Source organism: Rattus norvegicus, chromosome 2, assembly GCF_021556685.1.
Source record: "Rattus norvegicus strain SHRSP/BbbUtx chromosome 2, alternate assembly SHRSP_T2T, whole genome shotgun sequence".
Lineage (NCBI taxonomy): Eukaryota > Metazoa > Chordata > Mammalia > Rodentia > Muridae > Rattus > Rattus norvegicus.
This window is the reverse complement of record NC_141535.1, coordinates 131394707-131466795: the sequence shown is the minus strand read 5'-3', so window position 1 is coordinate 131466795 and position 72089 is coordinate 131394707.

Genomic DNA, 72089 nt, shown 5'->3' with positions numbered 1-72089 from the left:
ACCACCAACCAAAAAGTATATATGGATGGGACCATGGCTCAAGCCACAAATGTTGCAGAGAATATCCTTATCTTGGCACAAATGTGGAGGCTTGTTTCCTCACCAAAGTGGGATACTAAAGGGGTAAGGCAGAAATGAGTGGGTGGTGAAGTATCCTATTAGGGGGCAAAGAGACAGGGTGTTGAGTGGTGTCTGTGGAGGGTAGACTGTGAAGGGGAACGACATTTAAAAGGTAAATAAATAAAATAATCATTGAAGAAGGAGGAGGAGGAGAAAAAGGAGGAAGAGGAGGAGGAAGAAGAAGAGGAGAAGGAAGAGGAGGAGAAGGAAGAAGAGAAGAAGAGGAAGAAGAAGAAGAAGAAGAAGAAGAAGAAGAAGAAGAAGAAGAAGAAGAAGAAGAAGAAGAAGAAGAAGAAGAAGAAGAAGAAGAAGAGGAAGAAGAAGAAGAGGAAGAAGAGGAAGAGGAAGAGGAAGAGGAGGAAGAGGAAGAGGAGGAGGAGGAGGAGGGAGGAGGAGGAGGAAGAGGAAGAGGAAGAGGAGGAGGAAGAGGAAGAAGAAGAAGAAGAAGAAAAAGAAGAAGAAAAAGAAAAAGATTCCTGTGTACATTAGAATGGTTTTCCAATGATTCATTCATGTCTTTCATTAATATGTGATATTTATGTACTCTCTTAGAACAATAACACAGTGATTGTCACTTTATCAAATCAAATACACTAATCTTTTTCAACAATCAACTCAGTATTGTTCACAGACACATTCTTCATTTATTAAAGTTAGTAATCACTTCTTACATGCCAACTGCTGTACCTTTTCTAGGAAAATGATAAAAGTCTTGGTGTATTTTGTTTGTTGTTACAAACAATATGCTGTATTAACAAAACTATGTATTGTTGTTATGGAATACAAGCAAACAGGATGGTAGAACAAGCTGTTGTCATATTTTCTTATGATGATCAGGAGATTAGCAATGATGTGACAAAATTCACTTAAAGAATGCATAGATTGAACCCTACTTAATTTTTTTAACATTTCTTTGTGAGAAATTATCTATTTACACATGTGGGAGGTCTGAAGACATCATAATAGAGTAAATACTTTCCTTTTGCCATGTGTATAGTAGAGATCCAAAGCAGTTTGTCAAAAACCATGATAATCATGCTTTCCCTCCAGCAATCTCAGAAGCCTTAATTTTATTTTACTGAATACAGTGCTCCAGAACTGTTTGCCTGTGTGCCATGTCTTAAGAGAAAAAAAATCAGTGAATAAGCAAACCTTTAAAAATGGTTAAATTATGCATACACGTTACAAGAAATTTAATCACACTGTGACATTGCGTTTACTGGTAAAGCCTGCTTCTAGTTGTGATGTGACTAACCCTTAATATATAAATTTCATACATCTAACTAAAATACAGTCACATTTACAGTACATATTTGTAATCCCAAACAATGAAAGTAAAGTTAGTTGGTAGAACAAAATGACCATATGTGAAATTTATGTTTAATTGAGTGGCAGAAAGAGTGAAAAAAATCAGAGAAAGTTTTGAAAGCATAGGCTATGACAAACTCTCAAGAGAAGAGCAAAGAAAGGGAAGCTACTTTAGAGAGGGTCATGGAGGGAGAGAGGCAGAGAGGATGCAAGAACTTTTATCAGGGCAGTTATAAAAATGTAGGCTGCAGAAAGAGAACAAGCTAGACACATTTGAAGACAGAAGCCAGAGGATGAAAAGGAGCCAGAAGATTAGAACAGATTGCTAGAGTTCGAGAACAAGCAGAGCATTCAGTCAGAGGTCAATATAGAAGCCAGATTGAACCAGTCAGTTTCAAAAGGATTTTGAGCTAGAACATCTGAGTTGAACCAGAGAACCAGAGTTCAGAAGGAATAAGGAAAGTTGAGCTTATTCAGCAGTAAGTTTTCAGAGGCTGAAATTATTAAAGATCTAGATAGTTTTTCAGGAGTAAAGAAGCTTCCACAACTAGGCCTAGGTTATTAGATGAAGGTGGTAAAAGTCACAGAATAAAAGTTAAGTTTAGATATGAAGTTTAAATTCCCAGAGATGTTTACAGGAGTCATGTGTGATGTACCAGAGTAAAAATCTCAGTAGTGGTAATTATGCTATCTGACACAAAATGTAAACTGTTCATCCCAATGAAAATTTGTGAACCTTATTTTAACTCTCATTATATTTTATGTTTTTGAGTATATGAGTATGTGTGCATGTGTGTAAAAGTTCCAGGCCAATTTATGAGATATGATTTTCACCTTTTTAATATTATTGAAACTTTAGAGGTTAAGACCCTTATTAAAGAGCAATTTCCAGGCTCATTTGGTATTTTTGTTTGTTTCACACAAGAAAAAATATTTAATGTGAACCCCAAAATTTGAAATAAAAAATATTATTTACAAACAAGCTTACCCATGAGTTTGAACTCAGCTCCTCAGGCTCATGGAGAGCCCCTTTATACATAAAACCATCTAGTCTACTTCAGTAACCAGTTTTCAGGAAATAATAGGCAAAAATTTAATGCAAGAATTCATAAAAATGCAAAGAATCTAAAAATTCATAATGGAACATACAGATTTTACCCTTCTGAAATAAACATAAATCGAAAAAAAATTAAAGATTGTTGGGGATTCAACTCAGTGGTAGAGTGCTTGCCTAGGAAGCACAAGTTATAGGGTTTGGTCCTCAGCTCTGGAAACAAAGAAAAATAAAAAAATTAAAGAAGTCAAATATCACTGTATACAGTCATCTATTTAGAGTGTTTAAATATATGATACAGAGTATAATATTTACAATTGAGATACTTATGTAAATGATACATAAAATTTAGCTAGCATATGAAAATTTCACAGCATTATAGAGAAACAGTAATAGCCTAGGTGAGAATTAAGGTCACTGAACATAAGTCATGAAGGTCACATTCAACTTTGAGTGACACGGAACAAGGAGTTGGAATCTTTTGTTGAGCCTTTTCTGTACTGTATCTTGAGAATATTTATATATACATATATAAGTTGTATCAACGTAACACATTATGTTATATTATAATGGTATATATAATATATACCACAAAATATAAGTTCCTAAAAATGATGGGAAACTAGCACATATAAAACATTAATTCTAAGTAAACTAAATGTCTTTTTAAATATCATCTTCAATGGCAACCTTAATAATTTAAAGATAATCTATGACATTTTTCTTAGTATATGAATATAAAAGAACATAACCCTTTAAAAAACAAAAGGATTTTCTCTATATAGTAAAGGTTAAATACAAAATGTCTTTAAAGAGTTTAAAGCTAAAAGATCGTAATATTGAGAAATAATCATACAATGTTGTATATCACTCAAATTCGTAATTGGATGTATATATTTGCCTATCATAGATAGACTAATATATCTGTGAGAAACAAACAAGTGTTGAAGTTGCACATAGATAAGCATCTGAGCCTCTAAAACTTTCAATAATATTAAAAAGTCTAACAAACGTTCAAAGTTGAGATTTTTTTAGTCTCAACTTTTTAATGACTATGAGGCCAAATGTCTCTAAGATTTGATTCTGAAAAGTGAATATAACCAACATTATTATTGAATTTTAAGGATCAAAGAAGTCAAAGGTATAAGAATTCATCTATTTTCCCCTTTTCATAAGTTTCATTCTAGTAGACTTTTTACCATCCATTTTCAAACATCCCACCCAACATTTCTAAAATTTCCCAAGGGAAATAATATGGACTTAAATTAAAGGCATACAACAATTCTCATATCTAGCAACTTTTTGGAGATCACAGCAGTGAGGGATATATGAGTCTGTAAACTGCCTTGGGACAAAGAAAGTAGAAAAATAAACTCAGGCTTCCATTTTTAACCATTCTCTTTCTGAACAAAATCATAGGGTCTGGTGAAAGTTATAATCTGGTGTCATGAAACTTTTTACTTTTCTTACTTCTGTGTGGCCTCAGCCCATGTTAAGAAGAATAGTAACATTTGCTTGGGCCACAGATGAAAGAAACTGACTTCCATAAGTTTTTCTCTTAGAAACTACTGATATTCTATCTCAATGAAAAATTATGAATTGCTCGTTAAAACATATTGGAGACTTCAAATAATATTTTGTTCTAAGAAGTATTCTAGGAAACCAAAAAACAAAGAACAAATATTAGTTCAAGGTCTAGATCTCTCTCTCTCTCTCTCTCTCTCTCTCTCTCTCTCTGAGTGTGTGCATGTGTCAGCAATGACATGATGTAGACGTGTTTAAGGCCTCTCTATTCAGTCTTGAAATTCTATGTCTCACAATCTTGAAGAGTAAGAATAAATTCTATTTTTCTTATTAATCCTCAAATAAATTCTGATAAGCAAATTTGACATCAAAGATATTATATAAAATTATTCAGTGAAGGTTCACAGGGAAAGACAATTCCTCCTGTTCTCTGTTCAGGCATGAATTTGTTTATTGCATTTATAATTTTTAACAATTTTTCTTGTCTCTTCTCTTACTATTGAACTACAATTGAGTAGAGAATTTTTGAGTAGTGAACACAGTCAAGTCTTTAAAACAGTGTGGTATGATTTCAAGTTTAAAGCATAAAAACTGTCATTAAATGATAAAGAGAAATTATTGATATTTTCACTACTTGATTGGCTATGCTATGTTTATGGCTAAAACTGCTCTTTGTGATGAAGATAAAAATGGATAAGATGTTACCACTTTTCCTAATTCCCAACCAAGATTGATGTAAGAATCACAGTAGCAAGGTATGCATGATCAGAAGTTTCCACAAAGCTACTGCTCTCAATGAGCATATCTTCTACTTCTTTTAGAATCTAGTGAATATGTGAAAAACATGTGTTAATGTTGCATGAAATGTATATCTATACACGTTCATCAACAGTGATTCAAGCTAAGTGGGTTTATAATGAGAAGGATGGTTTCCCTCCTCCACCTATGGATTTATTCTGTATCCTTTGCTAATGCTGAAGTTATCTGTGGTCAGTTTCTTCTACATTGAGTTCTTCTGAAAGTCAGTTCTTCAGAAGTCATGAAGTTCCAAGATATCATAGGTATATATTAAGGCTAAAATTAATACCCAAATCAAAAAGCTATACATACAAATAGCATAAGGGAAGTTGTTTTTGTTGTTTTCTCAAAGAACATGAATTTTGAGGTAATCTTAGAAATAAGGTAAAGGAATGCAAATGAGGGACACTAGAATAGAACTGAAGTGGCATGGGTCAGTTAGAGGACAGATGGTTTAAGAGGAGAGATAGAATAGAGAAAGGATGGGTTGGAAAAAGGATGGATTAGAGACAGGGGACTGCAAAGTTAGTGAAGAAGGTATGACAACTGACTTTGCTGAAATAAGGTTCTGAAAATGGAAGCAATGGGAGAATGTTATATACAAAATAGTTTCTATGATAAATTTCTGAAAAATGAGGTGGAGATTTACTTTTAATTCATGAAAAAATAAGTAATTACAAGGAGTGCAAAACTATATTTAAATTCCAAACCCTACTCTGGGAACAGTAGATATAAATATATTTTAAAAATATTTTCAGACATTATTCACTTTGCTTTTCAAAATATGTGGTAATATCAGAGCTTTTTAGGAAATATAGTTTATCATGCAGTTTATTTTCTATAAATTCTCAAACAATGTAAGACTCAATCAAAGGGCCACATGCTACAGCATGTAAAATGTTTTATGGAATAGTTTAACCTGATGTGGTTTAATTTAACATAGATCAGAGTAATAAGATATTGAAGGAAAAATTGACTAAAAAATGTTTAAAACTATCTGCCACTAACTATAGTGCAGAACTGACCATTTCTGAAAATATAAAATGTATGATTCAGTATTTTCATGAAAAATGGAGATGAATTTGTTTTGTGCAGACTACAAACATTTCAGTAAGCATTAAAACATTTTCCTTTAATAAATGACAAAATAGCTGTGGAAAAAAATCTTCCAGGAAGAATACTTTGTCTTTCTTGGTTTTGTCCTCTTCTCTTCTGACTTATATTACTAAGATGAATTCTTACAATTAAATGATTAATTTACATGGAATTATACAATAAAGTATTAATGGTAAAAATGACAATTCAGTAAATTAATTCTATTATGCAAATTTATGCAAGCAACATATTCATTTAAATTTTTCATATCATCTGTTGGAACATGATTGAGGTCCATAAAGAAGAACTAATATTTCTCTTTAAGAAATCTTGGAACACACACACACACACACACACACACACACACACAAAGACACACACACACACACACACACACACACACACACAACCTGAGAGAGGGAGAGAGAGAGAGAGAGAGAGAGAGAGAGAGAGAGAGAGAGAGAGAGAATATGAAAGAAAAAATGGGAGAAAATGCATAAATCCCACAAAAAATTCAGGGGGAAAAAACTGTGTTAGAAAAAACTGCTCAATGCATGTAAAAAAAGAGTCAATGACAAAAACATAAAGAAAACTCAACTGAGAGAATTATTGAAATGAAAATTTAAAAATTAGACTAGGAACTATAGAGGCAAGCTTCATTAACAAAAGCATAAGAGAAAAATCTTAGGGGTTAAGGACAAGAGAGAAGAAATAGATACCTTGGCCACAGAAAATGTTAAATCTAAAAGAGTCCTGACACAAAAGCCATTCAGCAAAACTTGGATACCCTCAGAAAATAAATGTAAGAATAATAGAAACCAAGGAATGAGAAGAAAACCAACTCAAGGACAAAGAAAGTATTTTCAACAACATCATGGAAGAAAAAATTTCTAACCAAAAGAGATGCCCTTTAAAAGTACTAGAAGCATTAATAACACCTAATAGATTGAACCAGAAAAGAAAGTCACCTTATTACACAATGACCAAAACAATAGATACACAGAAAAACAGCAGCAGCAGCAGCAATAGCAGCAGCAGCAACAACACCACCACCACAACCACCACCACCACCACCGCCAACAACAACAACAACACCTAAAAGCTACAGTGAAAAAAGAAAGAGTAACATGTAAAGAAACACCTATTAGAATCTCCCTTGACTTTTCAATGGAGATTCTAAAAGCCAAAATGGATGTGCTTCAGATTCTAAGAGATCACACAAGGCAGCCCAGGCTACTATACCCAGCAAAGCTTTCAATCATTGTAAGTGGAGAAAATAACATTCCATTATAAAAGAAATAAACAATATCTATCTATACAGCCAGCCCTACACAATATGTGAGAAGGAAAGATACAACTCAAAGAGAGACTATCTAAAACAGTGAAAAAATATGAAAAATAATTTCACACAAGCAAAATTAAATCACTGGGAACACACACATGCTCAGACCCATTCTCTCTCACACATGGAGATAAAGGCACACACATACAAACTACTACCAACAACAAAATAACAGGAATCAACTGTCATGAAAGAAGTCATGAAGAGATTAGGTACTTGGGAATATACCTAAACATAAAAAGGGCAGTTTACACAAGGACAACATTTAACAGCAAAACAAATGAAAAGAAACTCAAAACAAGGACGAGGCATAGCTGACCACTCTCTCCTTATCTATTCAATATAGCAACTGAAGTTCTAGACAGAGCAATAAGACAACTAAAAGACATCAACTGACTACAAACGGGATAAGAAGAAGAGTATTTACCAATTGGTTCCATTTGGGATATGGAACCTTGGAAGACTAAGTTCTGTAGTCAGTCAAGAATCCCAGTGAAGCAGCAAAGACATCAACCAGTCCACAAAACTTCCTACCCTAAATGTATCCTGTTTACAAGAAATGTGGAGACAGGGGATGGAGCATAAAGTAAGGAAATTGTCCCAACTTGAGACTCATCCTATGGTCAAGAACCAATCTCTGACACTATTAATGATACTATATCAATCTTTCAGACAGGAGTCTAGCATCACTCTCCTCTGAGAGGTTCTGCCCAGCATCTGGTTCAGACAGATACAGACACCCATAGTCAAGTAATGGATGGAGCTGGGGACTCTTGCAGAAGAATAGGAGGAAGTTCTGTAGGCCATTAATGGGATAGAAACTCTAACAATGTCAACTAACCTTGACTTATGGTGCTCTCAAAGTCTGAAAAACTAACCAAAGAACATTCATAGGCTAGACCTAGGCCTCATGGACATATGTAGCAGCAGATTTGCAGCTTGTTCTTCATGTGGGTCTTGAACAAGTAGAGAAGAGGCTGTCCCAAAAGCTGTTGTTGCCTGTTAGTGGGATATGTTCTTCTAGCTGGGCTGCTTTGGCTGGCCTCAATGGGAGCAGATGTACCTTCCTAGCAAACTTGGTGTGCCAGGGTGGCAGGCTAACCTTGGGGTGGGGAGGCGTTACGGCTCAGAGAAGAAGAGGTAGCAGGTTTCGAGATGGACTGTGGGAGGGGTGACTGGGAGGGGGCAATAAGAGGATGTTAAGTGAAAAAATATCAGGAACAAGACAAAGTAGTCCACTCTCTTCCTAATTTTTCATTACAGTATTTGAAATATTATCCAGAAAAATAACACAAATGAAGATCCAAGTGATAAATATTAATAAGAATAAAACCAAAGTATCTTTATTTGTAGATGATATTGTAGTATAGAAAAGTGGAGTTTATTTTTACAAAAAGAAAATTGGAGTTTAAAATATCTAGGAAAACTCCTACAGGTGATACTTTCAGCAACATAAATGAACAAAGGATACAAAATTAACTTGTAAAACAATTAGTGGAACTCCTATATGCAAATAACAAATGGCTTGAAAAAAATCACAAACATATTTCTCAAAAGTCTCCAATAATTTGAAATATCTTGCGATAATTCTATCCAAGCAATTGAAAGGGTTTTCTGATTAAAGTATTTGAAGAAAGAAATTAAAGAAGTTATAAGAAGGTGGAAAAATGTTCCATGCTCATAGGTTAATTGGGAGGGGAACACCCATAAGGAAGGGGAGGGGGGAGGGGGATGTTTGCCCGGAAACCGGGAAAGGGAATAACACTCGAAATGTATATAAGAAATACTCAAGTTAATAAAAAAAATCTAAAAAAATAACATTAATATAATAAAAATGTTCATTCTATCTGCATCCCGGAGGGACACATGGTTCTAGCATATGCAGTAGAGGCTTACCTTATCTGGCGTCAATGAAAGGTAAGCCCCTTGGTCCTATCAATGCTAGATGACCCTGTGTAGGTGAATGTTAGGTCTCTGAGGAGGGAGGGGTGGGTGGGGGAGCACCCTCACAGAAACGGGGTGCATGGGAAGGCATAAGGTACTTAACTGAGAAGGGAGATAACATGTAAAATGTAAATAAATAAAATAACCAAAAAAAAAAAACCCAAAAACCAAATACTACCCTTCTGGACAAAAATAAATAAATAAATAAATAAATAAATAAATAAATAAATAAATAAATAAATAAATAAATAAAACAGAATTAACCATAAATGTCTCCTAATTATATTAACCTGTACTCAGAGAACACTGAACAGCAGGACACTAGGCAGAGAGTGAGACCTTGAGACCTTGTTTTACAGAACTCCAAATAGAATGTCTCCAATAAATCCCCTAGAGCTCAGGGAATCTGGTGGAAGAGGAATCAGAAAAAATATAAATGTCAGAGATATTGGGGACCATTGAGAACAAAGCAGTCCAAATCACCTGAGCAAAGTATGATATCAAGGCGACTGAAGCAGAAGGCACAGAGCACACTCAGGTCTGAACAGGTCCTCTGTGTATGCATTATAGCTTTCAGTTTAGTATTCTTTGGGACTCTGAATGTTGAACAATAGAGTCTATGGTTCTTGAGATTTCTCTTCGAAGACGTTTACTTCTGTTGTTTTTTCTTGTACAACATGTGATTTTTTTTAAATCTTACTATTTTTGGTTTTGTTAAAAATTGAAATAACATTAGTTGCAAATAATTTTAGGATGATGAAATAATTCTTTGGCCAATCATAAGTCTATCAAGATGAACACATGCAGAAAAAAGTAGGTAAAGTATGGAACTCTGTCATCTGTATATATGAAGTAGTTGGCAGTTTGAATTTCAAGATATGTCTTCACATTTCTGATGATAAAGGTTTCTGTGTTTTTGGTAATTTTCCTTCCGCATCACGTGCTATCTATTAATACTAAGTCTTCCCATCTGAAACTTCTCAGAGGAAAAAAAATTAAGGAGAGCAAGAAAGGAAACTTTCAATTGTCCTTGGTGCCTGAATTTCCCCCGAGCCCTCAATATCTCTGTTCTCACGGAGAATTCCTGATTCACAGTTTCTGATTAGGAAAAACTTCCATGAGATTTCCCTGAGGAGAAAGATCTTACTCGGAAGGAAATACCCAAGTTGGTGTGATGAGCCACCAGGAAAGCTCGTTATCCCTGGAAACTCAGATCAAATTCCTGCGCAGGAAAGAAAAGCCTTCCACAGGCCATCAGGAATAGACAAGGAAAAAGTGCGCCCGTTTACTATTTACAATTTTGTTTTCGTTTCTGCTCTGCTCCAAACAATTATTTAAGTAGAAAAACTAGGAGAATTTATTTTCATCTTTAAAAGTTTATAAATAAAGCCATGATCCAAACTGAAGATTTCTTTTAACCTTCAATAATTAAATTTAAAACACTCAAATCATATTAAGGAATTCAAGTTTATTAATTGAAAACCTTGTGATTATGAATTGTAATATTAACTTTTCTTTTTAATTTTTACTGCTTTAATCCATGAACATAATTAATAATTCTGTTACTCATGGGGCCTGGTGCCTTGATCTGGATAATGAATCATTTATAAAGGAAGGAGCCCCAGGGAAGTAAATTAAATTATTCCTTTACTCTATGCAGAAGATAACTTAGATATTTTAGATTGGAAAATGTTTCTGGTGGGTCATATAAACTCCACTGGGAGTTTATATCAGCCTCTAGCTACACTTGAGTGAATTTAAGCTTTTTTAATTGGAATAAGAAAACAAATTAAAAATTTTAAATTTTCAAAATCAAATGGATACCAAGTACTTCAAAAACACCAAGAATATTTTTCATACATGTCTAGTATATATATATATATATATATATATATATATTCCATTTACATGAAAATATAATATAAAAATATACAACAGAAACTATTGCTTTATATTTTCTGACTAAGATAGGTAACAATGTTCTGGGATGGGCGATCTGTAAAGGATACCATTTCGTTGTGCAAAGGGCCAAGGTACAAGATTGTTTTATGAACCATGCCAATATACCATGTACCTCCTGATCATCCCAACCTACCCTCACCTTAGACCTTCCAGCTGTATCAGCTGACCACATGCTAACTAATTTGAGGTAAAATAATTGTAGGACAAATGGTAGTCCAAAATTAAAGGAGTCTTATACCTTTTGGTTATAATCAGGGTTTCCATTGATTTAAAAGGTATTTATATTTTACAACTGATTTGTTAATTGGCAAATTGAACATCATTCCTAAATAGAGGCATTGCTGTAAAATAAATTATAATTAGGAATAGACTTCATAAAAAATCTTGGAGGCCTGCTATTCTTTCATCAAGCACACTGAAATGCTTTATTTTGATTTGCTACTATGACCTTTTAGAATGAAAGTAATATTTGGGATGAAAATTGGCTTCTTAGGTGGTCATTTGTCTAATAACTATTATATACGTGTATTTAAGTTGGGGTATCTAACAACCATTTTGTGTGTGTTTGCATCTCTCGGTGTGTGTGTGTTTTTGTGTGTGTGTGTGTGTGTTTGTGTGTGTGTGTGTGCGTGTGTGTGTGTGTGTGTGTGTGTGTGTGTGTGTGTAGAAGCTTATATTTGGAAAAGTATCAGGGTATGTAGTGTATCTGCAGTCACATCACTTACTGGTCAAAGACTGGAGGCTCTCTAGAACTTTGAGCCAACCACTCTAGATAAATTCATGAACTACAGTCTCACTTGCTGATCTTATCTCAAAAAAAATGTAAAAATCCCATAGTACAAGACACTAGACATGAAATGCTGGCCTTCAAAGTTTGTTTCTCACATACATAAAAACTCCCATGAACACATACTATGCAAACACCCTTGAACATAAATGTTATACATATATACATTCATAAAATAAGTTTAAATCAGTATGGATAAATAAAAAGATACCATAATTCAAAGATACAAATTAGTATCCACCTACAATAGTGGCAACAGGTGGGGATGTACATTTTAGATAGATTTGGAAATAATAGTGGCACCATGCTCTTGTTGTTCCCAAGGTCATTATTTAAGGCAACTTTTCTTTCATCTCTTTGTCATTGGAGAAATGCTTTGGGTCACTTTCCAGCATCTAGGCAGAAAGCATGAGAAAGCATGGCTTCTGGCAAATGGCTTTTAGTGTGTCTGGAAAGGCTACCTTCCCAGGCTGGCAATGGAGAAAAACCCTTATGTTTTATTTTGAAAACGCCTTTAAAATATGTATTTAGGATCACTTTAAGAAAATTGAATTTCCATTAGTATTTCAACATTCAGCCAGGATGAGTGTACTAGATGAGCCTTAATCTATGATTTTCTCAAGGCTATTTAGCTTAATCCTTCCCTAATGCAACCCTCGTCCAACTTATGTTTTGAAATATTGCTTCCCATAAGCTCCAATGATGCTTTTAAAATTCTTTAAAAAGTCAGTAAGGTTTTTTTTTTCTCTCCAGAATTTTACTCTTTAGATGTAACTATGATAAAAATACTTCAATGACACAAAAGTGCAACACATTTACAAGCAAAAATATCCTATTCAGGACTGATTTTTCTCTGCATAAGTAAACACTACTAATAATGTCTTGTTTGCTTTTTTTTTCAATTTTATTTCAAGTCAATTCCAAATGAAAGGGATGGAACTATGTATTTGGAGTTGTGGTTTATATTCTTGTATAAAACCGAGTATATAACGTCAAATGTTTTGAATAATTTTTAAAGTGCTGAGAACTCAAATGAATGGCAAAAATACAAATACACAACACAATTTAAAATATTTAACACAACACAGCAAATAAAAACCAATATTATAGCTCAGCGCTACATATGAAACTGTACTGTTTTGAATTTTGTGCAGTAAAATGTTTTCAAACCCATCTACTCTAAATAAGAGTTTGTGGCTTACATGAGATTTTGGGCTCATGTTTTTAAATTAATATATGATCTTAACTTCCTATCATTTACTATGACTCAGTCTCTCCATGATAGTTTTTACATAGAATTTTAGGGAAAATTGCATTCCTTTTTTATAGAAGTGTACTGACTTTGTAGTTGGGTTTTTACGTTAAAACAGCCTTATAGAACTCTGACTATTTGACAGAGGAGGCTAAAACCAATCACAAACTTGAAGAACTGAAATTTTATGTTGTATTACTTAAGCGAGTTACTCACAAGTTAGAAAATCCAGTATGGGGAGCAATGCTTGGCATAAAGTATTTAAATCTGCACTTCCAATTCATCCATTAGAATTTGTGTTTTCAACAGAGGTATGCACATCTACATACATTCTATACAGCAAGTGTAGAAAATAAAATAATTTAATGTGTTTCTAAAGTATTGATATGCTATATATAAAGGAGAATATTAATATATATATAGATGTAGATACTTATGTAAAAGAAGCATATTCCTTATATGCTATATAAGGAAGAAAAATGAAAAATAAATTTTGTGAATGCTAAGACTACAGATTAAATGGATAGAAAATGTTAAGTATGTAACAAATTTTTATATATGCCTCAGGGTTAAATATTAAAACTTGTAAAGAATTAAATGACATATATTTGACAATATTCAGTGAAGTTTCAGCCCATGTATAGTCAGAGTTATGATATACTAGCACTGAAGGCTTTAATATTCAGAATGCACAGGGAGGAAAACAAAAGATTGGCTTTTGAGAGCAAATTCTCCTTGAACAGAATGCCTATTTGATTTCTTCGTATTACACATAGTATACCCTTTATTACTTGAGAATCAGGAGTATAATATAGCACCGACTTGACAGGCTATAATCAAATTGCTTATGCTATAGTAGATTATGAATCAGTTCAGCTCTGACTCCAGAAGCCAAAGGATTTTTCCTAAAACCCTCAGTTTCCTTAAGTCATCTTCCCCATTTCTCGTCCTACATTGTAAGGAGGTAAGTGCAGAACTTTAAAAGTATTGTGCTCATGGTATGTTCTAAGTAGATGCTATGTCTTATTTTGGTTTCCATTAATCTTATAATGTTAAATAGTATTTTAATGAAAAACTGAAGTGAATAATGTTGATAATCTGGCATGAGCAATTATCCAAATACAGATGCACTGTATAAGTTTTCTGGTTACAGAAAATTAGTTCTGTAAAATACAATGTCAACCTATTTATGTTTGCACACTGTGTTATTATTTTCCCACATCTTTTTTTTTTTTTTCGGAGCTGAGGACCAAACCCAGGGCCTTGCGCTTGCTAGGCAAGCGCTCTACCACTGAGCTAAATCTCCATCCCGACACTGTGTTATTCTACATTCCTGAATATTTTGTTGATTCTCTTTCCAGAATACATTCGCTTTAAGCTAGAACATCTTAAGGTCTAAAACAGACTAAAAATATTATGATATTTTTTTCTAAAACATATCTTCTGTGTTGTTTGAACTTTTCACTATTGAGGGGAAAATATTCAATTTTTTTGCTGTTTTTCTTTTTGTTGCACATTATATTGTTATTTACTACATCTCTCTTCTTTAAAGTATAAAAGAGAGGCTGAAAGTGGAAAGCAGAGTAGTTAGTGTCTGTCAGTGATCAAAGGTCTATGATGTACTCACAAAGTTTAGTGGGCTGTTGTATAAGGAGTGATAATTGTCAAAATGAACTTTTGTTGTTTGAAAAAACTAATACTTACATCACACAGTTAGAGTGATTCTTGCAAATTATCCAATATATTTTTCTCCATGCACAAGAAATCAAGAAGAGTTAAATAAATAGTTTATTTAAAATATTATTATTTTTATATAAATCTCATTATAATTCCTGAATAATGTGTAAATAGAGACATAGCCTATGTGAAAGCAGGCTGTGTAAACCTTTTAAGATCGTTCTTCATAAAATGATAATTATTAATTAGTGGAGTAGGTCTGATTCTTCCCTGGGTACCAGTAATGAGGTCTACCCTGACATAGATTCTGTCACAACATTTTGTAGATATGCATTTTATTATAAATTTCTCAAGGAAGAGAGCACTAGCAACTTAATGCTAAGTATTATTTTGGGGGGAAGTTTATTTTCAAAGTTTGTTTTTTCTAAAGCTGACCATTTCTGTAATGTGTGTGTGTGTGTGTGTGTGTGTGTGTGTGTGTGTGTGTGTGTATGAGTGCATCGGTTGTAAGTGCATGTGGAGCCTGTCAGACAATCTTGACTTCCTCAATTTCTCTTCAACAGACCTAGACAGCCTGGCCAAAATGTCCCAGGGATTATCCAGTCTCACGCCTTTCTTTGCACTAGACACAGGACCATGAAGAATAAAGAAGTTCATTTTATGGGGGCATTTTGTCAGGCCTCCACCCTACACTTACCTGGAAACACCTAGGTGTGCCTGACTCACTCTATTGCTCTTCCTCTAGCTCCCTTACCCTCTTACCCACTCTCTCCCCCATTCTTCTCTCTCTCTCTCTCTCTCTCTCTCTCTCTCTCTCTCTCTTTCACACACACACACACACACACACACACACACGAACACACAAACTCTGAGGCTTCTAATAAATAACAAGAAATTATCAACAAAATAGAATGTATCAAAAAATAAGATCCATTTGAAGTTATAAAATGCAAAACATCAAAAGGAACATAGCCCCGAGAGGAGACAGAATAATTGGGAACATTTTTCGTCACACACTCAGGACTCCTGTAAAAATATTAAACTGAAAGCTATAGTATGCATTCAGAGGACCTGGTACAGACCTCTGAATGCCCTGTATTTGTAGCTTCAGGCTTTCTGAGTTCATCTGAGCTCTGCTCACTTGACTTAGCCTTGTTATCCATCCCCTTTGTCTCTTTTACTCTCTGCCTTTTCTTTCATGGTGTTCTCTGAGTTCTGGAGTCAAGAATTTGATGGATATATACCACATAGAGCTATGTGTTCCAAGGACTGTGTGTAGTGCCTGCTTCTTGGTCTCTGTATTTGTTCCCATGTCCTGCAGGTGGAAGTTTCCCTAATGACGGCTGATTAATTTGCAGATATGTGGGTATAGAAGCATTATTCTATAACTACACATTCTTTAGATCTAGTATTGCGTCTTACTCTAGTTCTCTGAGCTAGTTAGTATCTGAAGTTTGATCTTAAAAGTTGTGGCAGGTAGGAATTCCATCTCCTGGAGTGGACCTTTCAATCAAATCAGACATTGGCTGGTTACTCCAAATAGCTTTCTGCTACCACTGCGTATTTGCAGGCAGGGTAGATGGAACATCACTTGTTTGTTTGTTTGTTTGTTTGTTTGTTTGTTTGTTTTGGCTGCCTTTGTGTTAACATTTCTCTTTTGTTAGCATGCAGTGTGATTTCCCATACTAAAAAAACACAAGAAGAGACATGAAATTCAATGTAGAGGATGGGGATGTCTCACTATGGGCCTGCAGAGGCACTGCCTTCCTGCCCACCATACTGAGCCTCAATCAAACACATTCCTTCTCTCTTATCTTTTTATAAAATGCAACATTCTACAAACATGATTCTGAATAATTGGTCAAGGAATGGAATGGAGTGAACTGAATAAGACCAGAATGGGCTCATTTATTTGAATAATTGACCCACAGTTTGTGGAACAGATTGTGAAGAATCAGGAAGTATGGTCTTGTCAGAAGAACTATTGGGCTGAAATGATTCAAAAATGCACAATATCCTTAGTTCTCTTTGACCTCTCATAGTTCTTTCATGAATTGGTACATGGGCCAAAGCTCATTTTGAAAGGTTTGGTGACAAATACTTCCAAGCCCAGAAACATTTTCTCTGCATCTTTTAATATCTTATGGCTTTTGTAAGAATAATTGGTCATTAAAATTCAAATATTATTGCATGACTCTATGTTGTATAACTAACAGACAAAGGATGTCAAACCATTATTTGGCCTTTACAAATACTTCTACCCGTGTGTGTGTGTGTGTGTGTGTGTGTGTGTGTGTGTGTGTTTGTGTGTGTATTAGATATAATTATTTACTTTTATTTCAAATGTTCCCTTTCCTGACTTCCTGTCCATAAACACACCCATCCCCTCCCACTCTACCTCCCTCATATGTGTGTTCCCCCCATTCACCCGCTTTACTGCCCCACCACACATTCCCCTGCACTGGGGGGTTCCAACCTTGGCAGGACCAAGGCCTTCTCCTTCCACTGGTGCCCCAACAAGGCTATTCTCTGCTACATATGCAGTTGGAGCCCTGGGTCCGTCTGTGTATAGTCTTTCAGTAGTGGTTTATTCCCTGGAAGCTTTGGTTGGTTGGCATTGTTGATCTTATGGAGTTGCAAGGCCCTTCAGCTCTTTCAATCCTTCCTCTAATCCCTCCCCAAGGGAGTCCTGTTCTCACTTCAGTGGTTTGCTGCTAGCATTGACCTCTGTATTGGGTATGCTCTGGATGTGTCTCTCAGGAGAGATAAATATCCAGTCCATTTCAGCATGCACTTTTTAGTTTCATCAATCTTATCTACTTTTGGTGGTTGTGTATGTATGGGCCACATGTGGGTCAGACTCTGAATGACTGTTCCTTCAGTCGCTGCTCTAAACTTTGCTTCCATATTCCCTCCTATGGATATATTTTCCATTTTAAGAAGGAGTGGGAGCATCCGCATTTTGGAATTGCTAATTCTTGAGCTTCCTGTGGTCTGTGGATTGCATCTGGGGTGATTTGAGCTTTTGGGTAATATCCACTTCTCAATGGGTGCATACCAAGTATGTTTTCCTGTCATTGGGTTACCTCACTTAGGATGATATTTTCTAGTTAGTTCCATTTGCCTATGAATTTCATAAAGTCATTGTTTTTGATATCTGAGTACTCCACTGTGTAGATGTACCACATTTTTTGAGTCCATTCCTCTATTGAAGAGCATCTGGGTTCTTTCCAGCTTCTGGCTGGAAATAAGGCTGCTATGAACATAGTGGAGCATGAGTCTGTTGTATGATGCAGCTTCTGTAGGGTATATGCCCAAGAGAGGTATAGCTGGGTCCTCAAGTAGTTCAATGTCCATTTTCTGAGGAACCTCCAGACTGATTTGCAGGGTGGTTGTAACAATTTGCAATCCCATCAACAATGGAGGAGCGTTCCTCTTTCTCCACATCCTCTCCAGCATATGCTGTCACCTGAATTTTTTATCTTAGCCATTCAGACTGGTGTGAGGTGGAATCTCAGGGTTGTATTGATTTGCATGTACCTGATGACTAAGGATGTTGAACATTTCTTTAGGTCCTTTTCGGCTATTTGATAATCCTCAGCTGAGAGTGTTTTGTTTGGCTCTATATCCCATTTTTAATAGGGTTATTTGGATCTCTTTAGTCTAAATTCTTGAGTTCTTTGTATATTTTGGATATTAGCCCTCTATCAGATGTAGGATTGGTAAAGATCTTTTCACAATCTGTTGGTTGCTGTTTTGTCCTAATTACAGTGTCTTTTGCCTTACTGAAGCTTTGCAGTTTTATGAGATCCCAATGGTCGATTCTTGATCTTAGAGCATAAGCCATTGGTATTTTGTTCAGGAAATTTCCCCCAGTGCCCAGGTGTTTGAGACTCTTCCCCACTTTTTCTTCTATTAGTTTGAGTGTATCTGGTTTGATGTGGAGGTCCTTGATCCACTTTGACTTAAGCTTTGTACAGGGTGATTAGAATGGATCTATCTGCATTCTTCGACATGCTGACATCCATTGAACCAGCACCATTTGCTGAAAATGTTATCTTTCTTACATTGGATAGTTTTAGCTACTTTGTCAAAGATCAAGTGACCATAGGTGTGTGGGTTCATTTCTGGGTCTTCAGTTCTGTTCCACTGGTCGATCTGCCTGTCTCTGTACTAGTACCACTCAGTTCTTATGACTACTGCTCTTTGATACTGCTTGAAGTCAGGGATAGTGATTCCCTGAGAAGTTCTTTTATTGTTGAGTTTAAGTTTAGCCATCCTGGGTTTTTTGTTCTTCCAAATGAATGTGTAAATTGCTCTTTCTACCTGTATAAAGAATTGTGTAGGAATTTTGATGGGAATTGCATTGAATCTATAGATTGCTTTTGACAAAATGGCCATCTTTACTATATTAATGCTGCCAATCCATGAACATGGGAGATCTTGCCATTTTCTGAGATCTTCCTCAAATTCTTTCTTAAAAGACTTGAAGTTCTTGTCACACAGATCTTTCGCTTGCTTGTTTAAATTCACAACAAGATATTTTACATTATTTGGGACTATTATGAAGGGTGTCATTGCCCTAATTTCTTTCTCGGCCTGATTTGTTTCAGTTAATTTATACCCCAGCACTTTGCTGAAGTTGTTTATCAGGTTAAGTAGTTCTCTGGTGGAACTTTTGTGGTATCTTAAATATACTATCATATCAACTGCAAATAGTGATGTTTTCATTTCTTACCTTCCAATTTGTATCCCTTTGACCTCCTTTCATTGTCTGATTGCTCTGGCTAGGACTTTGAATACTATATTGAATAAGTAGGGAGAGAGTGGGCAGACTTGTTCAGTTCCTGATTTTAGTGGGATTGCTTCAAGTTTCTCTCCATTTAGTTTCATGTTAGCTACCTTTTGCCGTATATTGCTTTTACTATGTTTAAAAGTTTCCAGTACTTTATGATGTAGGAGTGTTGAATTTTGTCAAATGTTTTCTCACCATCTAGTGAAATGATCATGTGGTTTTTATCTTTCAGTTTGTTTATGTAGTTGATTATGTTGATGGATTTCCATGTATTAAACCATGCCTGCATCCCTGGGATAAAGCCTACTTGATCATGATGGATGATTGTATTAATGTGTTTTGGATTTGGTTTTCAGGAATTTTATTGATTATTTTTGAATAAATATTCATAAGGGAAATTAGTCTGAAGTTCTCTTTCTTTGTTGGGTCTTTTTGTGGTTTCGATATAAGAGTACGTGTGGCTTCATAGAAAGAATTTGGTGTCTGTCTGTTTCTATTTTGTAGAATAGTTTTGACAGTATTGGTATGAGCTATTCTATGAAGGTCTGATAGAATTTTGCAGTAAACTCACCTGGTCCTGGGCTCTTTTTGGTTGGGAGACTTTTAATAACAGCTTCCATTTCTTTAGGAGTTATGGGGTGGTTTAGATGATTTACTTGTTCTTGATTTAACTTTGGTACCTGGTATCTGTCTAGAAAATTATCCATTTCCTCCAGATTTTCCAGTTCTGTCAAATATAGGCTTTGGAAATAGGATCTGATGATTTTTGTTTGAATTTCCTCATATTCCGTTGTTATATCTCCCTTTTCTTTTCTGATTTTGTTAATTTGGGTACACTATCTGTGACCTCTGGTTAGTCTGGCTAAGGGTTTATCTACTTTGTTGATTTTCTCAAAGAACCAGCTCCTGTTTTGTTTTTTTTGTTTGTTTTTTTTGTTTGTTTGTGTTTTTTTTGTTCTTTCTATAGTCCTTTTCGTTTCTATTTGGTTGATTTCAGCCCTGAGTTTATTTCCTGCCTTTTACTCCTCTTGTGTTTTTTTCTGTTTGTTCTAGAGCTTTTAGGTGTGCTATCAAGATGCCAACATATGCTCTTCCTGTTTCTTTTTGCAGGCACTCAAAGCTATGAGTTTTCCTCTTAGTACCGCTTTCACTGTGGCCCAGAAGCTTGGGAATGTATCTTCATTTTCACTAAATTCTAAGAAGTCTTAATTTCTTTCTTTATTTCTTCCTTGACCAAGTTATAATTGAGTAGAGAATTGTTCAGCTTCCATATATATATTGTTGTTATTGAAGACCAATCTTAGTCCATGGTGATCTGATAGGATGAACGGGATTTTTTCTATCTTTCTGTATCTGTTGAGGCCCATTTTGTGACCAATTGTATGGTCAATTTTATAGAAGGTACCATGAGGTGTTGAGAAGAATATATATCCTTTTGTTTTAGGACGGAATGTTCTATAAATATTTGTTAAATCCATTGGTTCATAACTTCTGTTAGTTTCTCTATGTCTCTGTTTAATTTCTGTTTCCATGATCTGTCCATTGATGACAGTGTGGTGTTGAAATTTCCTACTATTACTGTGTGAGGTGCAATACGTGCTTTGAGCTTTAGTAAGGTTTCTTTTATGAATGTAGGTGCTCTTGCCTTTGGGCATAGGTATTTAGGATTGAAAGTCCATCTTTGTGGATTTTTCCTTTGATGAATATGAATGTCCTTCCTCATCTTTTAAATGACTTTTGGTTGACAGTCAATTGTATTTGATATTAGAATGGCAACTCCAGCTTGTTTCTTTGGGCCATTTGCTTGGAAAGTTTTTTTCTAGACATTTACTCTGAGGTAGTATCTGTCTTTGCCTCTGAGGTATGTTTCCTGCATGTCGCATAATGCTGGGTCCTCTTTATGTATGCACTCTGTTAGTCCATGTCTTTTTATTGGGGAATAGAATGCATTGATGGTGAGAGATATTAAGTAATAGTGATTGTCGCTTCCTGTTATTTTCATTCTTAGAGGTGGAATTATGTTTATTTGTCTCTCTTTTGGTTTCATTGCAAGGAGATTATGTTCTTGTTTTTTTTTTTAACCACTGTCTCCAGTTTATGTCTCTTCCTTTCATATTATGTGTGTGTGTGTCTGTGTGTGTGTGTGTGTGTGTGTGTACACGCACATGCACCCAAGTGTGCGCACACAAAGTTAGAGTGGTTTTGTTTCAATGACTCATCTACATAGTTATTGACACAGCAAATTCTAGCTCAAAAGAATTGATCTTATAACAGTATCTATGGAAGTTTTTGTGATTAGTTATAAGCACTGGTTATATTAAACAAAAATATCATAGAAATTAAAATTCAAAATAGAAAGTTTAAATGGCCCCCAAAATTTGCCATTCATTAAGAAGAGAATAATTTGTAATTGAATGCATTCGTGTATGCCAAGAAAGGATAGTCTGTGTAAATGGTTGAATATAAGTTAAAGTCTATTTCACAACTCTAATATCTTATGGTAAACAGGGGAAACATCAGAGGGTTACATTATTGTATATTGTGATTATCAGAAATAGAAAATTCATCAACAGTTTGCTTCTGCTGTTTTTATAAAGGAACAAAGATGGCTGTGAACCATGAGCAGTGGAGTCTAAGGTGTTAGAAAAGCAAGGTTGAATAGTGGGATGTTTTATGTAGTTGTTATGAAAGAGAGGATACAAAGTTTCTATATGTCATTCAATCAAGAATTTGACATTTTCCCACAATATGCTAAAATGTACCTCTTTGCATCTTCAGAACAAAATGTCAGGCAGAAATTAATGGAACTTTCTATGTAAAGCATTGTTCTTTATAGCAGTAGATCAGCTATATTCCTGTCCTCAAGACGGGACTTAATGTGGGGATTTCTATTTCATTTCTGATAAAAAGAAAACTATCTAATTAGAGAACAAGGAAGCGTTGATTTAGCTTTACTTCCTTCCTTCTACTATGTCATGGTGATTTTTTCTTTAGCCTCATCTAGAGAAAATGTAACATCTCCATAAAGGAAAACTAAGGCAAAACTAGCTCAAAAATAAAATGTTCAAAAACATAATTTTTGACATCTCTCTTTCTAGTGTAAAGGACTCATGACCTATAAAATACTATTAATAAAATAGAAGAAGCCATAAAGAACAGAACTGCAAGAGTTAAAATGAGAAGGGTGAAATGGAGCAACTAAATTAGCAGGCCTTAAAATAACTTCCTTTTATACCTTTTGTTCCAACTCACAAAAGCAGCAGTATATGTAGAGAAAATGAATAACATCCTATTTTATTCATCTATTCTTCATACATTAAAATTTATAGTCTAAAATTAAGCTTTTTTGAAAATCTGTAGATAAAGTTTGTTCAAGAGACTTAGTCAATTGGTTTTTCAAATCACTGTGAAATCTTTCTTAGAAATAAAAAAATGTTGACTAATATCTCTTCTATGCCTGTATCCTAGAATTACAGACTAAACACAGCTACTTAATTTGGGGAAGTTAGCAGCCCCTATAGACTATAATCATTATCATATTGATTCTGTATTTGTTTCAATAAAATGTCATATTCAATGGAGTGTGTCAGATTTGTAAGGCAGACAGTTAAAGTGTGATTATTTCACTATTATCCAGGTTTAGCACACAGAAATAGAAAATTTGTAGGTATCTTTCTGTTTATTTCAATGAAAATCCAAAGTATATACTATGTATAAAATTTTCAAAGCACCACTGATTAATAAAGGATCTTGTCCTAAGGGTAATTGACTGCTTGATAAATATTGCTTTTTTTCTGAAAATAGATGTTATTCTCTCATTATATAACCAGATTATGATTTCCTTCCCTCTTCTCCTCCTAGTTTCCTCCTTCTACACCTCCCAGTTCCTCCCTACCTTCACTCATATCCAGATCTGCTCATTTCTGATTCTCATTAAAAAAACAAGCAGGCTTCAATGACAAATAATAACATATAACATAATATTATAAAATATATAATGTAACACTATAATAAAAAATTATACAAAAACCACCTCATTGAAATTAGACAAAACAAGCAAACAAAAAAGGAGCCCAAGAGAAGCCACAGAAAGTAGAAACTTTTTTTTGAAGGTTAGGAATGCCATAAAATTATAAAAGACATCCAAAGGAACTTCCAAAAGGTAAAATTAATTTTGTTTTCTGTTGGCTATCCACTGCTGAATATGTAACCTACCCTTGTGTCTAGTTTCTTTCCTTAATGAGACTCCTTAGCAAAAAACTAAATTTTCATTTGGAAATTGTTATCATTTGGTGATTGCTCTAGGGTTGGACAAGTTGGATGTGTTCACTGATCCTGTAAATTCTAGAACCCCATGAGACGATGACTTGTGGAGTCCTTGTGCATGCTGCCTCAGTCTCTGTTTTGATATTTGCAAAGACCGCGTTGTTTACTTGGTGTCTTAGTTACTGTTTATTCATCACTGTGAACAGACACCATGACCAAGGAAGGCCTTATAAAGGACAACATTTAAATAGACCTGGCTTACAGGTTCAGAGTCCATTAGCATAAAGGAGGGAGCATGGCAGCATCTAGACAGGTACAGGAGGGGCTGTGTTCTTCATTCATCTGAAGGCTGCTAGTGGAAGACTGACTTCCAGGCAGCTAGGATGAGTGTCTTAGAGTCCATGCCCACAGTGACATAACTACTCCAAGGCCACACCTCCAAATACTGCCCCTTCATGGGCCAAGCATATTCAAAGAAGAAGGACACTGGTGTACCCTATGCATTCCATCTGCGTCTTATGTGTTTCCTATCTCCTTTTGCATAGGGTGTACTTAGCCCTGAAAGGAGAGATGTGATGTAGATAGCCTTCACAGGGCTGTGTTCCAAGGTGTCCACTTTCTTCTTAGGTTCAGCTTTCAAGAAGTTTTTTTTGAGAATTTTAACATCTATGTCATGAAATTGGCTCATGATTATCTCTGTTGGGTATTTATAGGTTTGATTATCAAGGTAAGTATGGCATTGTAAAACAAATTGTTTAATGTAGCCTCTATCTTTTTGTGTGGAATAAATTAAGGAGCCTTGGCATTTATTCTAATTAAAAATATAGTAGGACTACATGCTTCAACCATCTGGCTTTTGGCTTTATTTGGTTAGAAAACATTTAATTCTGGCTTCAGCTTCACTATAGGTCACTTTAAGTTGCTTATCGAATCTTGATAAAACGATGTTCAGTGGTATGTATTGAAAAATAACCATTTCTCTTAGATTTTCCAATTGCAGAATGTGTGTGTGTGTTTATATATGTTCATTTTAATGAAATTAGATTCTTTTTTTCTTACAATAAATCCTGATTACACTTTCCCCTTGCTATATTCCTCCCAATTTTTCCTAACCTCCCTCTGATTGATAACCATATTCTCTTTCTCTCTCTCTTTCTCTCTCTCTCTCTCTCTCTCTCTCTCTCTCTCTCTCTCTCGAACAAGCTTCTAATAAATAACAAGAAATTATAAACAAAATAAAGTATATCAAAACAAAATAACATCCATTTGAAGTTCTAAAAGGCAAAACATCAAAAGGAGCCTAGCCCCAAGAGAAGAGAAAAGAATTGAGAGCTTTCTTAGTCACACAATCATCACACAATCAGAATTCCTGTAAAAAATATTAAGCTAAAAGCTATAGCATACATTCAGAGAACCTGGTACAGACTTCTGTAGGTCCTGTATTTGTAGCTTTAATCTTTCTGAGTTCATCTGAGCTCTGCTCACTTGACTTAGATAGTCTAGTTAGATCCCCTTCCTCTCTTTTATTCTTTCTGCCTTTTCTTCATGGTATTCTCTGAGTTCTGAAGTCAAGAATTTGATGGATATATACTACATAGAGCTTATGTTTTCCAAGGACTCTCTGTGTGTAGTGTCTGCTTCTTGGCCTCTGTATTTGTTCTCATCTGCTACAGGTAGAAGCTTCCTTAATGATGGATGAATAATTTGCTGGTATGTGGAAATAGGAGCATTAATTTATAACTACACATTTTTTAGATCTAGTATTGAGTCTTACTTTAGTTCCCTGAGCTAGTTAGTGTCTGGCGTTTGATCATACAAGCTGTGGCAGGTATGATTTCCATCTCCTGGAATGGACCTTTAAATCAAATCAGACATTGGTTGGTTACTCCCAATAGCTTTCTGCTATCATTGCGTGCTTGCTGGCAGGGTAGAGGGTACATCACTGGTTTGTTTGTTTGTTTCCTTGTTTTCAGCTGTCTTGGTGTTAACATTTCTCTTTTGTTAGCGTGTAGTGTGGTTTCCCATAAAAAAGACAAGAGAGGTGAAAGTTCTATGAGGGTCCAGCTCTATCTCACTATTTTCAATAGCTGTGTGACCATTGTCTTCAACAATGGACCTGCTGTCACACCTAATCTTCTCATTTCTGTTTCCCTCCGCTCAGCCCACCCATATAACCATTTATATTTCTGGAGTACAGGATTTAAGGAAATGTCTCTGAAATTCTCTGTATATTTTATTGTCTGTTATGTTATCCCTTGTTAATTTGCTATTCTCTCTGTGTCATTTAGTTAATTCAGATAAGGGTTTATGAATACTGTTGACAATAATATGAGGTACTGAGAATAAGGTATATTCCTATGTGTTTTAGTGAGATGTTTTATAAATATCTGTTAGGTCCATTTGATTAATAATTTCAGTGAACTCCATTAATTCTCTGTTTTTTACTTTGTCTGGATAACCTGTCTGTTGGTGAAAGTAATGAACTGAAGGCTTCCAGCATAAATGTATGCAAATAAATATGTGATTTATGCTATAGTATTTCTTTTATAAACTTGAATGTTCTTGTGTTTGGTGCATAGATGTGGAAATTTGCAATAACCTCTTGGTAGATTTCTTTTGATGAGTATATAGTATTATTTCATATTTTTATGCGTGTTTGCTGTGTTTGAAGTCTGTTTCTTTCAGATACTAAAATTTGATGTTCTGAATACTTCTTGTACCTTGATTAGCAACTTTTTCTTTACTCTACAGATTTTATCTTTTGATTTTGTTGAAAATATTTTTCTGTACCTTTTAAGCAAAGTTTCTTCTCCTTCTTTTATTCCTATTATTCTTAAATTTGTTTTTCATTGTATCCACAAATCTCTTGATGTTTTGTGACAGGATGATTTTAGAGTTAACATTTTCTTCACAAAACTATCCATTTCTTCTATATTTCTATAATGCTTGAGATTCAACTTTGCTCTCTTGTATTCTATTTTTAAAGATTAATTCTAACATTTCTTCTCATGTTTATAAATATTTCATTTCCAGAATTTCCTCATTTTTAATTGATTATATTTTTATTTTCTGATCTTGAGATGTGTTATTCATTTTTTCTACTGATTGTGTTTTCATATATATCCTTAAAGATTTATTCATTTTTTTCTTGAAGGATCTTTGTAATATTAATAAAAACTGTTTTGTCCTGATGACAATGTCCATTGCCTTACTGAAACTTTTCAATTTTAAGAGAATCCATTTCTCTGTAGTTGCTCCTAGAGCCTGAGCCATTGGTGTTCTAGTCAGGAAGTTTTCCCCTGTGCTGATGTTCGCAGCTCTTTCCAACTTTCTCTTTTATTAGATTCAGTGTATCTGATTTTATTCGGAGGTCCTTGATCCACTTGGCCGTATTAGCATCACTGGGAAGGGAGGCCCTTGGTCCTGTGAAGGCTAAATGCCCCACTGTAGGGGAATGCTAGGTCAGTGAGGTGATAGTGTGCAGTTGCGTGGGAGAGCACCCACATAGTAGCAAGGAATAGAGCATGGGGGTTTGCAAAGGGGAAACTGGGAAGGGGGATAACATTTGAAATGTAAACAAATAAAATAACCAATTTTAAAAAAGACTGGGGGATGAATGGATATTGATGAGAGGTAGAAGAATACAGATCTATAGCTTGCCTATCTGCTTTGATGGCTTAATCTCTTCTTTGGCAGGCTTGGCTGGAGAGTTCCCAGGAAAGGCCTCATAGGTGGGGGCTGTGATAACAGAATGAGTGGAGAAACAAGTTGTAGGGCATGCAGTGCAAATGGTTTTCTCCCTAGGTGGGGATGAAACTCAGTGATTCTATTTGGAGAACAAGGAGAGATGGAGATCTGCAGTAAGTTTACCTGGTTCCCTATTTTGTTCAGCAAATGTGTTTCCAGGGAATGCCTGATGGTGCTGAAAGCTTTTAGTATAGGGTAAGTGGGGAACGGAATTTTCGAAGAGAAAGTTCATGACCCATCAGTGATAGGGGTCAGAGAGGAGGAAAAGACTGCACCAGGTATTCTGATAGATCTAGGGATGAGACTGGGGAGTGAATTTCAAGGACAGGAGGGATAGGTGAAGATTTGCAGTTAGCCTAACTGCTTCCATAGAATGGAAAAGATTATGGATTTACAGAGAATGTCTGCTGGAGTTACAGGGGTAACGGGATGCTCTGAACAGTTAAAAATCACATGAGAGTATATTTAAACTACAATATGTAAACTGCTCTTTTGAATGTGCTATTCTAATACCATTATTAATTAAGTATAAACAATGTTTAATGTTAAAAGATGCAAATGTCAAAGCACTTCATTTTACAAATGACAACAAAAGCTTTGATGGTGGTCAGCTTATATGTTTTTTAAAAAGTATCAGATTATTGAGGACATGAAGTAAAGACATCTTTGCAAGTGTGTATACATTGTGCAGATGAGAAGGTACAACCAGAACTGAGAGAGATAATGGAAAATACAGCATTAATTGTTTATTGCTTGATCTATGGTAGAAGCTAGTTAAAAGATGCTATTGACAGTAACAAGAAATAACACAGTATTTAGTATGGAAAATTATTTAACAGGCAAATAAACAGGGATAGGAGAGTTGGCTAGAGGTTAAGAGGACTTGATGCACTTGCAAACTTGTGAAATTGGATTTATAATACCCACATCAAGCTTGTCATAGGTGCCTGTTGCCTGAATTCTAGGAAGTAAGATGGAATTTTGACTATAAAACATCTGCATGCCCAGAGTGAACACTCAGATATGCATAGACATTGACAGTAAGTAAATAATTTTAAAAAAGAAGTACTGTCAGAATAGTTCCTGACAACAAGAAAATGCAAACCTTTGTAAACTAAATAATAAAATAACCATTGAAGTACTTATAAATAAAATTATGAAAATGGTAAATGTAAATAGTAATTAGAAAATAAGATAATATGGCATATTTGAAACTAAACAAAGCTACTATGTCAATAACTTTAAATGGGCTTAACAAATATGTTAAATAAAGAGACAAACCTGAGATCTTCAAATGTGTGTATAAAGCAAATACAACCTCATGCTCTAATTGTGAGAAAAATCTGAAACTCTTTTAAACAGGGTAAAAATAAAGCAGTAAGAATATGCTTAGCAGGCAGTTGGAAACAATGAGACAATAAAAAGCTGTCAGCTTTCTATCAAAGGACACTTTGAGCCACAGAACTTTAACTGAATAAAGAAGTTATGCACTTTTAGATGTATTCTGCAATGAAAGTAACAGTTGTAGCTTCAAGTGAAGGGTGGGAAATGCCAGTCACTTCAGTAAAACAGGCTGTTAAAGAGATGTCATGAAACAGGATCAGCATATACTGCAGAGAATATACTGGAATGAAAATTGAGGTTACTTGTCCTACTACTAAATTAAGTAAACTTTAAATTAAAATAAACCACCTATAGAAAATCTAGGATAATCAATAACTGAATTCCTTTGCATATTCATTGAAAAATGTCATAAAACACATGGGATTTCCACTTATACTTAAAAAGACATACAATTTTATTTCTAGAGTAAAAGTAAAAGCTACAATGAATCATAATATAGAAATGAGATAAAACTGTCTGGGATATTGGAGCCTGCCTTTAATCCTAGTATTCAGGAGACAGACACAGGCAGCTTTCTGTTACTTCAAGTCTAGCCTGATCTACATAGAGAGCCAGAGCTACTTAGAAAGACTCCATTGAAAAAGAGAGGGCGATGATGTAATAAACAGAATATTCACCAAAGAATATTAGAATATTAGAATTTAAGGGCAAAGTTATTATTTTTATTTATTAAGGTAGAAAAGAAGTAGTTATAAAATATAGGAAACATAGGAGGAAATAACATCAGCATCCATGGTGTAAATTTAAATTTTACATAGTGGTAAATAGGACTGATCTGATAGTGTGAGCATGGTGTACACTCACAGGTGAGTGTCTCTGTTTGTACAGACCAGAGGTTAATGTCAGGAATCTTTCTCCAAAGGTTAACCAAGAGTTACAGACAAGGCCACTAAACTAACTTCACAGAAAGTGCTAGCTAATAACCTCCAGAAACTCTCCTGTTTCCTCTTCCTCACTGCTGAGACTATGGGACTCCCCTGCTACACAGGGTTACTGACTTCACTTCTGGTTATCTAAACTTAAGTCCTCATCCTTGTGGGGCAAGCATTTGTAATCTCCTCAGCCTCAGACTAATAGTTTGGTTGGATTAAATGCCTACTTCACTTTCAATGTTTTGCCCCAAAGCAATGTGAGACATTTGATTCCTAAAACATATGTGGTATTGATGGTCCACATATGGGGTGATACTAGATCATAGGGTGTAGGCTGAATTGTTTTTTTTCAATACCTCCTTTATTTACCTACTTTCTTCAGTACTTCAACCTCCCTTCTAGCATGCCAACCAGAGATAGGGAGAAAAGATGCTTAATAGGCAAATATTGTTGTTGACCTGTTTCAAAGTAGTTCCTTAGGGCAATTCCACTCTTTGTTGTCAGATTCCCAGCAGTCCAGTTCAATAGCAAACAGCAAACAGGAATCAGTAGTGGCAGCATGATCCAGTAGAAACAATAAGGCTCCCCCAAATCAGCAGAGGTCAGAGGATGTAGTTAGAACCAATCAGAATGAGCCAGAATCCCCAGAGAAATTCTTTGCTGTTTCTCTCTTCTAAGTGAAGGCCAATAAAGACCCACAAAGTGCTGAACAGCATACCAATTCAAGCGTGTCCTCTCCAGATGCTCACGGCCAAACACTGGACTGAGCAATGGGGTCACCAATGGAGGAGTTAGAGAAAGAACTGAAGGAGCTGAAGGAGTTTGCAATCCCTTAGGAAGAACAGTATCAACCAACTGGACACCCCAGAACTCCCAGAGACTAAATCACTGACAAAAGAGTTCACACGAAGGGGGCCATGTCTCCAGCCACATATGTAGCAGAGGATGGCCTTGTTCGATATCAATGGGAGGAGAGGCTCTTGGTCCTGAGAAGGCTTGACGCCCCAGTGTAGGGATATGCCAGGGTGATGAGGAGGGGTATGCCAGGTTTATGACATGGGTAGAAGTGGGTGGGTGGATGGAGGAGCACCCTCATAGAAGCAGAGGAAGGGGGGATGGGAGAGGGGGATTCTGGAAGAGAAAATAGGAAAAGGGAAAATATTTGAAATGTAAATAAATAAAAGATCCAATAAAAAAGTGTCCTCTCATTCTTTGTGTGATTCTGTTTATATTTTTTCTAAACATCATGTTCCCTTTCAAGTGTCTGTATTCAGCAAAGCATCACATGGTTTTCACAAGACAACTTCCAGAAAAGTATCACATGACAGAAGGGAATTGTTAAAGAAGCCAGATACATCCACTTCCGTATGGGAACTTCTTTTGTAAATTGAGTACTGTGCTATCACAGAAGTTGTTTCCCTGTTATCTCTGTGAAATCCTGTCAACTTTTTCATGATTTGATGGATCATTGGTCCTTACCACAGACTGTAAACTGACCCAGTGTGCCCTGTCCCACATGGCACATGGTCCTGGAAATCTAACTGGGTTTGACAGAAAATGAAGAAAAAGTAGCCCTTGAAGAAATACAGATACACATACATTAAAGCTGGATCAGAGAGATTATGATTGTTCTGAGAGAGGGCAATCATCTAAGCTACTAGAAGCTCAATATGTTTTTTTTTTATAAAATCAAAGAAAGGAGGGTGAACTACTCTTTGGGTCATGGATGTGAGATCTCTGCAAGGGAGAAATCTCACGCTGTATAGATTGAGAAGGATGAGTTTCAGCTTATTCTTTTTTTACATTGATTTTAACTAAAGGTTAACAGTTTATCAAACTCATTCATGGACCATAGAAAGTCTTTGGCATCACTCTGAGTCTAAAGTATAGAAGGATAGCCATTTCCATAGGCCTAATACATCAGGACCCTTGATATGGCCATGCTCATGTTACAACTACATCTTTATTCAGGACGTCATCAACTCTGCAATACCCTGGGACATGTGTTTGAATTGTGGGCACTGTTTTCATTATGGGGACTATTTCATTAAGTAAAAGACATCATTTTTTTATTAAGATATCTCCTGAACACACACACACACACACACACACACACACACACACACACACAAAGCATATAAGCAAATATACCATACACTAACATGTCAGAGTAAGAATTCCTATTTCCCAGTTTAATAAAGATACACACTATGCTCATACATTGTTACCTTCCAAATAAACACTATTGATGAAATCCAGACAATTTCCACAATGACTTTGGCATGCAGTTAGTTTGCAACAGACATTAATTGATCCCATCCTACTTCCTCTTATAACATTAACTTTGTTTGCCATTCATTTTCCAGATTCCAGAGAATCTAGGGTGTGAACATTTTAACCTGTTAATATCTGAAAATATTTATTTCTTGTTTCTCCTCTGTATTTCATTTAAGAGACTCACTATCCCCATGCTTGGTACTGGGGAAGACTTATCTAGTGCAAACCCCAAGCCATTAGTAAAACTGATGGCTATCCAAAAGTAACAAAGATCCAAGGTGGAGTTATTTTCCAATTATTGACTATACATGATTCATATTATTAATTTTGGCCAATGTAAATCTGGGCTATAAAAGCAAAGACAACATTTAATCATTTTATAACTAATATTTTAATTAAGTTTGTGTGTGTGTGTATGTGTGTGTGTGTGTGTGTGTGTGTGTGTGTGTGTGAGAGCTTGACCATGGTCTGTGATCCCTGTGGGCAGCCTTGTGAAACTGTGCATGTATGGAAATTCAGAGACCAATTGTGAAAGTCAATTGTCTCCTTTCACCATGGAGGTGAAATTCATGACATCAAGCTTGGCAAAAAGTGTCTTAACCAGCTGAGTCATATTACTGGTCTTGGTTTGTTTTCATTCATGTGTGAAACACTGAAGATTATAAGGATAACATTTGAAACTGTGTATGGTTTGTGACAGATACAATATTCCATACCATGGAGAAGGAATAAGATGTGCATTGTTCACTTGAGCAATGCCATTTAGGATGATAATTAAACAACACAACAAAAACTCCTTTATTTTGTTAACTATTAGGTCATTTTTTGCAACACCATAAATATATTATTTAAAAATAATTTTAAAAATTATTTCTTGTAAATATGTGATGTAGTAGTATGAACCTGCAATTGTAGCACTCTACAGGTTGAAGCATGAGCATTATTATAAATTCAATCGTAGGTTCTTTTACATAGCAAGGGTCAGGGTACAGTATACTAGAGTGAGTCACTGAATCAAAAATAAAAATAAAAATATAGATAAATAAACATGGTATGTCAAAAGTAGACCTTTCTAAGTTTTCTTGGTCATTTGAAGACAGTTAATGTGCTTATAGTGCACTAAGTTTATCTCCCAGCTGTTTCTATGTCCCATTGAATTTTCACTGATTTATCTAGCATGGTATGAAATTACTTGTGTGTATTGTTGAATGGAGCCTGGCTGTGCATGATTATGATTCAAAACACATTATTTATACCGTTGTTATGAAGCAGTTTCAGGCCAAGGTGCTCATACAACACCGTTTTAAGTAAGGAAATGATGTGGAGGAGCTAATGCAAAGCCTTTCCTAAAGGGTTATTAGTTATTTTGGGTACATACTTCATAAAAATATGATCCGTTGTATTAACAATGAATGTGTTTAGAGTTCTACTAAAATATCCATGCCCACACAATCTTTCATTTCCATTAGTGACATCACGTGTCCTCCTCATCTTATTTTTTTTCTTTTTTCTTTTTTTCGGAATTGTGGACCGAACCCAGGGCCTTGTGCTTGCTAGGCAAGTGCTCTACCACTGAGCTAAATCCCCAACCCCCTCCTCATCTTATTTTTGGAGGCATGATCAACCAGTGAACTAGACTCAATCTGTGAAAATTTGCTGCTCAGTAAATCTGATTCTCAGTTCTCAACATCTTCAGTACTTGGGGTATAAATACATGGTGCCACATCAGCCTTTCCCATAAATTCCAGTTGTCAAAGATCAGTCATCATGCCTTCACCAAAATCAGTTCACTTGCTGTGTCATCCCTCCAGCCTAAGGAACATGTACAGTTCAGTTATCTACGTGTAAATAATCCATGGGGAGATCTATTATTTAATAGATTCAACAAGTAAATGCAAAAGAACAAAGAAGAGAGACAGACATCCCTACAAATCAATGCACTATCCACAGGGATGGTACAGCATTTATATATTTCATTTGCATTATAACTGAAGTTTAAACTCATTAATGTAACAGGGGGACATATGATACATCACCTAAAATTAATTTTAACTATTTCATACCTTAGTTTTGCTGACTGTTGAAAAGACTTGAAGCTGTTGCTCTTTTGTTTTGTTTTGTTTTTTCTAATTACTAACAAAATGCCCTTGGATTTTTGTAAACCAATATTAGTATCTAAACTTAAGGGCTGAATTGCATATAGAGAAAATTATTGGTTATAGTGACCCATGAAACTTGATTTCAGTAGAAGAATTCATAAAAGTTAAAAAATGTGTAGCAACCCATCCTGACATCTCAAATCACTGCAGATCTAGGCACCACGTCTCCCACTGAGGACAGTTAAGACAGCCTAGATAGGGAGATAGAATCCACAGGCAAGCAACTTAATCAGGAACAGCCCTGCTCTAGTTGTTGGGGAACCTGCATGAAGACCATTTGCATGTTTTCGGAGGATGTGCAAGACACTAGGTTCACCAGTTAAATGTTATCTGGTTGGTGGTTTAGTTTCTGGGAGCACCCATGTCAATTGACTCTGTTGGTCTTCTTATCAAGTTCCTATGCCTTTCAGGTTCCTCAACCCTTCCCCCTGACTCTTCCTGAAGATTTCCAGGTTCCCAAGGGGCACCTCACCCTTCTCTGAGATTAAGTTAGGTGGAGAAATGAAGTCAAGGTCCATCTGATGGGGGGAGGGCGTCTGGGAGGAGAAGTGCTCTTTCATAAGGATGTAAAGGAATAAATAAATGGAAAAAAGTTAAAAGTGTGCTTGTGTTGACCTTGTTCTTGGCTTGTTTGGGCAACACTGCTGTTGACCCTAAACAAGAAATACTGACAGTCAAGGAATGCTAATAAGGGGAGAAAGTAGAGCTCCCCAGGGAAAAACAAGCAGTTGGTTGTGTCAGTAATGGTATTGAAATCAAATTCATGCAAGAAACATTATATGACATGAATATATTTATGTATGTGATAATTAGGGAGCAATATGTCCTGAGACCATGAATTTCAGGGAGAACAACTCAGGGATAGGTTTTTGGGAGTAATTGGAGTAAGAAAAGTGTTTAAGTAACAGAACATAATTTACCTTTGTTGCTTTTCTTGCAGGGTTTTAGGGAAGAAACTCCCATCAAAACATAACAGCTTTTCTTTGACAAAAATTGTTTTAATTAGGGCTAATAAAGATCCTAAACCCTCACCGACTGCTTGTGCCAATTCTCTGATCTGAGGTAAAGTGCTCTCATTCTAAGAAAACCCAACATAAATATTGTGAATGTCACATGAAGACTAGCTGAAATTATGGGCTATTCTGTAGCTATTAATTGGTTATTGCTGAGGTCAGGTCATATATTTTTAAGTAACATAATACAGAACGACAAATCAAATAGTTTTACTTATTATTTAGAAATACATGTACAATAATATAAGAAACAGTGTGTATATATATAATATATTAATGAATTTTGTCATATGTATCAAACAATAATAAAAGGGCAAGAAGTGAAGGAGAGGTATTAGAGGAAGAAAAAAAATACAGCTTCAAGAAATTTTTTAAAAATTTACTTATTTTAAAGAAAACGCACTGAAACTGTTTTACTATTAGAAGTAACTTTACTTAACATTTTCTTTTTTTTTTTTTATTAACTTGAGTATTTCTTATATACATTTCGAGTGTTATTCCCTTTCCCGGTTTCCGGGCAAACATCCCCCTAATCCCTCCTCCTCCCCTTCTTTATGGGTGTTCCCCTCCCCACCCTCCCCCCATTGCCGCCCTCCCCCACAATCTAGTTCACTGGGGGTTCAGTCTTAGCAGGACCCAGGGCTTCCCCTTCCACTGGTGCTCTTACTAGGATATTCATTGCTACCTATGAGGTCAGAGTCCAGGGTAGGCCATGTATAGTCTTTAGGTAGTGGCTTAGTCCCTGGAAGCTCTGGTTGCTTGGCATTGTTGTACATATGGGGTCTCAAGCCCCTTCAAGCTCTTCCAGTTCTTTCTCTGATTCCTTCAACGGGGGTCCTATTCTCAATTCAGTGGTTTGCTGCTGGCATTCGCCTCTGTGTTTGCTGTATTCTGGCTGTGTCTCTCGGGAAAGATCTACATCCTGCTCCTGTCGGCCTGCACTTCTTTGCTTCATCCATCTTGTTTAATTGGATGGCTGTATATGCATGGGCCACATGTGGGGCAGGCTCTGAATGGGTGTTCCTTCTGTTTCTGTTTTAATCTTTGCCTCTCTATTCCCTGCCAAGGGTATTCTTGTTCCCCTTTTACTGAAGGAGTGAAGCATTCACATTTTGATCATCTGTCTTGAGTTTCATTTGTTCTAGGCATCAAGAGAAATTCAAGCATTTGGGCTAATAGCCACTTATCAATGAGTGCATACCATGTGTGTTTTTCTGTGAATGGGTTACCTCACTCAGGATGATATTTTCCAGTTCCGACCATTTGCCTACGAATTTCATAAAGTCATTGTTTTTGATAGCTGAGTAATATTCCATTGTGTAGATGTACCACATTTTCTGTATCCATTCCTCTGTTGAAGGGCATCTGGGTTCTTTCCAGCTTCTGGCTACTATAAATAAGGCTGCGATGAACATAGTGGAGCACGTGTCTTTGTTATATGTTGGGGTATCTTTTGGGTATATGCCCAAGAGAGGTATAGCTGGATCCTCAGGCAGTTCATGTCCAATTTTCTGAGGAACCTCCAGACTGCTTTCCAGAATGGTTGTACCAGTCTGCAATCCCACCAAAAATGGAGGAGTGTTCCTCTTTCTCCGCATCCTCGCCAGCATCTGCTGTCACCTGAGTTTTTTAACTTAGCCATTCTCACTGGTGTGAGGTGAAATCTCAGGGTTGTTTTGATTTGCATTTCCCTTATGACTAAAGATGTTGAACATTTCTTTAGGTGTTTCTCAGCCATTCGGCATTCCTCACCTGTGAATTCTTTGTTTAGCTTTGAACCCCAATTTTTAATAGGGTTATTTGTCTCCCTGCGGTCTAACTTCTTGATTTCTTTGTATATTTTGGATATAAGGCCTCTCTCTGTTGTAGGATTGGTAAAGATCTTTTCCCAATCTGTTGGTTGCCGTTTTGTCATAACCACAGTGTCCTTTGCCTTACAGAAGCTTTGCAGTTTTATGAGATCCCATTTGTCGATTCTTGATCTTAGAGCATAAGCCATTGGTGTTTTGTTCAGGAAATTTTTTCCAGTGCCAATGAGTTCCAGATGCTTCCCTAGTTTTTCTTCTATTAGTTTGAGTGTATCTGGTTTGATGTGGAGGTCCTTGATCCACTTGGACTTAAGCTTTGTACAGGGTGATAAGCATGGATCGATTTGCATTCTTCTACATGTTGACCTCCAGTTGAACAAGCACCATTTGCTGAAAATGCTATGTTTTTTCCATTTGAGGGTATTGGATCCTTTGTCAAAAATCAAGTGCCCATAGGTGTGTGGGTTCATTTCTGGGTCTTCAATTCTGTTAAATTGGTCTATCTGTCTGTCTCTGTACCAATACCATGCAGTCTTTATCACAATTGCTCTGTAATACTGCTTGAGTTCAGGGATAGTGATTCCCCCTGAAGTCCTTTTGTTGTTGAGGATAATTTTAGCTCTCCTGGGTTTTTTGTTATTCCAGATGAATTTGCAAATTGTTCTGTCTAACTCTTTGAAGAATTGGATTGGTATTTTGATGGGGATTGCATTGAATCTGTAGATCGCTTTTGGTAGAATGGCCATTTTTACTATATTAATCCTGCCAATCCATTAGCATGGGAGATCTTTTCATCTTCTGAGGACTTCTTCAATTTCTTTCTTCAGAGTCTTGAAGTTTTTATTGTACAAATCTTTTACTTGCATGGTTAAAGTCACACCGAGGTACTTTATATTATTTGGGTCTATTATGAAGGGTGTCTTTTCCCTAATTTCTTTCTCGGCTTGTTTCTCTTTTGTGTAGAGGAAGGCTAATGATTTATTTGAGTTAATTTTATACCCAGCCACTTTGCTGAAGTTGTTTATCAGCTTTAGTAGTTCTCTGGTGGAACTTTTGGGATCACTTAAATATACTATCATATCATCTGCAAATAGTGATATTTTGACTTCTTCTTTTCCGATCTTTATTCCCTTGACCTCCTTTTGTTGTCTGATTGCTCTGGCTAGAACTTCAAGAACTATATTGAATAAGTAGGGAGAGAGTGGGCAGCCTTGTCTAGTCCCTGATTTTAGTGGGATTGCTTCAAGTTTCTCTCCATTTAGTTTAATGTAGCAACTGGTTTGCTGTATATGGCTTTTACTATGTTTAGGTATGGGCCTTGAATTCCTATTCTTTCCAGGACTTTCATCATGAAGGGGTGTTGAATTTTGTCAAATGCTTTCTCAGCATCTAATGAAATGATCATTTGGTTTTGTTCTTTCATTTTGTTTATATAATGGATCACATCGATGGTTTTCCGTATATTAAACCATCCCTGCATGCCTGGGATGAAGCCTACTTGATCATGGTGGATGATTGTTTTGATGTGCTCTTGGATTCAGTTTGCCAGAATTTTATTGAGTATTTTTGCGTCGATATTCATAAGGGAAATTGGTCTGAAGTTCTCTTTCCTTGTTGGGTCTTTGTGTGGTTTAGGTATAAGAGCAATTGTGGCTTCATAGAAGGAATTCGTTAGTACTCCATCTGTTTCAATTTTGTGGAATAGTTTGGATAATATTGGTATGAGGTCTTCTATGAAGGTCTGATAGAATTCTGCACTAAACCCGTCTGGACCTGGGTTCTTTTTGGTTGGGAGACCTTTAATGACTGCATCTATTTCCTTAGGAGTTATGGGGTTGTTTAACCGGTTTATCTGTTCCTGATTTAACTTCGGTACCTGGTATCTGTCTAGGAAATTGTCCATTTCCTGCAGATTTTCAAGTTTTGTTGAATATAGGCTTTTATAGTAAGATCTGATGATTTTTTAAATTTCCTCTGAATCTGTAGTTATGTCTCCCTTTTCATTTCTGATGTTGTTAATTTGGACGCACTCTCTGTGTCCTCTTGTTAGTCTGGCTAAGGGTTTATCTATCTTGTTGATTTTCTCAAAGAACCAACTTTTGGTTCTGTTGATTCTTTCTATGGTCCTTTTTGTTTCTACTTGGATGATTTCAGCTCTGAGTTTGATTATTTCCTGCCTTCTACTCCTCCTGGGTGTATTTGCTTCTTTTTGTTCTAGAGATTTTAGGTGTGCTGTCAAGCTGCTGACATACGCTCTTTCCTATTTTTTCTGCAGGCACTCAGCGCTATGAGTTTTCCTCTTAGGACAGCTTTCATTCTGTCCCATAAGTTTGGGTATGTTGTACCTTCATTTTCATGAAATTCTAAAAAGTCTTTAATTTCTTTCTTTATTTCTTTTTTGACCGGGTTATCATTGAGTAGAGCATTGTTCAATTTCCACGTATATGTGGGCATTCTTCCCTCATTTTTATTGAAGACCAGTTTTAGGCCGTGGTGGCCCTTATAGCACGCATGGGATTATTTCTATCATTCTGTACCTGTTGAGGCCTGTTTTTTGACCAATTATACGGTCAATTTTAGAGAAAGTACCATGAGGAGCTGAGAAGAAGGAATATCCTTTTGCTTTAGGGTAGAATGTTCTATAAATATCTGTTAAGTCCATTTGACTCATGACTTTTCTTAGTCTGTCTACGTCTCTGTTTAATTTCTGTTTCCATGATCTGTCCATTGATGAGAGTGGGGTGTTGAAGTCTCCTACTATTATTTTGTGGGGTGCAATGTGTGTTTTGAGCTTCAGTAAGGTTTCTTTTACGTATGTAGGTGCCCTTGTATTTGGGGCATAGATATTTAGGATCGAGAGTTCATCTTGGTGGATTTTTCCTTTGATGAATATGAAGTGTCCTTCCTTATCTTTTTTGATGACTTTTAGTTGAAAACTGATTTTATTTGATATTAGAATGGCTACTCCAGCTTGCTTCTTCTGACCATTTGCTTGGAAAGTTGTTTTCCAGCCTTTTACTCTGAGGTAGTGTCTGTCTTTGTCTCTGAGGTGTGTTTCCTGTAGGCAGCAGAATGCAGGATCCTCGTTGTGTATCCAGTTTGTTAATCTGTCTTTTTATTGGGGAGTTGAGGCCATTGATGTTGAGAGATATTAAGGAATAGTAATTATTGCTTCCTGTTATATTCATACTTGCATGTGAGTTTATGTTTTTGTGCTTTTCTTCTCTTTGTTTTGTTGCCAAGACGATTAGTTTCTTGCTTCTTCTAGGGTATAGCTTGCCTCCTTATGTTGGCCTTTATCATTTATTATCCTTTGTAGTGCTGGATTTGTAGAAAGATATTGTTTAAATTTGGTTTTTTCATGGAATATCTTGGTTTCTCCATCTATGTTAATTGAGAATTTTGCAGGATACAGTAACCTGGGCTGGCATTTGTGTTCTCTTAGGGTCTGTATGACATCTGTCCAGGATCTTCTGGCTTTCATAGTTTCTAGCGAAAAGTCTGGTGTGATTCTGATAGGTCTGCCTTCATATGTTACTTGACCTTTTTCCCTTACTGCTTTTAATATTCTTTCTTTATTTTGTGCGTTTGGTGTTTTGACTATTATGTGACGGGAGGTGTTTCTTTTCTGGTCCAATCTACTTGGAGTTCTGTAGGCTTCTTGTATGCCTATGTGTATCTGTTTTTTTAGGTTAGGGAAGTTTTCTTCTATGATTTTGTTGAAGATATTTACCGGTCCTTTGAGCTGGGAGTCTTCATTCTCTTTTATACCTATTATCCTTAGGTTTAATCTTCTCACTGAGTCCTGGATTTCCTGTATGTTTTGGACCAGTAGCTTTTTCCGCTTTACATTATCTTTGACAGTTGAGTCAATGATTTCTATGGAATCTTCTGCTCCTGAGATTCTTTCTTCCATCTCTTGTATTCTGTTGGTGAAGCTCGTATCTACAGTTCCTTGTCTCTTCTTTTGGTTTTCTATATCCAGGAGATTTCAGGACAATTCTGTTCATTTTAACCCCTTCTATGATTGAAAGAATATGTCACATGAATTGCTAGAAGGGGTTAAATTTAACAGAACTGTCCTGAAAGGTAGCATGCAAACTTGGTCCTTTAGGGACCTTTCGGTAAATCTCTCCAGTCCACAATATTCTTAAGAAAAATAAAACAACCAGGATCCTAGAATTAGCCAGATTATTCCAAGACCAGTCTCTAGGTTCTTTATTCTCCATTTATGACAAAAGACTCCCTGGATTCAATTTTACACAGACATTCATTAATGAAGATTAGACTCACTAAGGTGAATTACACATTGGTCCTAATTCATGTACTACAAGGACAAGATAGTTAGGGAAAGGACTAGGAGAAGAAATACCACTATTAAATGAAAAATATACTTTTATAAAAAACAGATTTGTCTTATCTGCAATGCAAATAAATAATTATTTAGGATCCAGGTTTATTTACAGCAATGTAGAAGATGTTTGCCTTTTGCTCAGAGAAATTGTAGGAAAAAGCATCTGCTGTCAGATAGGTAGACAATTGGTAATACATTGAGGACAGACTGCTTCTCTTACTCCTACTCAGGAAACTGTAGAAAGTCACTGAAACTGCTTCAGGATAATAAGGAATAGAACACTTTCAGGTGTTCCACACAGAGGCTGCATGTCTGCAGTCATTATAGTTCTCAGCGCCACCAAACTATCTCCTGAACAGTTGCAGTAGAAGATAATGGAGAGTCACTGTAAGAAAGAAGGTTCTTAAGTGGAGCCTTGAGCCATAAACCTTTAGAAGTAAGATTAGTAGGCAATTTTTGGTCTCTTAGTTATAACCTTTATAGGTGATTTCACCTGGTATTTGGCTCCTGCTCAGCTATATCTCGGATTCCTTCAAACACCTGTGCACCCAAGGTTTGTTACCAGGGTATCATTGCCATTTTCAAGAGATGAATTACGCCAGCTGTTTTGGAATTGGTAAGGGATCTAATCGAGACAAAAGCTGGGGAAATGACAGCAAGGGAGGATGCAGAGAATCTAGTTGAGAAGTCAAGCTTTTCATGACACAGTGATGAGCTTTGCATTCCCTGAGTTGTCATTTTGAAATCCTCCCTGAAATAGCACAGATACTGAATTCCAATGGAACAACACCTGTTCCAACCCCAGGGCAGGCTTTTGGGCACTAATCCTTTTGGATACCAATTCATTCAAGTCTGCTAAATAATTAGTGAATCAAGTTTCCTCACTGATTTTCATTCCTCTGTGCCAAGCTAACTCTCCTCCAATTTGAAGTAGTTTATGAAAAAGCTCTACAGAGGGGAAGCTTCTGACTTAATTATATCCTGTAACATCTCAAACTTTGAGTAGAACTTGCTAAGTTGAAATTTAATAAATATTCAAATCTAAATTCATATGATGCCGTCTTACCTATTAATCTGCTTTCTATACCTAAGATGTCATTTCCAAACAGAAAATAAAGGATAATACCCATTAAATCCAGGAGAAAGCTCATATGCTGTCATTTTATTACTTGTTTCACACATAATTTATTGTTTTTACACATTGACAGCATAAAATTTGACATATATTTGTACGTGGTTTAAGAAAATCTTAGTCTGTCTACAGTGTATTAATGTTTATGCTGTGACAGTAAACATTATCTAAATATAACTATCAAGACCATGATTAAAGCTTTGAGCAAGGCAAGAATTTTAATATAAAATCATGTAAAAATAATCTCTACATATATGTCCTATAGTTGAAGAGCACGATTAATGGCCTGGAAAAGTAAGTGATTCTGCACATTTGGTATACATTACTAGCATTATTCAACATAGCAGACACATCTAAACTACTGAACAGCAATATGTGTCAATTCCCCGACATTGTAGACTTAGGATAGTATTACAGTCCCCTCCAAAGTAAGATCTCACTAGACTTTTATACATGATGGTATATCAGAAGGAAAATTTTCAGACCTACTGTAAAAATTAATATATTAATTTGAAAAGAAACCCTAGCATTAATTGTTGTCATAGTTGCTGAGCAATTATACAGTAGGACAGTCAGTCATTAATTTCCCTCGATTCTTTCATTTTAACTCAAAACTTTGTTTCACAGTTCTCTAGTAACATACTTAAGAAAAACACAATATAAATCATATCTAATAGATTAGTATACAAATATGTGGCAACATGATTGTGACACACAGGCAAACATTAGACAAATCAAATGGTCATCACAGAAGAATGCTGGAAAAAGTAAAATCATTTTCAGAAACTTTAATCAAAGCCTGTTGAATTTGTACAAGTTATACTTTAATTAATACAAATAATAATGAAAAATTGAAAGAGAATAGGTGTGATAATAAGTCAAAGGAAAAAAATCACGTTTGACATTTCAGGAAATGGTCATTTTGTATGAGGATTTGAAGTTAAATTAACTTTCTTACCTGTTGTAAGCTTTCATGTTTAAATATTAACTCTCAGATATGATGGATCAAGTAAAGAACTAAAATAAAAATGAAAAAGAATGTATGATAACACAAATATAGTATTTTATTTTAAATTCAAAATGTAATCCTATACAATTTTTAAATATAATTTCATAAATATTATGCTGTAGCATGTCAGTATATTTAATTATAAAATATACATAGACTGTATTAAAAAATCATGTTTAGACAGCATCTTTAAAATGATTTTCTTAATATTTTTTGCAAAATTTTTAAAACATATTTTACTCCTATTAATCTCCTTATTTTTATCCAGACTTTTATTTGATCTATTTAACATGTACTATTTCTTATTGTCTTTTTTTTCAATTCTTATTTGTGCATATGTATGTGAGGAAATATATATTACACATATATATTTAATTTATTGAGTCTATTTTGTATTGTTTATATGCACATATATTTAAGGTTGACCACTTGGTCAGTTAAGATACTTGTTTGCAGGGAAGATTAATTGTCCCTCTCAGCAGTCATCAATTGCCTGTAGCTCTTTATGTAAAGGTTGACCCTTGTGAGATTTCCATCTGTCTTCATTGGTTGTCATCTTTGTTCAGGTTTCCTTAGGCAGCCATGCAGTTGAGATGTTGTAGTTGTTACTTCCCATTCCTATATGGAAGGCAAACTCTCACAGCCAATGTGCTTACACTTTGGCTGTTACAATCTACTCTCTTTCATGACATTTTATAAGTCTAAGATATAGTGATTGTGTTGTAGATGTATCAATTCTGAACAGGCTTTCTTCATTTTGACCATTTTTAGATTTCTGTAAGGGTCTGTATCTGCTTCAAAAGAAAGTTTCTTCGAAAGGGGGTGAGAGGTACACATTTCTGTGTGCATAAAGACAATGTATTTCCAGGAAGTGGTCTAATACATCTTTAATCCTAATATTCAGGAGGCAGAGGCAGGTGAATCTCTTGAATTCTGAGTTTGGACCAGACTGGTCTAAAATGAGATTTCCAGAACATCCAGGGCTACACAGACAAACCTTGTCTAAAAGAAAAAAGAAAAAGAAAAGAAAAGAAAAGAACAACCAAACAAAATACAAAAAAAACCCACCCAAATTAATTATGTATTATATAGCCAAAATTATATTGTCTAAGGAAATGGCAGTAGTAGTTTTTGTACTAGCAATTCTGACTAAACCAATAATTGACTAGGTGTTCAATATGATGTCCTTCCTATTGAACTGATATTTAGTCCAAATTGGTAACTATCAATTACTTCCAAGACACATGAGCCATTACTGAATCTTTAGGGATATATTGCCAGGTTGATCATTGTGGTTCTCAGTCATAACCAGTGAGTAGGAATTTTGATTGATTTTTTCTCATCTCAATTTGCATAATATCTTCTGTTACTATGAAAGTCTTTCCTCAGGGAAGAACTTTGCAGATCAGTTGGATTTCAAGTGCTTCAAGTCCTGTGTACAAAGTGTTTGGTGTTTTCAGTAATAGGGACCTACCTTCAAATAATAGTAGGCAATCAGGGGCAATAACAATAGCATTTATTGGTTTGGGGATGTTTCTTTTACTTCTCTGGCCAAAAACACAAAAGGTAATTCTTATGCTTTGTAGTGGAGGGTTTAGTCTATGACTATTTTCTTTAAATGAAAATTGATTTTTTCATACAATGTATTCTGATTCACTCCACAAATAAACTTTTCCAAGTTCATCCCCGCTTCCCTCCCATCCTGATACACTTTATGTCTCTCATTAGAAAAGAAATAGGCATTTTAAGAATAAAAATAAAATAAATAAGACATGATAAATAAAAAGCAAACATACTAGATTATGACAATAACCAAGCAAGAAAAAGAGCCAAAGAAATACATACAGAGAAACACACATGTTCCACACTCATGAATTCCATAAAATCCCCAAAAACCCATAATATATAACTAACAGACTGGATACTAAACAGGACCCAGAACTTTGCTGCATAAAGGAAACACACCTCAGGTGACAAAGACAGAAACTACCTAAGAATGAAAGGCTGGAAAAAATAATCCAAGCAAATGGTCCCAAGAATGGCTGGAGTAGCCATTCTAATATCGAATAAAATCAACTTTCATCTGAAAGTTATCAAAAAAGATGAGGAAGGATACTTCATATTCATCAAAGGAAAAAAGCTACCAAGATGAACTCTCAATTCTGAACATCTATGTTCCATATGCAAGGGCACTCATATTCATATAAGAAACGTAAGCAAAGCTTAAAGATACATTGAACCTAACACAATAATAGTAGGAGACTTAACACACCATTCTGATCAAACAGAAAATAAACAGAGACACAGTGAAACTAACAGAAGTTATGAACCAAATGGATTTAACACATATCTATAGAACATTTCATCCTAAAACGAACAAATAAAAAATACCTTTTTCTCAGCACCTCATGCTACCTTCTCCAAAATTGACCATATAGTAGTTCACAAACCAGGCCTCAGTAGATTCAAGAATATTGAAATAATTCCATGCATGCTATTAGATCACCATGGTCTAAGGCTGGTTTTCAATAATAACTAAACAACAGAACGCCCACATACACATGGAAGCCGAACAACACTCTACTCAGTGACAACTTGGTCAGAGAAGAAATAAAGAAAGAAATCAAGGACATTTTAGAATTTAATGAAAATGAAGGCACAATATACCCAAACTCATGAGATACAATGAAAGTAGTGCTAACAGGAAAACTCATATCTCTGATTGCCTCCAAAAAGAAACTGGAGCTAGCATACGCTAAAGTGACAGCACACCTGAAAGCTTTAGAACAAAAAGAAGTAAGTACACCCAAAAGGAGTAGACAGCAAGAAATAGTCAAACTCACAGTTGAAATTAACGAAGTAGAAACAGAAACAACTATACAAAGAATCAAAAACAGGAGCTGGTTCTTTGAGAAAATTAGCAAGATAGATAAAACCTTAGCTAGACTAACCAGGAGGGATCGAGAGAGTATCCAAATTAGCAAAATCAGAAATAAAAAGGGAAAAATGACAACAGAAACAGGGGAAATAAAAAAAGCCTGCTACAAAAGCCTATACTCAAAAGGAAGAAAGAAGAAAGAAAGGAAGGAAGGAAGGAAGGAAGGAAGGAAGGAAGGAAGGAAGGAAGGAAGGAAGGAAGGACGGAAGGAAGGAAGGAAGGAAGGACGGACTAGAAAATCAGCAGGCAATGGAAATTTTTCTAGACAGATACCAGATACCAAAGTTAAATCAGGATCAGATAAACCATATAAAGTGTCCCATAAAAACTAATGAAATAAAAGCATTCATTAAAAGTATCCAACATAAAGGAGCACAGGACTAGATGTGTTTAGTGCAGTATTCTATCTGACTTTCATAGAAGACTTTCATACGAATACTCTCCAAACTAATCCACAAAAGAGAAACTGAAGGAACACTACCCAATTCAACCTTTGAAACCACAATTATGCTTATACATAAATGACATAAAGAACTTACAAAGACAGAGAACTTCAGACCAATTTCCATCATGAATATCTATGCAAAAATACTCAATAAAATTCTCACAAAGAGAATCCAAGAACACATCCAAATGATCATTTACTGTTTACAAGTAGGCTTCCTCTCAGGGATGCAAGGATGGTTCAATATATGGAAATCCTTCCATGCAATCCATTATATAATCAAACTCAAAGGAAATATAAAACTTCATGATCATCTCATTAGATTCTGAGAAAGCATTTGACAAAATTCAACATCCCTTCCTGTTAAAAGTCTTGGAAAGATCAGGAATCAAAGGCTCATATCTATATATAGTTAAAGCAATCTACAGCAAACCAATAGCCAATATCAAAGTAAATGGAGAGAAACTTTAAGCAATCCCACTAAAATCAGAGACTAGGTAAGACTGCCCACTCTCTCCCTACCTATTCAATATAGTACTTGAAGTCCTAGCCAAAGCAATTAGACAGCAAAAGAAGTCAAAGGAATACAAATAGGAAAGAAGTCAAAATATCAATATTTGTAGATGGGATTAGTGTACTTAAGTGACCCCAAAAATTCCACCGGAAGACTCTTTCAGCTAATAAACAACTTTAGCAAAGTGGCTGGATATAAAATTAACTCAAACAAATCAGTAACCTTCTACTCAAAAGATAAACAGGCTGAGAAAGAAATTAGGAAAACAACACTGTTCATAATATCCCCAAATAATATAAAAGACCTTGATGGGGCTAAGTGAGGGAATGATCTGTATGACAAAAATTCAAGTCTCAGGAGAAAGAAATCAAAGAAGATCTTAGAAGATTGAAAGATCTCCCATGTTCAAAGATCGACAGGATTAATATAGTAAAAATTTCCATTTTGTCAAAAGCAATCTACAGATTCAATGCAATCCCCATCAAAATCCCAACTCATTTTTTTCATAGAGCTAGAAAGGGCAATTTTCAAATTCATTTGGAATAACAGAAAACCCAGGATATCAAGTACTATTCTCAACAATAAAAATCTTCTGGGGGAATCACGATTCTTTAACTCAAGCTGTATTACAGAGCAATCCTGATAATAACTGCATGGTAAGAGACAGGGAGGTAGACCAATGGAATGGAATTGAAGACCTAAAAATTAACCCATACATCTATGGTCACTTGATCTTTTACAAAGGAGCTAAAACTACTTAATGAAAAAAAAAAGCATTTTCAACAAATGGTGCTAGTTCACTGCTGGGCTGCATGCAGAAGAATGCAAATTGACCCATTCTTATATTCTTTTACGAAGTTCAAGTCCAAGTGGCTCAAAGAAAAGAAGACACACTCAAACTAATAGAAGAGAAAATGGGTAAGAGCCTTGAACACAGAGTCACAGGGGAATAATGCCTTATGCTCTAGATCAAGAATCTACAAATGGGATCTCATAAAATTGCAAAGCTTCTGTAAGGCAAATGACAAGGTCAGTAGGTCAAAACAACAACCAAAAGATTGGGAAAAGATCTTTACTAATGCTACAACTGATAGAAGGCTTATATCTAATATATTCAAAGAAGTCAAGAAGTTAAGACTCCAAAGAATAAAATAATTCTATTATAAAATGGAATACAGAGCTAAACAAAGAATTTTCAACTGAGAAATACAGAATGACTGAGAAGCACTTTAATGTGTAACATCCTTTGTTATTAGGCAAATGCAAATCAAATCAACCCTGAGATTTCATCTCACACCAGTCAGATTAACTAAGATCAAAAACGCTGGTAGCAGTAGATGCTGGCAAGGATGTGGAGTAATACTAACACTCTTCCATTCTTGGTTTGATTGCAAGCTGATACAACCACTCTGGAAATCAGTCTAGTGGTTCCTCATTAAATTTAACATAGTACTACCTGAGAACCCAGCTATACCACTCCTGAGCATACACCCAGAAGATGCTCCAAAATACACCAAGGACACATGCTGTTCATAGCAGCCTTATTTATAATAGCCAGAAGCTGGAAAGAACCCAGATGTCCTTAGCAGAGGAATGGATACAAAGTGTGATACATTTGCACAATCTTGTGCTACTCAACTATTAAACACAATGACTATATGAAATTCTTAGGCCAATGGATGGAACTAGAAAATATCATCCTAAGTGTGATAACCCAATAACAAAAGTTCACCCATGGTACAGACTCACTGATACGCGGATATTAGTACAAAAGCTTGGAATACCCAAAGAAAAAATTCATAGATCATAGGAAGCTAAAGTAGTAGGAAGACCAGAGTGTTGATGCTTCAGTCCTTCTTAGAAGGAAGAACAAAATACTCACTGGAGGAAATACATGGTCAAAGATTTGAGCAGGGACTGAAGAAAAGGTCATCCAGAGACCCCCCCAGGAGGGGGTGGATTCATCTCATGCAGCCACCAAACCCAGTCACTATTGCTGATTAAAAGAAGTGCTTGCAGACAGGTTGCAGATATGGGTGTCTACTGAGAGGTTCTGCTAGAGGCTTACTGATATACATTAGGATCCTTGCAGCTAACCATTATTCTGAGCATGGGGACCCCAATGGAGGAGTTAGAGAAAGGACTGAAGGAGCTGAAAGGGTTTGCAAACCCATAGGAAGAACAACAGTATCAATACTCCAGACCAGACCAGAGCTCCCAGGGCCTAAACCACCAATTAATACATACTCATGGAGGTACCCATGGCTCCATCAGCATATGTAGCAGAAGATGGCATTGTCCAGCATCAACAGGAGGAAAAGCCCTTGGTCCTCTGAAGACTCATTTCCACAATGTAGGTGAAAGCCAGGTTGTTGGGGTGGGACTGTGTTTGGGTGGGAGTGGGAGCATTCTAATAGAAGCAGAGGGAGGGCAAGAGAGTACGGGAGAGAGGGGAAAGGGGATAACATTTGAAGTGTAAATACACAAAATATCCAAGAAAAATAAAATTAAAAAATAAAAGAGTAGTTCATTTACCTAGTAAGATTCCCTTGGAGAAAAATAAAATTTCCTTTGCAAGTGCCTAACAATAAGAATTAAAGATGGGTCTGTGTATTTACTTCTCATTTCATCTCTAAGGTTTCATCTGGTATAAACCTGTGCAGACCCTATGCATGCAGTCTCAGTCACTATGCCTTCATATGTGCATCAATACTGTTGATTTAGAAAACTTTGGTTCTTTAGAATTCTGCATCCCTTTTGAGACATAGTCTTTCTGTTTCTTCCTCCATAGGATTCCATGAATGCTGAGGGTAAGGATTTGATGGAGACATCCTTTCTAGCATTGACTATTCCAAGGTCTCCACTCTGTATAGAATCTAGCTGTGAATCTCTGTATTTGTTACCATCTGCCACAGGAGGAAACATCTCTAAAAATGTCTGAGCAAAATGCAGATCTATGAGTATAGCAAATTATCATTATGGGTCATTGTTATTGCTATGTCTTTTTAAATAAACCATAGTATTTTATTTTTTCCTAGGCCCTGGGCCTATGTAGTTTCAGGTTTAATCACTCAAGATTATGGATTCCATCTAATGGACAAGATCTACTCAAATCAACTATTTCTTGGTTACAAGCACAAACACTGTGCCACTGTTGTCACAGTCTATCTTGCAGCCTGGTAGACTGAGGGTATATATCTTATTTGTTGTCTCTTTTTCTCTTGGTAGCATGCAGTGTATCTTCCAATATTATGAATACTAGTCCATTGGGTGTTGATTCCAGGAAGATACCAACTTTCCATCTTAACCAATTAGCTGTGTTGTTGTTATATTCAACAATAGGGCCTTACAGTCATTTTGTTGAAAGGCTGGGTTTTTTCTGGGTTGTCATGGAACCCCTTTGGCAAGCAACTCATAGATGTAACCCATTCTCAGTACTGGGTTAATTTGGTGATCAGTGATGTCTAGCTAGGGTCCGTCTTTCACTTTATTTGACTATCACCCCAAGTGGATATACACATGAAAATTTATACATATTATATGTAATTTTAGGAAAACAAAAAGTAATACACTCCTTTTGTTGTTTATACTTCTTCAACCCAGTGTCTCTTCTTTCCCTTATTAATCTATTCTATCTCCCACCACTTTCCCCATCTTGGAAACACTTCTTTCTAGGCATAGGTTACCTTTTACATTTCAGACTCTTATTAATCCAGGCTATATATACTTACGTGTGAAGATGAGAGTGGACCTGTGGCATTTGTTTCCTTGATTCTGGGTTGCCTCAGTTTTTTAAAAAAAATATATTGTAAAGTAAGTTCATAAAATTATGTTCATATAGTGTCATGTTACCCTTGTAACAAGCTTCCAAATATTTTCAAAGAATTAGCAATTGTTTTTAAATAGAGAAAACCTGTACATATTCTAAATTAACAACTGAACTTGGTTGGTTGTGCTGGGTCAGAAAAACAGAAAGGCCCTGCTGCCAGGGTTGCTTAGGACCAGTGAGATGAGGGTGGAGGACGGTATGAAGATTGCTCCCTCAGAAGTAATATATGAGCTTGCTGCCATGTTCTCTCCAGCTCCTAGCATCTGACTGTTGATTCTATGCCTTCTCACCCATTGCCCCCAGGGGGACACCAGACAGGATAGAGGACAAAGGCAACTGTGCTGGGCATATTACTTTGCTTTTCTTTTCCTCCATGTTAAAATTCCCTGTGAAGATTGTATAGCAAAATCATGTACCATTCCAAGAAAAAGCACTGAAGTTTTATATTTGAGATCCTATTGCTGGCTACTGTTTTGTTTATTTTTCTAAGCTGCTTACAAATGATCTGCTAAGGTATCTAGAGAATTATTAACAATTTCCTTGGTTGTATCGGACATAAATAATGTACATTAACAATGTGTTATCCTTAACTATAGCTTCAAAGTTCATGAATTTACACCTTGATAATTCTCCCTGAAAGCATATGGTATTGGGCATCATTTTAAAATATTCTCACTCACAAGTAGTAAAATAAGAAAACATATATTCCTCATATTATCATAGAATGTCATAAAATTAAAAGTTTCTCCTTTAAGACAATTCTGATATAATTTCCTTTGGCTCCCCAAATAGTGAAATGTGTTCATTATTTTTCTTAATCCATAAAACCTAAATGCTATGACATTCAATATAATACAAATATTTATTTTATGAAATAAAGCAAAATAGTATACATTTTCTAATACAATATGCAATTAAATTATGAAATTTACTAATGATAATTTCAATACATTTTGTCTGATAAAATTAAATTTTGGGCCACAGAGTGACAAAATTGATCCATTTTCCTTTTGATAAATGCCTGTTCTTATTTTTTTAAATCTATTTAAGTGAATATATCCTTTAGTGTTTTGAGACCTACAGCCACTTGGAGTTTATTCTCAAAGGCTTCAAAATATAACATTAGGTTTCTAGCTTTTTTTGATTTTTATTTTATGGCAACTATAACAGATAGCCTAGGGAAGTTCTCGGGTACGATTAGGGAATATTAAATCCCAAGAACAGATGTGAATCTCTCAAATTTTCTGCCATGTATAATTTAGAAAATACAGATGCTATTCTTTTTCATAATTTTACTTTTGCTCCATCAGCTCTATTTGGCTATGTATGTGAAGATAGTGGATGCCTTTATTACTGAAATACAACATTACTGTTTAGGAAGTAATACCACACATTTTGTTTATGTATTACTGATTGTTTACTATTGTGTTCGATTTTCAAAATAGTTTAATGTCAGTTTAATATATTCCACTGTCAAAACACTTAAAAGAGTTATGGTCAATGAAAATTGTTCTAGGGAAAATACAATATTCAAATAAACCACCAGAGAACATCTGACTCAATTTCAAAGCGAGGGGTATAGCATTTAAAAGACAGCAATTGGATTTTTCATTTGTGGTGTTTGTTATTTTCAATGTGATTGAAACTAAAGAAAAGCAAAGGGTATTTATGTCAGAATCCAGCACATTAAGTAAACATAGAATCGTCTCCTCAGATCCGGAGAATAGTGTACACATGGCTGTTTATTTATCTATCAGCTTAGTTAGGGTTTTGTTGCTGTGAAGAGACACCATGAGCACTCCAAATTTTGTTTGTTGGTTTTTGTTTTACAAGACAAGGTTTCTCTGTGTAGCTTGGTTGTCCTGGAACTCATTCTGTAGGTCAGGATGGATGCAAACTCATAGAGACTTAACTGCCTCTGCTTCTGGAATCCTGGGGTTAAAGAAATGCACTATCATTGCCCAGCTCATGGCAAATAGTATAAAGGAAAACATTTAGTCGGAATTTGTTTACAGATTCAAAAGTCTAGTCAGCTGTTGTCATGGTGGGAAGCATAGCAAGGGCTAGGTAGAGATGGTGCTGAGAAGGAACAGAGAATTTTACAGCTTGATCTACAGGCAGCAGGAAGAGGATACACCCATCCTCCAACAGTGCCACACCTACTCTGGCAAGGCCATCCCTTCCAATAGTGCCCGTTCCTGAGCTTAAACACAGTTACTGACCAGAGAAACAATTTTTGATTTGTTACCCTGCATACGCACTTATGCTAAATCACTTGCCCTTACCGGGCTTATGTTAAATTTATAGTCTCTGCAGATGTTAACATTTTTATCCCCCTGATCCATGTGAGTCAGAGCTTATACCATATAAGCTCATTTGTTCCAAAGAATGCATCTTAAACAGTGTTTGACTATCCTGTAGCCAAAATCTCAGGGAAACAAAAACAAACTCCATGATGCATGAAAACACTTCTTAGAAATCTAGAGCAAAGACTAATCCCAAAGGAAGTCCACTTAGTTCGATTCATACTGGCTATTCTCATACTAGAAAAAGAAATTCCTGTTTAAATAAAAATGGTGAACAGATAATGACTATAGTGAAAGCACAGAAAAGAAAACTCAAAGGTTGTTTTCTAAAGTGCCATACTGATCTATTTATGTCACAAGTGATAGACTCTTCTAAGGCTTTCATAAACAAATGAACTAAAATGTACATGAGTTAGAAAGGTGTAGGTTATATTGTATCCATTTTTAAAATGTGGGTTTTTTTTTATCATTTACAAAGAAGTGTATAGATGGAAAGGCACTCTTAAAGTTGGGATGTGCTTGGAATGATTGAGTATGATTGAGTGCTTGAATCCAGGTAGAGCAAGATAGCTTCATTCCCTCGATCTACTCTTATTATTTTAGGATGAATAGTTTATATCCAAGTACATTATTCTTAGTATTCATCTCTGTCGCTTGTCTCTTTTCTCCCTGTCAGTCTTTATCTTCTTCTGTCAGTCTCCATGCAGTGTGAGCTGAAGATTGGGTTTCATTGCAGCTTCTGATTTCCAGGGCCTCATCTGAAAATCAAATCTAAGAGCTGGAATTCAGAGAGATGGAGTCTAAGTATCTACTCAAATAATCACTCCAATGCTTATGATTTTCCTCTAACTTTAGGAGAATATTTAAACATTAGATCAACTTACAGGATGATAGCAGTATGATGTAAAAATAGAAGAACATGTGTAACATTGTTCAGCATCAACATAAAATAAGTAAAATTCACACAAAGTACATATGAATAAAGCAAGAATGTTCCCAACTCATAGCAGCTAGTATGACTTTCACTACCTGTAATATCAAAAATACTTTTACTTAAAGATAAGCCAAAGAAAGACAATATGGTATTTGGGAAGGAAGACCCCATATACAACAAGTAGTCAATTGTGTGTGTATACCATTATATCAACTGAACAAGTTGTTTATATATATGAACATACACATATACATGCACATATATATGTATATATGCCTGGACTCCATTCCCTCTCCTGTCCTCTTCTCTCTCTCTCTCTCTCTCTCTCTCTCTCTCTCTCTCTCTCTCTCTCTGTCTCTCTCTGTGTGTGTGTATGTGTGTGTGTGTGTGTATTAATTATTAAAGGAAATGAGACCATGAATTTGAGTTTGAGAAAGAACAATAGGGATACAAGGGAGTTGTTAGAGGGAGAGGAAAGTGATATAATTATATTTTAGTCCTCCCTCTTTTAATAAAAATAGATTGTCTCATTAATATATCCTAATTACATTTTTTTTGGTTGATGATATTAAAGGATCATGGCCTGTGTGTTGCCGTTTCCTCCAAAACTGTTCTGTCTTCCTGTCAATCATTCTCTGCTTTGGGGCTGGCAGCAACTGAGGCCAGGCCACACACACTACTTGTTGCCATGCTTACCTCTGCTCCCAGGGCAACTTGTGAAGACATGCTTTTCAGGTGTTTCCATTTTACAATTATTGTTACCCAAACCTCTTGGATAGCATGTGTGCCACAGACAAGAATATTCCCTTTGGTGACTGTCTCCCAGTGCTCCTCCCTGACCACTTCAGTACATTTAATTATTAACTTAATTTAAAAACAACAAAAAATTGGAAACATTTTATAAACTAAAGCCAGATAGGGGGTTCGGCTGCTTATACAATAAATATCCATTCCTTGCTGTTCTGAAGTGTGTAAATTGAAGATCCAGGATTTGCAAATTTTGGTGTTTAACATGTATAGAGAGTTTGCTTCCAAACTGTGGGACAAGATTTCCCATGATCCCTTTAGGACACATGTATTCAATCTATTACACTAATAGGAATTAGTTTACATGTCTATTGCTCTTAGTATTACCTCAGATTTGTCATTTGATTTAAAAAAAAAACCTATGACCTCTAATTATAAAATCTCCAAAGAGTTTGCAGAACAGACAATCAAGGTATGGTAAATAATCTTAGCATAAAGTACTTGGATCAAAGGAAAATATATAAAAGGTTATGTTACAACATGATATTTATCCTGAAATTCAAAAATGAAAACCAAACCAATATGACTTTGAAAAACATTTTTCATAAATTATATACAATGTGGAATTTATTAAGAGATTTTGAGAAATGAGAATTATATTTGTCTCAATATTGGCAAACTTTCATGAGTTAAAATCATGCCAGATGTTTTGAATGAAAGGCTATGCAAATAAACTCTTTCCTAAGAATTTCTAAAAAGATTTTCAGCTACAGCATACATGAATAGAATAAGGGCATCTATATCACAATTAGCAACTTCTAATTTTAAGAACTGCTTCTTTGATGGATAAAAAAAATACCTCAATCATAAATAATATTGGTAAAGAAGAAACATGAAGAAATAAGATTATTTTCATGAAGTAATAAAGAAAAATAAGTCTAAATATAATGAAAGGTACTTGATGGTTCACAATTATTTTGCATTTTTTAAAGTAAAATTATTTTGAAGTGTTATTGATGGAAGTTTATTATTACAAGTACAGGCCACTCGATATAATAAATTTCTTGCTTTTGCATTGAAAAAAAAATACTAGTACAAGCCAAAGCAACAAGGGAATGATATATATGGAAAGGTTGTGCCATACTTTCTGAGGCACTTAAGGTGGAATGTTCATAACAGTTATAACTGGGATAACATTATCACCAACACTATCTCAAAGCACCTTTAAATGCTTGTGCTAGTACAAGGTCCACTCAAATAACACACAGCAACAACACTTATAAAACAACAACAAAAACGAAATTCAACAATAAATCCTAGTTAATATAATGGTGAAAAAAACAAATTGATGTCTAAGGATGTAAGTGTAATATGAATGTGTGATATGTAAAATAGTTCAGGAGAGAGTGCATTAAAGAGTGTGAGGGTCGGAGATGTGAGCATAGAAAGAAAGTGTTGATCAGAGAAGATGAAATACTGTCTGAAACAAATAAAGAAACAAACAGCAGATAATTCCAGACTGAAAAAGAAGTCAATGCATTAAAAAAAAGTAGTAATATAGGAAGAGAAATATATATATATATAAAGATGTAATCCTTTAACTGTATTGTACTTTGAAATACAAAGTACCACTAGAGACCTCTAATTATTGTTTTATTTAATTTAAGTTTATTTTTAAATTATTCACTATATATTATAATCACTGCCTCCATCCCAGCCACCCCCTCCCTTAATCCTTCCTAATATTTAATCCTGATAGTGAAATTGACGTGTAATAAGTGGCTTAGGCATATTGCAATATTGTAATAGAGACATAGATATTTTTCCATACAGACATTTAATTTCCAAATATCACACCCCAGAGAGCTTTGAACATTTACCACTTTATATTGAATATATGCATACATACCAACTAGTTCACATAACTCATTGAACAAACTCCAGAAGTATAAATATGAAAAATAAAATTTAAATTTACTGCATGAAAGTATAGAATACATTATCTATCACACTGAAAAGTTTAACAATAGTGCCTATGAGATGGGAAAGCCAAAGAAAACTCTGCAAGTAATCACTGGTTCACCAAGGATTGAAAGTAGTTATATATATGAGTCTTCGGCATGGTAAGAGAATGCTTTGCTGCATATGTCAAGACCTCCTACATCTGAAGTCTTTGTGATAAAGTTTTGAGTACACACAAACACTTTAAAAAATAGATTGGGAGCAGCAGCTCTCTGCTCCCAGACCCGGTGAGAGAGAGACCCAACCGCCTGGTCAGGTGGGCACTCCTGAGGCTGCAGAGCAGAAGAGACCACCAACACTGCTCACCACTGCCCACATCCCTGGCCCAAGAGGAAACTGTATAAGGCCTCTGGGCTCCCGTGGGGGAGGGCCCAGGAGCGGAAGGACACCTGCCTGAGACACCACAGGAACCTGAAAGAAACAGACCAGATAAACAGTTCTCTGCACCCAAATCCTGTGGGAGGGAGAGCTAAACCTTCAGAGAGGCAGACAAGCCTGGGAAACCAGAAGAGACTGCTCCCTGCACACACATCTCGGACGCCAGAGGAAAAAGCCAAAGACCATCTGGAACCCTGGTGCACTGAAGCTCCCGGAAGGGGCTGCACAGGTCTTCCTGGTTGCTGCCTCTGCAGAGAGCCCCAGGCAGCACCCCACGAGCGAACTTGAGCCTCAGGACCACAGGTAAGACCAAATTTTCTGCTGCAAGAAAGCTGCCTGGTGAACTCAAGACACAGGCCCACAGGAACAGCTGAAGACCTGTAGAGAGGAAAAAATACACGCCCGAAAGCAGAACACTCTGTCCCCATAACTGACTGAAAGAGAGGAAAACAGGTCTACAGCACTCCTGACACACAGGCTTATAGGACAGTCTAGCCACTGTCAGAAATAGCAGAACAAAGTAACACTAGAGATAATCTGATGGCGAGAGGCAAGCGCAGGAACCCAAGCAACAGAAACCAAGACTACATGCCATCATCGGAGCCCAATTCTCCCACCAAAAAAAACATGGAATATCCAAACACACCAGAAAAGCAAGATCTAGTTTCAAAATCATATTTGATCATGATGCTGGAGGACTTCAAGAAAGACATGAACACACTTAGGGAAACACAGGAAAACATTCATAAACAAGTAGAAGCCTACAGAGAGGAATCGCAAAAATACCTGAAAGAATTCCAGGAAAACACAATCAAACAGTTGAAGGAATTAAAACTGGAAATAGAAGCAATCAAGAAAGAACACATGGAAACAACCCTGGATATAGAAAACCAAAAGAAGAGACAAGGAGCTGTAGATACAAGCTTCACCAACAGAATACAAGAGATGGAAGAGAGAATCTCAGGAGCAGAAGATTCCATAGAAATCATTGACTCAACTGTCAAAGATAATGTAAAGCGGAAAAAGCTACTGGTCCAAAACATACAGGAAATCCAGGACTCAATGAGAAGATCAAACCTAAGGATAATAGGTATAGAAGAGAGTGAAGACTCCCAGCTCAAAGGACCAGTAAATATCTTCAACAAAATCATAGAAGAAAACTTCCCTAACCTAAAAAAAGAGATACCCATAGACATACAAGAAGCCTACAGAACTCCAAATAGATTGGACCAGAAAAGAAACACCTCCTGTCACATAATAGTCAAAACACCAAACGCACAAAATAAAGAAAGAATATTAAAAGCAGTAAGGGAAAAAGGTCAAGTAACATATAAAGGGAGACCTATCAGAATCACACCAGACTTCTCCCCAGAAACTATGAAGGCCAGAAGATCCTGGACTGATGTCATACAGACCCTAAGAGAACACAAATGCCAGCCCAGGTTAATGTATCCAGCAAAACTCTCAATTAACATTGATGGAGAAACTAAGATATTCCATGACAAAACCAAATTTACACAATATCTTTCTACAAATTCAGCACTACAAAGGATAATAAATGGTAAAGCCCAACATAAGGAGGCAAGCTATACCCTAGAAGAAGCAAGAAACTAATCGTCTTGGCAACAAAACAAAGAGAATGAAAGCACACAAACATAACCTCACATCCAAATATGAATATAAAGGGAAACAATAATCACTATTCCTTAATATCTCTCAATATCAATGGCCTCAACTCCCCAAGAAAAAGACATAGATTAACAAACTGGATACGCAACGAGGACCCTGCATTCTGCTGCCTACAGGAAACACACCTCAGAGACAAAGACAGACACTACCTCAGAGTGAAAGGCTGGAAAACAACTTTCCAAGCAAATGGTCAGAAGAAGCAAGCTGGAGTAGCCATTCTAATATCAAATAAAATCAATTTCCAACTATAAGTCATCAAAAATATAAGGAAGGACACTTCATATTCATCAAAGCAAAAATCCACCAAGATGAACTCTCAATCTTAAATATCTATGCCCCAAATACAAGGGCACCTACATATGTAAAAGAAACCTTACTAAAGCTCAAAACACGCATTGCACCTCATACAATAATAGTGGGAGATTTCAACACCCCACTCTCATCAATGGACAGATCATGGAAACAGAAATTAAACAGTGATGTCGACAGACTAAGAGAAGTCATGAGCCAAATGGACTTAACGGATATTTATAGAACATTCTATCCTAAAGCAAAAGGATATACCTTCTTCTCAGCTCTTCATGGTACTTTCTCCAAAATTGACCATATAATTGGTCAAAAACCGGGCCTCAACAGGTACAGAAAGATAGAAATTATCCCATGTGTGCTATCGGACCACCACGGCCTAAAACTGGTCTTCAATAACAATAAGGGAAGAATGCCCACATATACGTGGAAATTGAACAATGCTCTACTCAATGATAACCCGGTCAAGGAAGAAATAAAGAAAGAAATTAAAAACTTTTTAGAATTTAATGAAAATGAAGATACAACATACCCAAACTTATGGGACACAATGAAAGCTGTGCTAAGAGGAAAACTCATAGCGCTGAGTGCCTGCAGAAAGAAACAGGAAAGAGAATATGTCAGCAGCTTGACAGCACACCTAAAAGCTCTAGAACAAAAAGAAGCAAATACACCCAGGAGGAGCAGAAGGCAGGAAATAATCAAACTCAGAGCTGAAATCAACCAAGTAGAAACAAAAAGGACCATAGAAAGAATAAACAGATCCAAAAGTTGGTTCTTTGAAAAAATCAACAAGATAGATAAACCCTTAGCCAGACTAAGGAGAGGACACAGAGAGTGCGTCCAAATTAACAAAATCAGAAATGAAAAGGGAGACATAACTACAGATTCAGAGGAAATTCAAAAAATCATCAGATCTTACTATAAAAACCTATATTCAACAAAATTTGAAAATCTTCAGGAAATGGACAATTTCCTAGACAGATACCAGGTATCGAAGTTAAATCAGGAACAGATAAACCAGTTAAACAACCCTATAATTCCTGAGGAAATAGAAGCAGTCAGTAAAGGTCTCCCAACCAAAAAGAGTCCAGGTCCAGACGGGTTTAGTGCAGAATTCTATCAAACCTTCATAGAAGACCTCATACCAATATTATCCAAACTATTCCACAAAATTGAAACAGATGGAGCCCTACCGAATTCCTTCTACGAAGCCACAATTACTCTTATACCTAAACCACACAAAGACACAACAAAGAAAGAGAACTTCAGACCAATTTCCCTTATGAATATCGACGCAAAAATACTCAATAAAATTCTGGCAAACCGAATTCAAGAGCACATCAAAACAATCATCCACCATGATCAAGTAGGCTTCATCTCCGGCATGCAGGGATGGTTTAATAAACGGAAAACCATCAACGTGATCCATTATATAAACAAACTGAAAGAACAGAACCACATGATCATTTCATTAGATGCTGAGAAAGCATTTGACAAAATTCAACACCCATTCATTATAAAAGTCCTGGAAAGAATAGGAATTCAAGGCCCATACATAAACATAGTAAAAGCCATATACAGCAAACCAGTTGCTAACATTAAACTAAATGGAGAGAAACTTGAAGCAATCCCACTAAAATCAGGGACTAGACAAGGCTGCCCACTCTCTCCCTACTTATTCAATATAGTTCTTGAAGTTGTAGCCAGAGCAATCAGACAACAAAAGGAGATCAAAGGGATACAGATCGGAAAAGAAGAGGTCAAAATATCACTATTTGCAGATGACATGATAGTATATTTAAGTGATCCCAAAAGTTCCACCAGAGAACTACTAAAGCTGATAAACAACTTCAGCAAAGTGGCTGGGTATAAAATTAACTCAAATAAATCAGTTGCCTTCCTCTATACAAAAGAGAAACAAGCCGAGAAAGAAATTAGGGAAACGACACCCTTCATAATAGACCCATATAATATAAAGTACCTCGGTGTGACTTTAACCAAGCAAGTAAAAGATCTGTACAATAAGAACTTCAAGACACTGAGGAAAGAAATTGAAGAAGACCTCAGAAGATGGAAAGATCTCCCATGCTCATGGATTGGCAGGATTAATATAGTAAAAATGGCCATTTTACCAAAAGCAATCTACAGATTCAATGCAATCCCCATCAAAATACCAATCCAATTCTTCAAAGAGTTAGACAGAACAATTTGCAAATTCATCTGGAATAACAAAAAACCCAGGATAGCTAAAGCTATCCTCAACAATAAAAGGACTTCAGGGGGAATCACTATCCCTGAACTCAAGCAGTATTACAGAGCAATAGTGATAAAAACTGCATGGTATTGGTACAGAGACAGACAGATAGACCAATGGAATAGAATTGAAGACCCAGAAATGAACCCACACACCTATGGTCACTTGATTTTTGACAAAGGAGCCAAAACCATGCAATGGAAAAAAGATAGCATTTTCAGCAAATGGTGCTGGTTCAACTGGAGGGCAACATGTAGAAGAATGCAGATCGATCCATGCTTATCACCCTGTACAAAGCTTAAGTCCAAGTGGATCAAGAACCTCCACATCAAACCAGACACACTCAAACTAATAGAAGAAAAACTAGGGAAGCATCTGGAACACATGGGCACTGGAAAAAATTTCCTGAACAAAACACCAATGGCTTATGCTCTAAGATCAAGAATCGACAAATGGGATCTCATAAAACTGCAAAGCTTCTGTAAGGCAAAGGACACTGTGGTTAGGACAAAACGGCAACCAACAGATTGGGAAAAGATCTTTACCAATCCTACAACAGATAGAGGCCTTATATCCAAAATATACAAAGAACTCAAGAAGTTAGACCGCAGGGAAACAAATAACCCTATTAAAAAATGGGGTTCAGATCTAAACAAAGAATTCACAGCTGAGGAATGCCGAATGGCTGAGAAACACCTAAAGAAATGTTCAACATCTTTAGTCATAAGGGAAATGCAAATCAAAACAACCCTGAGATTTCACCTCACACGAGTGCGATTGGCTAAGATCAAAAACTCAGGTGACAGCAGATGCTGGCGAGGATGTGGAGAAAGAGGAACACTCCTCCATTGTTGGTGGGATTGCAGACTGGTAAAACCATTCTGGAAATCAGTCTGGAGGTTCCTCAGAAAATTGGACATTGAACTGCCTGAGGATCCAGCTATACCTCTCTTGGGCATATACCCAAAAGATGCCTCAACATATAAAAGAGACTCGTGCTCCACTATGTTCATCGCAGCCTTATTTATAATAGCCAGAAAATGGTAAGAACCCAGATGCCCTTCAACAGAGGAATGGATACAGAAAATGTGGTACATCTACACAATGGAATATTACTCAGGTATCAAAAACAATGAGTTTATGAAATTCGTAGGCAAATGGTTGGAACTGGAAAATATCATCCTGAGTGAGCTAACCCAATCACAGAAAGACATACATGGTATGCACTCATTGATAAGTGGCTATTAGCCCAAATGCTTGAATTACCCTAGATCCCTAGAACAAACGAAACTCAAGACGGATGATCAAAATGTGAATGCTTCACTCCTTCTTTAAATGAGGAAAAAGAATACCCTTGGCAGGGAAGGGAGAGGCAAAGATTAAAACAGAGACTGAAGGAACACCCATTCAGAGCCTGCCCCACATGTGGCCCATACATATACAGCCACCCAATTAGACAAGATGGATGAAGCAAAGAAGTGCAGACCGACAGGAGCCGGATGTAGATCGCTCCTGAGAGACACAGCCAGAATACAGCAAATACAGAGGCGAATGCCAGCAGCAAACCACTGAACTGAGAATAGGTCCCCTATTGAAGGAATCAGAGAAAGAACTGGAAGAGCTTGAAGGGGCTCGAGACCCCAAAAGTACAACAATGCCAAGCAACCAGAGCTTCCAGGGACTAAGCCACTACCTATAGACTATACATGGACTGACCCTGGACTCTGACCCCATAGGTAGCAATGAATATCCTAGTAAGAGCACCAGTGGAAGGGGAAGCCCTGGGTCCTGCTAAGACTGAACCCCCAGTGAACTAGTCTATGGGGGGAGGGCGGCAATGGGGGGAGGGTTCGGAGGGGAACACCCATAAGGAAGGGGAGGGGGGAGGGGGATGTTTGCCCGGAAACCGGGAAGGGGAATAACACTCGAAATGTATATAAGAAATACTCAAGTTAATAAAAAAAAAAAAGAGAGCACATTGCTAATTTTCCTTCCTTCATTACACCTCTCATTCATGAATCATCAGTCTATGCCATCATTACTAATATATCACTTTTTTTGTTACAATTTTAAGAACCTGCTAGAATGACACTTAACAACCAATGCATCATTTAAGCCACAAGGCACAAATTCCTTCCTTTAACAAGTAGAATGATGAAAAGTTCTCACAAGTATACTTTCACATTGTAGTGTGAGGGAGAAAAGTAGAATGGTCAGTACAGCTACTGTTCCACCCAATGTCATCAGGACAAAGCTGTATTCAGAATGGTCCGTCTAAGCACTTCAGGCGGCCTAAGGGTTTTCTGACAAGAGGAATGTGAGGACCAGACCACATTTCAAGTTAAACTCTACAGTTCAAACACTGGAGTGGCCACTCAGCTCTTTTGGTGCTTAGCTTTAATCCCTAGTTTCTGTAAATCTTTTCAAGACAGTAAATACCAGTGAATTTATTTTTAAATTTATGGAATCATAGTCCAAGTCATGTGTCATATTCATAAGTAACTAGGCTCAGTGTCTTGAAGATGTGACTTCTTCACATAGTTACGTACAAGTAGAAAATTATAAATGAAATTCATATAAAATTCTTCTTGGATATTTTATAAAAACATTTCAAAATTAATATTGAAGTATATATGTCTAAGAATAGCTAAGTTTGTCTTTATTATTATTTTAATTATACAAATCTGTAAAGTGAAATTTGGTACATTTATATAGCATGAATTGAGCAAAGAGACTAAGTGATGCATAGATACATATGTGCTATTATGTTTTTGTGTGTTTATAAAATAAACTGGCATTCAACTGTGAAGAATAATGTCATCTTGTACATAGCAAGATTATTGAAACTATGGGTCACTTTACTAAAAAAAATAAATAAAAACAGACAAATAAAAAAAATAGATTGGACAGAAAAGCAAAATAGACAGATACAAAAATTAAGTAACAAGAGGTGTTTGGAAAACTGTGCTTAATTTTTTAAATTTTTTTATTAGATATATTTCTTTACTTATATTTCAAATGTTATTCCCCTTCCCGGTATCCTGTCCATAAGCCCCCATCCTGTCTCCTCCCCATCCCCCATATGGGTATTCGCCCCACACATCTTCCTTACTACCCCCCCCATACACTGGGGGTCCAATCTTGGCAGGACCAAGGGCTTACTGGTGCCCCAACAAGACTATTCTCTGCTACATATGCAGTTGGAGCCCTATGTCAGTCCATGTATATAGTCTATCAATAGTGGTTTAGTCCCCGGAAGCTCTGGTTGGTTGGCATTGCTGTTTTTATAGGGTTGCAAGCTCCTTCAACTTTCAATACTTCCTCTAGTTCCCCACAAGGGGGTCCTGTTCTCAGTTTGATGGTTTGCTGATAGCATTGACCTCTGTATTTGACATGCTCTGGATGTATCTCTCAGGAGAGATCTATATCCGGTCCCGTTCAGCATGCATTTTTTAGCTTCATCAATCTTATCTAGTTTTGGTGGCTGTATATATATGGGCCACATGTGGGGCAGGCTCTGAATGGCTGTTCCTTGAGTCGCTGCTCTAAGCATTGCTTCCATATCCCCTGCTATGGATATTTTTCCCCTTTTAAGGAGTGGGATCATCCTTATTTTGGTCATCCTTCTTCTTGAGCTTCCTGTGATCTGTGGATTTCATCTTGGGCAATTCAAGCTTTTTGGCTAATATCCACTTATCAATGAGAGCATACCAAGTGTGTTTTTCTGTGATTGAGTTACCTCACTCAGGATGATATTTTCTAGTTCATTCCATTTGCCTATGAATTTCATGAAGTCATTGTTTTTGATAGCTGATGTAGATTACCATATTTTTTAATCCATTCCTCTGTTGAAGGGCATCTGGGTTCTTTCCAGCTTCTGAGTATTATAAATAAAGCTTCTATGAACATAGTAGAGCATGTGTCCTTGTTGTATTTTTTTTCTGTTTCTGTTTCTCCATCAGTCACAAAGTCAAGGAGATCTAAGCTTTAACATGTTGTCCCATATCACCTCTGGTTGCTAGATATAGGTCTAGATTTGTCAATAAGAGCTTTAAAGGCATATAAAGAGAATTGTAGGGTTTCATTTCCCCAGCTACCTATATATCTGAACACATGCATTAACTGGACTTATCAATACTGTTACAATTCTTGCTGGGTAAATGTCTTCACAGCTCCTGCTGGGCTAATATCTTCTATAGCTTTACTTCAGTGCTCTAGAAATGCTCATTCTTTAGCGTGATGATCGCAGCTCTTTACAGTTTGTGCCCTCTGAAGGTTTCATTGTTTTCATCCTCTGTAAATATGTCAATATATAAATGAAGAATTTTTACCTTGAGCTATCATTAATAAACTTCCTGCAGTACATATATGTTATCTCTTCTAACCTGACTGCTGTTCTTTTCTTTATTTTTCTCATACATTACATTCTCACAGCAGTTTCCTCTCCCTCCACTCATTGCAACCCTCTTCAGATTCACTCTTAAATCCTCATCTCTTCCCATGCCCCCCGAAGGAAAGAAAGAAAGAGAAGAAAGAAAAGAAAACAAAAAAAAATAAGACAGAAAAAAAGCAGTGCAATGCAAAACAAGGAACAAAAAGAAAAGGAAAAAAAGAAGAAGAGGAAGAGAAAAAGGGCAGACCTCCCAGAGATATCAAAATCAACTGAACATAGCTTTAAAATGTACAGTAAGACCAGGTACCAACCTTCATATCAGGGTTCAAAAACAGCCCAGGAGGAGAGGTTCCACAGGACAGGCAGAAGAGTCAGAGACACCCCCTCCTCCCACTGTAAGGAGTACCACAAAAACACTGGGCCAACAACCATAACATTGATACAGAGAACCTAGCACAGTCATATAAGCTCTGTTGACTGTCACTTCGGTCTCTAAGCCCCTATGAGCACAGCTTAATTGATTCTGTGGGCTGTGTTTTGGTATATTAGTCTTCCTGGCTCCTACAATCCACCCCCATAAGTAACAAGAATTCACGGGCGACACGTGGATCTCTCTGGGAAGAGGAAATATTATAGATACTATGAGTGGATTGCAGGTGAATGAGGATCTGAAAAAAAAGATCACAGACAGTGGAGAGGGGAAGACTATATGAGTGGAGAGAAAGACAGAGAGAGGGAGGGAGAGAGAGAAGGAGAGAGAGAGGAGAGAGAGAGAAAGAGAGAGAGAAGGAGAGAGAGAGAAGGAGAGAGAGAGAAGGAGAGAGAGAGAGAGAGAGAGAGAGAGAGAGAGAGAGAGAGAGAGAGAGAGGGAGAGAATGGAAACTATGAGGGTGACTCCTAGTAAAAGAAGATACAGATCCTAAATCGGCCATTTTCTATAACCAGGAAAGGCTTCCTTCCAGTGGTGGAATTGAGACATCCACTGATAACTAATTATCATAAAAATTAAATGGCAATTCTCTGAATATACAGAACCAAACCAAGAAATTTTAATTTGAAAAAAATAATAATTATCAACTTTTTGCATCTCTGGCAAGCAAAAAATGTTTTAAAAACTATGACAAATTCAGGTTCTGATTAAATGAAAGAATCTCTCCTGTCAGTGAAGAAAGTTTGGATATATAATGAGCATATACAAAAGAAATTGATACTAAACATATGTGTACTTAATAATAAGCACATATTTACATAAAGAAAATATATGTATGTATAATCTCATATTTATTGATCACAAGGAATATTTTGTCCACAAATAACTGTCATTACATGGGAAATGATTATAAAAGATATTTTCTTTAGAAAATGGAAATTTAAACAGCTAGTGACCTTGATTTATTAGAAGAATAAATAGCTTTCTAAATGAGGTGATGAATAATAAAGTTAGAAAATTTTAAAATTCAGCAGTCAGTAGCAGATATAGCCAGGAGAACACAATAGTTTGCAAAGCACCAAATTGAAAAATAAATTTTACTTTTTTAAGTTATGTTTGTTGTGGATTTTGCTTTCTATGCTTTTTAGATTATTTATTTTCCACTTTTGTATATTTATTGAAATTATAACAGTCACATCATTTTCTCTCTTCTTTGTCCTTCAGTCCCTCTCATATACAATTTTCTCTCTCAAATTCACTTAGTGGTGTGTGTGTGTGTGTGTGTGTGTGTGTGTGTGTGTGTGTGTAGACAGGAGTGTGTCACATATCACATGTCATACTTGTGGAAGGCAAAGTTCTTTTTTTGGTTATTCCTTAATTCATTTCTCAATTTTCTTTTAACTCATAAATATTAGCTATTACATGCTCATTCTTAATTTAATTTTTTTTCCACATGTGTGAAAACATGTCTGGCTCATATATTACCAAATGTCTACAAAATATTTTAAAGGTATTCAGTTTTAAAGTGTTGATCCACTGTTGTGTGTGTGTGTGTGTGTGTGTGTGTGTGTGTGTGTGTGTGTGTGTGTGTGTGTGTAATAATCTCATAACTTAAATCTTTTAATCTGGAGATATAATTAAATGCACAGATAATCCCTCCAGAATAGGTTGTGTCCATGCAAAGCCTACAAATATGAAGTCATATATGTATTTGCTTTACTGAATCCTCTACTTACATTTGCGCTGTGCCAATTTGTGGTATTAAGATAACTCTTAAAAATAATAGTCTGTCTCACATGAAACTTCTAACTTACTGTAGAATACATGAGAAATTTTAATGCTTTCTAATCACATGTAAGATGCTATAATATAGTTTTAAACATTATTTCCTTCCTTTTTCGCCCCTCAATTCCTTTGCTTTCTCAAAATATATTTCATACATATATACAACCCTAACAATCCGTATTATGTTGTTGAGTACAATTATATGGTTATTTACTGATTTTAAATATAATTTGGGAGAAGAGCTTAGGGACCGAGAGGGGATAGGGACTCCACAAGAACAATAGACTTAGGCACCAAATATATATGTAGCAGGTGTCCAGCTTGGACTTTATGGATGTCCTCAAACAACTGGATTGGGATTATCCCTGACTCTGTTGTGTGTATTTAGATCCTGTTTCCCTATCTGGGATGCCTGTCGAGGAGAGAATGTGCCTAGACCTCTAGCATCTTAATGTGCAAGGATTGGTTGGTATCCAAGGGGACCTCCCTCTTCTCAGAGAAGATGTAAAGGGAGGGGTATGGGGATAGGGGCTGTTTGAGGGGAGGCTTTGGAGGACAGGATGGCTGTGATCGGTTTGATTGGGATATAAAATGAAAAAATAAATAAATGGGGGAAAAGGAATAAAAGGCATGAAGTTGGAAGGAGAGGCAAATGGGTGAGTATATGGAAAGAATTGGAGGAGGGAATGTTGGAGGAACAAAATCAGATGACTTAATAAGGAAGGAAAAAGGAGATGGATCAGCAAGTAGGTATTTTGGGCAATAGTAGGACACGTGAGTATCATTGGTAGTGCATTACAAACCCTGAAAGTCTCATAGCAGGGGAGAGATGTGATGCACACTACTTTATCCATGAATAATGGATTCGAATGAAGGAATGAGGTAAGGTGGAATGACCAATGATACATAGTATTTATCAGAAAAGAACTTTCTTATTAGAGAAAAGATTATAGCTGAACATTGAATGATCCAAAGAGACCAGGAAAACTGTGGACAGGAATGCCACTTACAGGCCAAGGGTTTGTAGATTTTCTTATCATGATTTCTAAGCTCATTACTAGTCTAGCTATATCTTCATCTCTCAAGTATATCTGTAGCGAACTGCGTACTTCACAGCTCTTCATGGCACTGCCTTATTCTGTACAGTTTTTAGGTTCCATGATGCCTACTGTCCCTATCTATCTGTTTTCTCCCTTCACACAAGATTCTGGCCATATGAAATAACAGCCAGAAAAGACACAAGATTAAAGGGATAAAGAAGAATTTAAAAAAAATCACCTTGTGAAATGTTATTCCAGTGAGAAAACAAAAAGTGAAAATGGTGTGTTAAAATCCCTGTAAGAGGTGTCAGTTGCTATTTTTATTTTTGCATTGTGTTTATCAATTAATCACATGCATTTCCTTTGTGTCTCTCATTACTACTCTTTGACATATTATTTATCTAAATTAGCTATCTACACTGTTGCCTTTCAAAATCAATTTTCTGAATTTCATTGAACTTTAAAAGTATAAATCTAGTAAACAATTGCATACACGATACACTATAAATGTTTTAATTTAATATTGTGTATAATACTTTATGCCCCAGCAAGTTGTTAATTAAAGTACTCTGCTTTCTGTTGAAATTAAACATACAAAAAAATCAGCTCATTTTTTGCTGTATTTTTTCATATACTTCATTTAATCACAAAAATCTCTGCCAGTTTCCCAGTTTCTGAGAAAGGGTAAAATTTGTGATGAGTATTTTAATGTATCTACTTTTTATGTATGATTGCTGAAGTTTACATTTTGTATCTGAACAAATGTAACTAAACGCAAAGAACTTTAAATAAATTTAAATATTATAACAGTAAATTGCTTTTCATCTAATATTATATATTATTAAAGGTTATATTAAGATAAAGCTAGTTTTTGTTACCATTTATATTCTAATACTTTAAATTATGTTTTTAAATTATTTCTTGAAATCAGTACATACATCGACCCCTTCTCAATTTATGACTGAGTGACCAAATGTGTGTGTAGTTCCTGGGCAAGTAATCTCAGCAACTGTGAGAGCACACATGACCTTACTGTGTCTTGAGGGCTTTCATTGAGGTCCATTCATGGGTGAAGCAGTACACAGCACATTATCACCACATAAGGAAGCCAGCCAGCAGGCAGGTATGACATGGGGCTAGAGCAGTAGCCAAGAGCTTCCATTCTGATCCAGAAATTCCAAGGCAAGTAAGAGTAAGACTGTGACTGGCCTTGATATGACCTTTTGAAACAGTGAAATGGCTCTCAGTGACACACATCCCCTAACAACACTATATTTCCTAATTCTTCTTACACAGTTCACCAAGTAGAAATAAAACTAGAAATACAAAAGCCTATGTTGGCCATTATAGTTTAAATCTCCACAGTGGTTAAAAACGAAATGTCTATTAATACATCTTCCAGAATAACAGTTCATAGCACATTATGAGTTAGAGTAAATATATTTGAGATAAGTTGCTTTTCTTTATGGTAACTGAAATAATTACATTTAAGATCAGATAAAGGATCTTGTTAGCAACGGTCTTGTAGTGGATGAGCAGTTTTTCAAAGGGAGGTAGTGGCCATCTGTTCTCTTTTCCACTGAGAATAAAATGAAGGCAAGTGAAACTTCTGTTTGAGAAGAGTCGGGTTAAATGTTAGAAAAAAAATTATTGACACTAAGGGTTGTTTAAACAAAAAAAATTCAGTATCTAGGGAACGTATGTGATCTTTTCCTCTGAACATCAGTAAGAATAAGGCAGAAAACCATCTGTGTCAGCAGCTCAGCCTGTGGGCCTACCTGAAAGCATAATACTGATACTCTCTAGAGGGATCTTTCATTTCATAAAGATATGCACAACCTGGAAATGGAAAAGAGCTTTTAAATGTGCAGAACAGGCTTTTCTTTAAAAAGAACATCATCTGAGTAGACTTTAGCATTTAAATTACAAAACATGCTATGGTGTTTTAGACACACTAAAATATTACATTCTGAGCTGAATATGTTGGCTTTGAAGAGAGTCCAAGATGCTTGGCCTCAGATTTCAAGGCCGTCTTGAGAATACTATGAGATCTTGTTTCAAAATCACTTGATAAATGTGTTGGTTTTCAAGCTTTTTAAGGCTTTGTCTTTCTAAAGATTTACACTACATATTACTTTGTTAACTGATAGATAGCATCTTTTGTGTTGCTCTTTTGTCTTGATTTAAATAAGTTATACTAAATCACAATTTGATTATAATAAAAATCTAAATTGCATGTCTGTAATACAAATATCTGACACTTTATCTTAGGTCCAAACTAGTAATGCAGTCTTGAATTTGTTTGTAGAATTTGATCTCCATACAATTGATTCACTTCCTCTAGTATCTATATACATGGTATCCATGTCCACACTCC